The 72,089-nt window shown below is 38.5% G+C and overlaps 1 protein-coding gene across 1 annotated transcript; it reads right to left on the reverse strand.

The window, feature by feature from the left end:
- Positions 1-3,276: 3,276 nt before the first annotated feature.
- LOC128058038 (ankyrin repeat domain-containing protein 26-like) lies at positions 3,277-51,718 on the reverse strand. The gene is made up of 21 exons (XM_052650422.1): positions 51,492-51,718; positions 46,050-46,119; positions 41,411-41,540; positions 41,047-41,108; positions 39,786-39,879; positions 37,881-37,978; positions 37,110-37,139; positions 36,942-37,014; positions 27,766-27,869; positions 24,670-24,821; positions 23,054-23,224; positions 21,273-21,306; positions 20,854-20,989; positions 18,975-19,188; positions 18,075-18,258; positions 13,938-14,894; positions 12,197-12,349; positions 8,779-8,948; positions 7,312-7,540; positions 4,565-4,610; positions 3,277-3,410 (listed from the first exon to the last, which is right to left on the reverse strand). Exons 1-21 carry the CDS (start codon positions 51,716-51,718, stop codon positions 3,277-3,279), a joined length of 3,468 nt encoding a protein of 1,155 aa, XP_052506382.1.
- Positions 51,719-72,089: the final 20,371 nt, after the last annotated feature.

Below are 72,089 nucleotides of genomic sequence, written 5' to 3' on the forward strand. Positions count from 1 at the left end.
GATGTACTCTGTATATAAGTTAAATTTGCATGGTGACAATATACAGCCTTGACGGACTCTTTTCCCGATTTGGAAGCAGTCTGTTGTTCCACATCCAGTTCTAATTGTTGCTTCTTGACCTGCATACAGATTTTTAGGAGGTAGGTCAGGTGGACTGGTATTCCCATCTCTTTAGGAATTTTCCACAGTTTGTTGTGATTCCCACAGTCAAAAGCTTTGGTGTAGGCAATAAAGCAGAAGTAGATGTATTTCTGGAACTTGCTTGCTTTTTCGATAATCCAATGGATGTTGACAATTTGATCGCTGGTTCCTCTGCCGTTTCTAAATCCAGCTTGAATATCTGGAAGTTCATGGTTCAAGTACTGTTGAAGCCTGGCTTGGAGAATTTTGAGCATTACTTGCTAGCGTGTGAGATGAGTGCAATTGTGCATTAGTTTGAACATTTTTTGGCATTGCCTTTCACTGGGATTGGAATGAAAACTGACCTTTTCCAGTCCTATGGCCACTGCTGAGTTGTCCAAATTTGCTGGTGTATTGAGTGCAGCACTATCACAGAATCATGTTAGGATTTGAAATAGTTCAACTGCAATTCCATCACCTCCACTAGTTTTGTTCATATTGATGCTTCCTAAGGCACACTTGATTTCACATCCAGGATGTCTAGCTCTAGGTGAGTGATCACACTATCATGCTTATCTGGGTCATGACGATCTTTTTTGTATAGTTCTTCTGTGTGTTCTTGCCACCTCTTCTTAGTATCTTCTGCTTCTCTTTGGTCCATACCATTTCTGTCCTTTATTGTGCCCATCTTTGCATGAGATGTTCCTTTTATATCTTTAATTTTCTTGAGAGTTCTGTATTCTTTCCCATTCTATTGTTTTCTTCTATTTTTTTTGCATTGATCACTGAGGAAGTCTTTCTTATCTCTTCTTGCTATTCTTTGGAACTCTGCATTCAAATAGGTATATCTTTCCTTTTCTCCCTTGCATTTAGCTTCTTGTCTTTTCTCAGCTATTTGTAAGGCCTCCTCAGACAACCATTTTGCCTTTTTGCATTTCTTTTTCTTGGGGCTGTACGATGTCACAAACCTCCATTCATAATCTTCAGGCACTCTGTCTATCAGATCTAATCCTTTGCATCTATTTGACACTTCTACTGTATAATCATAAGGTATTTGATTTAGATCATACCTGAATGGCTGCAAAGAATGTAAACAGTCTGATTTCAGTAGTGACCATCTGGTGATGTCCATGTGTAGAGTCTTTTCTTGTGTTGTTGGAAGAGGGTGTTTGCTATGATCACTGCGTTCTCTTGGTTAAACTCTGTTAGACTTTGCCCTGCTTCATTTTGTACTCCAAGGCCAAATTTGCCTGTAACTCCATGCATTTCATGACTTTCTACTTTTGTATTCCAGTCCCCTATACTGAAAAGGACATCTTTTTTGGGTATTTGTATAAACACCCAAATTATCTAGAATTATCTAGAAGGTCTTATAGGTCTTCATAGAACTGTTCAACTTCAGCTTCTTCAGCATTACTGCAATTACTGGGAGTCGATATACTACTTAATAAATGACAGGGAGCAGGAGAAAAAGGCATCTTGTAAAAAACAGGTGATTTGGGTGAGGAGGGATACTTATGGGAGAACAAATAACATATAGGAAAGATAAATGGTACCTCAGGTGGATATATGGGAGATAAGGGAGTTCTGTGAAAATGTTTGTTTGTCTGATGCTTTTTCCAAAATGAAAAGTCTTTTTCCAAGACTTTTTCCAAAAAGCAAAGCAAAAATAGATAGCTAGATAGGTAGATAGGTAAAGAAAAGGCGAAATTCTTAAGCAAATCTTATTTATCCATGAGGAACTTTCTCTAATTTTAACAGTCTCCAAAAGTAAATCAAAAGTCAATTAAAACTGACTCAAATGCGTTCCTTTTTATAGCTGAATAATACACAGCTTCTTTATCCATTCATCTGTTAATGGTCATCTAGGTTACTTCCATTGGAGAAGGCAATGGTAACCCACTCCAGTACTCTTGCCTGGAAAATCCCATGGACAGAGAGCCTGGTAGGCTGCAGTCCATGCGGTCTCTTAGAGCCGGACACAACTGAGCGACTTCACTTTCACTTTTCACTTTCATGCATTGGAGAAGGACATGGCAACCCACTCCCGTATTCTTGCCTGCAGAATCCCAGGGACAGAGGAGCCTGGTGGGCTGCCGTCTATGGGGTTGCACAGAGTGGGACACGACAGAAGCGACTTAGCAGCAGCAACAGCAGCAGCAGGTTACTTCCATGTCCTAGCTATTGTAAATAGTGCTGCAATAAACACTGGGGCACATGTGTCTTTTTGGAATTTGCTGTATGATGCAGGGAACTCAAAGCTGGTGTTTTGTGACAACCTAGAGGGGTGGAAAGGGGAGGGAAGTGGGAGGGAGGTTCAAGAGGGAGGGGGCATGTGCATACCTATGGCCGATTCAAGTAAATGTATGGCGGAAAATCATCACAATATTGTAGAGTAATTATCCTCTAATTAAAACTAAAAAAATTTTTAAGTTCATTCATTTAAAAGGTGAAAACTCAGGCAAACATTATTTATCCATGAGGAAGGACCTATGAATCTGTGCTTAAAGTTACATATAGTAAGTTTTATGCCTCTATAAACAATTGTAATACATCAAAACATTGATGGTAGCCATAATATCAGTATCTAAATCTTTGGTTTATATATAGTGATAAAAAGTGGGACATACAAAAAAGCTGTCAATCAACATCACTAAAAATTAATGACAAGTCTGGCTCTTTGGGTGCTGTTTAAACAGCTGGTATTAGGGCTCAGTCTGAGTTTGTAAAGGGTATCCCTGGAGGCTCAAATGGTAAAGAATCCACCTGCAATGCACGTGACCCGAGTTTGATCCCAGGGTCTGGAAGATCTCCCTGGAGAGGGAATGGCTCCCTGCTCCAATATTCCTGCCTGGAGAGTTCTATGGACAGAGGAGCCTGGTGGGCTACAGTCCATGGGGTTGCAAACAGACAGATGTGATTGAATGACTACACTATTGCTTAGGATATGGAAGACTCAGCAGTGTTGGTTTTTAATCTGCTTAAAAGTAAGTTAGATGCAGAGAAACATCACTTAAAATGCTATATAAATTTTCATCATACAGAGGTAATACAAAAATACTTTCCTTTAATAAAGATTTTTCTCATCATCTTTAATGGGAAACAATGAAATGTCATGGAAACAGTCCAGTAGGGAAACTTTAACGATTTATCATTCTAAATCATAAATTTTTCCTTCAAAATCTGTGTATACTGTGCTTTTGTTTTCAAAATTTGGTCATCGTACACATTTGACCCATCTGCAGATACTTGAGACACTGTAAAGGCATCAGATGCAAATTCAGCATCAACTGGAAAGAAAAGGAAAGAATTATATTTTTTACCCAAAATACTTGAGTTAACTAAGTATTAGTAAAAACAAAACAAAACAAAACAAAACAACCGCCAAAAACCTGAGAACTTTCCTAGTGTTCTGGAAGATGAAATATATCTATAGATCGCATGACATAAAATACAAGATTCCAATTTTATAATCTGCTCATGGTCGCACATATGACTGAGTACCAGAGTTTCTAGGTTTCTCATCCTCCTTTCATTTACTCAGTAACTATGTGCAAAGGTGCGCATAGTGACAAGCACTGGAATTATAAGATGAAGGTGACCCAGTCCACCCTGAAAAATGAAATGCAAACTGGAAAAATAGACAAACAGGTAATCTCCATACGGAGTCATAAATACAAAGACAGATATAAAAGATGGCACAAAGAACACTCAGAAGGGACAGCCAGCTTTGTGTCAATACTGCCAGCTTTTTGGTGGAAGTGATACATATGTAGCTACCTGAAGGACAGGGAAACGTACAAGAGATAGAGGGGAGAAGCACATACAAGGACCAGAGATGAGGAAGCGCACCTGTGGGATCCTACACAATCTGGCTGGTTAGATGCAGAGCTGAGGGGCAGAGTAGGGTGGTAAAGAGATAAGGCCAGCTTCTTTGGCGGGACCCAAATTGATGTGGGTGTTTGGGGCTTTTCCTGAGAATAAAATATAAACTGGTGACAAAGTCAGTGACAGAAATTTTAAAGTCACCCACCCAGTGGCAGCTACACAAATGTGACTGCTTGAGTCTGGATTTCTTAGCCTTAACCACTACCAACACTTGAGAAATTGATGAACTCCACGTTTTCTGAGAATAGTGTCAGGTGTAGGCGGATAGTTTCACAGGGATGGAGGAAGTAGAAGAAGGATATAACCAGAAATAAAAAGAAATACATAGACCTTTAGAGATTGTTTTTCAAGCTATGGAACATGATGAATAAATGAGGAAGAAGGATATTTTTCACTATGACTGCTCATACTTTCACATTTTTCATTAGCTATGTATAAGAAAAAATACTTAATATGCCATCTGTTATCCAAACAGTGGACAGAGATCCCATTTACTGCTTACAGAGTATTTCAGAAATCAATGTCTAAATTTAATTCATATGTTTTGGCAACATACCTTTTCTTATTTCTCTAGTTATACTCCTGTCCAACTCCTGCTGCATCTGAAATAAGTCAAATATTATTTATGTTTAAGATAAATGAGATATTATCATAGGAATGACATAAAACTTACTAAATGCGACTTTTAAATAATACTTTTAGAGACTAGACCTAACTTCAAGATTACTTCAGTAGAAAAAAAAATCACATAAATAAAAGAAAATGAATTCCTACTTATTCTGCTTATAGATAAAAGAACCATATATATGGAATGCTATTTAGATTAATCTGATAAAAAGTGCAATAAATATCAGTCTATAGTACACATAATTTCAGAGAATTAGGGAATGACCCATAATCCTAGGAATGACCCACAGGATTACTATCTTCTCCCCCAACAGCTCCTGCCCTAAATATGTACTTCTGAGATCTTTGATTTTTGGTGAGGATCGTGTTCAAATGGAGGAAGTCTGAAGTCAAATGTTAATAAGGAGAACACATCTGTGATTTTCTTTACTCTTCTCCATTTAACAAAAAGACAGAAAGGTGAGAAAGTTACACACAAGAAACGATGTAGCAGCAAGTTTCAATTGTGAAGATGTTTAGCAAGAAGGATTCTCTCATAAGTGTTAGTTTCCGAACTATGTCTCACAGAAGGGGACAGTCCCACAGGGGTCACTGCAGGGTTGAGGACCAGAGAAGTCACAGCTGCAGTGTCTCGGCCACTCTTTAGCTAAAAGGCTCTGTACTCGGCTCTGTTTTATATAACACGGTTCCACGCAGGTTTTTTTTTTTTTTTTTTTGCAAAGAAAGGTTGTTTACTTTGGGGAAAAAAAAAAAAAACAACTTTTTTTAAGGTATGAGAGTCGTTGATTTAGTCAAAGTTCCTAATTCTACAAAAGAAGTAACAAAGGCAATGTCCTTCTTACTTACTGAGTCCAGAGTCCTATGCCAGCTACTTCCTCAGAGCAAGGAAAAAACACATAGATTTTAAACTATAACATAGATAAAATGAATATGTAAAACCATGCTATATAGTTCAATAATGCTTGTGGCATGACATGACTTTCTAAGTAAATGTGTTTTAAATGCATGAACAAGAATAAAATCAATATCAAATTCCTATTTGTAGCAATTGATATAGTTAATTTAGAAAGCATAAATATTTTTTAGACACAGGACAGGGAACTTGAAGGAATCTTTAGTTGATCAAGCAGGCCAAAACTGAAGAGATTCAACCTTAAAAGGATGTTTGTTCATTTTCTCTAGATAAAACCTGGCTTGCTAAAATGAGTCAAGAATGAATTATCCACATCTTGGGTTATTGAGGACAATATTTAAAACACACAACAGATCTCTGTTTACTGTTTAGCATACTTCTATCCAAGCTCTCATCATCAGTTGGTATATACAAAAATTATGCATGTAATCTCAATTATAATCTAAATCTGGTCAGAAATTGCAGTTGAACTTCATTTCCTCAGCCTGAAGTTTCAAGGGGAGGACTTATACTCCTACCCTCCTTATGAGAAGCAAGGAGATTTACCTAACAGGTGAGTTTGGGAGAAGGAACTACAAAGTGCTTGCTTGGTTCCGAATCTCTTTTTGAAAAGATGTATGTTTCCACAGCACCGTGAACTTGGGTCTACAGTAGGCAGCCTGCCCCTGGGACGGGGTCAAGCATTTGCTTCCTCCTCTTAGGCCTGCGTGGGGAAGTGTCTGACTTGGTATGAAGTGTTTGGAGGCCCGCTGTGACTGCACAGCTAAAGCACGTCCTTCAGGTTCAAGGCTCTCAAGTACTAAGACCCAACATAGCTGCAGTGCTTTCAAAGAAACCTTAGACTGCTCTTCTATGATGGCAAGAAGCCAAATGAGAAAACAAGTTGAGACTGCATTTAACAAAGGCTATTTTTCTCTGCATCATCAACATCATGAAAACACCATCAAAACCATAAAACCCGTGTGCACTGACTGAAATGGATATTTTAATCATAATGACTACACAATGAAAACTAGTTGCAATTTAAAGATTCCCCATCATTGCTATCTCAGTCATCATTCATTCAGGTGATGTCAAAACAGAGACAAAAGTGAGCTTCATTTACAATTTTTAAATATCTGATTTAACTACAAACTTAGAAACATTCTAAAACTGCTTAGCAAGATTTTTTTTAGAAATTTAAATCAAAGTTCTGTAAGTAAAATAGCAGTTAAAGATGTACTCTTGTATAAGAAAATACCAAAAAATGTTAACCTAAAACCAGAAATTAATCTTTGATTAAGTATTACAAGTTTGTTTAATTCACAAAAAAGGATTTATCTAGGATTCCTTCAAATAAAAAACATCTATATGTGGTTAGTGTTTAGATGCCAGTCATTCACTTATGCTTAGGGGTAGAAAAACTGTAGTGGGTGCAGCAGAGCCTGGAAATGATTATGAACCACTGCCGAAGTGAAATAATTTAGGAAGTAAATCAAACATCTGAACGTATACTTTTGGTTACTAGACAATAAGGTTTCATTTCTAAAGTTGAATTTAAATGCAGCTTTTCAAGAAATTTAGGAATTTAATAAGTATCTATTAAAAATGAGAGATCTAGGACAAAAAAATCATTAAATGTCTCCTTGATTATCACAGTTAAGTATGGTTTTACTTAGTGTGCATAAGTCAAAAAAAACAACGCAGAAGTTCACCAAATTTTAAACAAGGATCATTCATATCAGAAATCGGAAACCCAATGAAAAAAATAGAATAGAACTAACCTTGGTCAAGTAAGTCTCCATGCTGTCATTTGAAGGGCATGGGATTGAGGTAGAAAACCCTCTGTTTGCTCTTGAAATAACGTTTGTGTTGAACCCTGAAGCAGGATTGAAATTTCCAACAGAAGAGGACTCCAGGACTGGCCTTGTGCTAAGAGTGCTGTGTATAGATCTGTTCTGCTGCTTCTCCACCTCAAGTTCAGCCCTGGTCTCTATCAGCCTCTCATCAGTCCTGGGGAAGATGGAAAACACCAATTTCGTTCATGTTTCCCTAAGTGATTTGCATTTTTAAGGTTGCCATAGAGTAAACGGAATTCCCATTCAACTGTTTGAACACTGAAAGCACAGAGCAGACCTCCTGTAAACAATGACAGCTGTAACCTTGTTCTAAAAAAGTACACATGTGTCTGGGGCTCCTCCAGTAACAAGCCACAGCTGGGAGAGGAGAGAAAGGGCATCAGAGAGAAAGGGAGGTGGCCTCACAGTGACACCTGCTGCCGCTGGGACACACCTGCCTCCAGGAAACAGTTCAGGGACGAAGAAACACACCGTCCCACAAAGTTACTTTCAAGTGTTTCCTTTCACCACCCTTGTATATATGTTTCACTCATGACCTTGGAGAAATTAAGCATTTGGCTCTGGGATATCATCTAGAGCCACAATGTCAAGGGGAGGATGAGAAAGTCAGTGGGTGAGACTGAAAAGAGCTAAAACAGCCCCAGGAATAATTATAAGTATCCCCTGCTTTCCCAAAGTCCACTTTATGTTACTTCACTTCTACTATGGGCCTATGTCAGCACCTGTTTCTGATGGTCCAAAAAAAAATCTGAAGACAAATTTTGGTCTCATTTAAAAAGCCAAAACTCTAAACAGTAGTGTACGTTTTAGAGTGAGAGGCATCATGCTCCCCAAGCAGGGAAACTGGCCCCACCGTGCTCCTTCCCTGGGAGCCACACCCCACATCTCAGCATCAAGTTGCCACAGCCCTGAACCTTGTCTGAGATCACCTGTGCTTCACTTGGGCATATTCATTTTAGCATCGACTAGCAGGATGTGTCCTCGGGTACCTGCTTCTTTGCTTTATGCTGTTTTGGCTTATGAAAGGCGTCCTAGGAATGCTCTGCTTTCAGATAGTGGGGAAAGCTGGACTAGGCACTGCAGGTGGGATCTGCCCTTTCCATCTTCCACACACTCCCTGGGTAAGGTCACTATATTATTTCTAGCTACTTTGTGATTTATCCTGCCTTTCACCCCTGTGTTAATTTCCCCCCTTTTCACAAGCATGCCTCTACATAGTGTGGAAAAACTTGATACAGTAATAATAGTTTGTCTTAAAGCGCCCCCTTAGCAGTGACTATCCACTTAGCTTTCACTTCCTAGTAATCTCAGAAACCACACTCTATAAAAATAGGCTTTAGAGACAAATTAATGACCTAAATTTATTTTCTGTGATTCTGTGTTTTGACTTACTTGTCTAGTTTATCTTGCAATGACTTTCTAACTTCAAGTTCTACTAGGTAGAGATGCTTATATTTTTCCAACTCAGCTTTATTAGAATCTTCTTGCAAAGTTTTCATCTTAGACAGTTCAGATTCCAAGTCTTTAATTCTGAGTTCCATCTGTTGAGATCCTGCTTGTATCTAAGCAAGTTGAAATAGATAACATTTTTAAAATAATTATAACCTGGAAAATTATATTTGTTTCCTTTAGTTTTGAGTCAGTGATTCAGAGAGTGATTACAAAGGTGAAAACAAAAAGAGCAGAAGTTTAAAACAATTATCATCAATGTGAAGTGAATTAAATATGAATTATAAAATTAAAGTGAAATGACTGTTATAGTAGTATTTATATAATCTGATAATTCAAAGAATAGGAGGATCAACTTAAAATTTTAAAAATTGAATGAGGCAACTTTAGAATAATTCAAGAGGATGGTATCAGTTCTAAACCACAATATTTTCTTTTCTTCCTGATGATCTTATTTTATACTAACTGGTCTTATAAGTAAGACGATTCTCTAGTAAGAATCATTCTGATAGGACAATTCAGTGAAAACTGTGGGGGAAACTGAAATATTTAAAGGGAAAGCAAGTGCCCTCCCCTTCCAGAAACCTACAAAACATACTGCTCTAAGGGAGGCAGAGGAAACACACAAGTTGTATATGTCTGAAATGTAATATACAGTGAAAGTGACTTCAAGCACATGACAGAGCAACAAATTAACCTACAAAGATAGGTTGACTTCCTTTCATTTCTCTGCTTAAGATTATGTCTTACTCTTTCTTCAGTAGCCTGCTGATACTGCTCTACTTGACTGTGTCCTATCATATTCATGTTTATATGACTTTTGAGAGTCACTACATCTTGCTCCAACTTTTTTTTCTTCTCTCTAGTTTTTTCACATTTCTTTTGCATTCATCTCATAGAAAATTAACTTCTGTTAAAATCCTTGATTTTTCTGCATCCACGTGCAGACATTTTGAAGATGCAGTTTCCAACTCTGCTGGAAAATCATCACTCTTCAAGAAGAAAATGAGACTATTTGGTAATGAGGAATGTGGATTAAGCACAGCCTAATTCAAACCCAGGATCAAACTAAAAGGATGGTATGTGTATTGTAGAATGTAGGACCAGGGATTACTCGGAGAATCAAGAAAGATGTTCACACCACCAAGATTCACAAAATATATTCTTCACTGTCATCTTTGTCAAACAACATTTGCACTTGATTTTATACTCTTTTATTGTTCTACAATAATATTTTTCTATCTTTCCTCCATAAAATGACTACAAGGCCCCTCTTAGTAGAACGTCTCTTAATCCTTCCCCCATCTTAATGACCCAGGGTTTTAAAGTAGTTTAAGGGATACTATATTGAGTTATCTAGGGCTAAGTTAATAAATGCCTCCCAAAAGAAGTCTGTGAGAATAAGACTCTAATTAATAAATCTTATAAATACAGAGTCTAATCCCATAAGCCTTTTTCTGAACTACAAAGACTTTTTGCTAATTTGAATTGCAATCCAAAGAGAAATGATTTGCAAAGATAAAGATATCCCATCTCCTAATAGTTTACGGAGATGATCCATACATTTTTCTGAACAGCAACAACAAAAAATGCCTCATTCTTGTAATCCTTTGTTACTGTCCTTTTATGCAAGACAAGTGCGATGCGTATCTTAAAATATTCCCTATAACACCAATGTATACTTAGACAAGATTCCCCCTCATGGAAAAAAATGGCAACAGTGTAAAATTAGGGGTTAAACTCTTCCTCAGAGACTAGATAACAATGGCTGAAGTGAAAAGGCTCCATGAGAGGTGGACATTCAGGAAAGCTCCACGAAGGAGGAGAGACTGGGCACCAAGTCTCAAATAATGGAGGCCTAGTCAAGTGGAAACGGAGAAGGTGATGGCACCCCACTCCAGTACTCTTGCCTGGAAAATCCCATGGATGGAGGAGCCTGATAGGCTGCAGTCCATGGGGTTGCGAAGAGTCAGACACGACTGAGTGACTTCACTTTCACTTTTCACTTTCATGCATTGGAGAAGGAAATGGCAACCCACTCCAGTGTTCTTGCCTGGAGAATTCCAGGGACAGGGGAGCCTGGTGGGCTGCCATCTATGGGGTCACACAGAGCTGGACACGACTGAAGCGACTTAGCAGCAGCAGCAGCCACAGCAGCAGCAGCAGCACCAGTCAAGAGGAAAAGAAACTGTAAGGATAGCCTGAGCAAGGGCAGAGAAAGCTGAAATCAGCCAGTTACCTCTGAGGATAAAATTCAACCACAGGGAAATAAAAACATGTCCACACAAAAATGTGTAAATCAGTATTCACAGCAGCATTATTAATTGCCCCAAAGTGGAAACAACCCAAAGCTCCATCAACTGATGATGGACACATGGCTTAGTCACATACTATTGATTGATTGACAAACAACAAACAGAAGAACTGATACGTGCAATCACACAGGTGAACCTTGAAAACATGACGTCAGATGAGAAAAGCTAATCCCAAAGAAGCACATATTGTATGATTGCATTTATATAAAATACCCAGAACAGGCATGTCTACAGAGACAGATATTAGACTAGGGGTTGCCTGGGGCTGAGGGATGGAAGGCCATAGGTGGTGGCTAAGGGATACAGGGTTTCTTTTGTGGGGTGATGGAAAGGCTCTAAAATTGACTGTGGTCACAGGTGACACATCTCTAGACTAAGAGATATTGAACTACACATGTTGAGTGGGTGAATTCTATGATATATGAATTATTTCTCAATAGCTTAAAAAAATCCAATGGTAGGATCTAGATAATCTTCTTAATTCTCTAGTTTGGATGTACGTACTGTACATCATCTGAGAACCTCCATGCTTTTGCAATATACTTAAAATGAAAAGGAAACAAGGCAATGCCTATATTTCACCTGGTTTTTATAATACCCTTTCTGCACAAGTTATTCTGAAATCCATGAAATAAATAAATACAGAACTCTACAGCCAGTCATAAAAAGAAAGATGAGAAATGATAATTTTCTGGAACCTTCCATTAAACATTATCCTTTGATTTTATCTGGCTAGCCTCATTATGTAATACAGCTATCACTACAAAAAAAGAGTATTATTTCAAATAAAAAAATGTCTCTCAACTTGTGTGAACAGTGAGGCACAATTCTCAACTTTCCTAAGGGTAAATAATATAAGAAAAAATATGTATAATGCAAAGGGCAGAATGAAAGTCAGAGTTTAAGAAATGAGTGCATTATAAAGATAAGAAAATTGTAGTTAATTTCTTGTAACAAAAATACAAAAGAAAGCTGACCATGAAAATGAGGGTCCTAAAACACTTCATCCTACATATCAACTGTTGACACGTCAATTTCATACATACCTGACTTGTGGGTTGATGTAAGTTGTTCTTTAAATCCTGTGTCTCAGCCTCTAATTTAGCCCAATAACTTGACATGATTTCCAGTGAAGCCTCTGACATAGACTTCTTTTGCAGGGCATCAGCCACTTCTTGTTGAAGTTGTCTCACAACTGCCTAGTAAGACACTCTGTCACTGAGTTTATCAAATCACTTTACTATTCCATTACATTAAGAATAGATAACTCCAACATATGTACTTTGAAAACTATCACCACAGACAGCAACTCACCTTCTTTTCCCTCCTCACTGAATTTGGTTACAGACACGGAAGGGGCCACCTTCTGGCCTTTCTGATATTAAGTTATTCGGACAAAAGATGCAGACCTGCTGTCCACGCCCTGCTCCTCCCAATAGATCTGCAGAGCTTCATTACCTCACAACCAGAAAGAAATAGGTTTGAATGTGGGACAAGTGGTGGAAACTTCCACTCTATGGGACATTTTCCCTTTTTCTTTATTAGAGGCTTCTATTAACTTCAGAGATCTTCACATATTCCAACCAGTGCTCAGATCTTCCCAACAGATTCCTAGCTCAGCAGAAAACTGAGGCCATTCCCTTGTGGCTTAACTATTTTCTATCTAGTAGTATGTCTATGTTAATCCCTAACTCCTAATTTATCCCTCCTCCCCACCTTTGCCCTTGGCTAATCATAAGGACCTACTGTAGAGCACAGTGAACTCTACTCAATATTCTGTAGTCACCTATATGGGAAAAGGAACTGAAAAAGAATGGATATATGTGTAAGTATAGCTGAATCAATTTCCTGTACATCTGAAACTAACACAAAATTGTAAATCAACTACACTCCAATATAAAAGAGAAATAAAATTTTAAAAATGAGGTTGCTCCCATGGCCTTCAAGGAGCCTTGTTAAAGTGGCCTCTTCTTCCTGTCTCCAGACTGCAGGCCCTACAATCCTCTCCCTGACTCACTCCATTCCTGCTGATCATGAATCCTGACACCCTTCATTTTTAGTGGACAAGCTTGTATCTAAATGATATTAATTGATACTGAAAATGAGAATTATGAGCAAGTTGTTGTAAAAATATTCTAAGTAAATCATAAATAGCAGTGGGAAGATTAAATCAAGAAGAATTTTGCTAAAGCTCACCACTTGAGTCCCAAATTATGTTTTAATGATAAGCAGATGCATTTAAAGAGTTGAGAGGCTTTAAGAATAAATGATTCAAGGCTAAAATGTTTCCCATATTAACTCAAATTGACGTGAATAAACATAAAATTATACCAACAAATATGACACAAAGCTATGACAAGCTACCAAAGCCAAAGTACGATATAGCCTCTGGGAAACCTGGAATTGACTGTCAAGGTAATCCATGTAACTGAAGCTTAATTTTGAAATGTTAATTTTAGGTTTGAGCATTTCATTTATCTGCTTCATCACGATATTGACATGTGGTAACATAAAGATTAAAATGATTACCTTAATAATAAAAGAGTAAATTACTAATATCTGTCTGTATTAACAATTTAGAACTGAATCTCTTAATAGTTCATAAGACACGATGTCTCTACTCAAAGTAAAGCATTTCCTGGGTCTAATTTTTATTTGCTGGATACAAGTTGTGCTTTCAGGCTGGTTTAGAGACTATAGATTCATAACCTATGTATTTTTTTATATTCAACTAGATTCAACTTCTTTCAGGAAGTCTGAGAATTATTTCTCCTGCTGGATACTTACTTCTCTTTCTGTTTTTTCATTTTCGTACTGATACATTCTCTCTTTTAAATGATTACGTTCCTGGATTAACTCCTTGTTTCTTTCCTCCAGCATCAGACCTTGTTTCTCATTTTCAGCATGAAGTTTTCTCACGATCTGCTGAAACTGGTCTTGTATGCTAATGTCTGTCTTCTCCTTACTGTCGGCTTTGTTTTGTGTATCATCCAGTTGCTGTCGGAGCAACATGTTTTCACTCTGGAGTTGAGATAATGTTTCCTCTAAGGAGTCCTGCTTTCCAAGGTATTGATTCACTTTGCCTTGTTCATTCTGATACATGTGTTCAGTTTCCTGCTTTTGACACTCTGCTTGGTGAAGGTCTCTCTGGACACGTTCTAACATCAAAGTCTTTTCTCTAAGATTATCTCTTGCGTGCTGCAACTTGATTTTTACCTGATGGAATTTACTTTCCGCTGTAGAAAGTTGCTGGGAAAGTGCCTCATTCTTTTCTTTTAGGTTAGCCACATCAGACTTCATTTTGTCCTGCAAGCATAACCACTCATCTTTTGCTTTCTGGAAGGCAAGCTCCAGGTCTCTTTGTGATGTTTGATCTTGACCATGATCGTGAAAGGCAGCAGCCAGTCTAGAACGGTAGGATTCCACTTCTGTTTCCAGTCTTTGTTTGTTTTCTTTTTCGTTCTCCAGCTTAGACTTTAGCATTGTATTCTCAGCTGTCAGAACATTAAGCTGGCCTGTATACTGGGATATAGTTTTTGTTAACCTTTCCTCATTCAATTTTATTGCCTTTTGAGCATCATCATTCTTTGCTTTGACAATTTCAATGTCCTCAAAATAGTTCTTTTCCTTTTCCAAGTTCTGGTTTTTCACTGTGTCTATTTCCAGTTTTAGCATGGCAATTTCATCCTGCAGCATTTGGTTTTTGCACAACAGGTCTTTTGGTTCTTCAGGACCAGCAGAAGCCTAAGTGAAACACAGGAGATTTTTAGCTAGTACACAATAAAGTAACATTTCATGATTTCCTCTGAAATGAAAGAAGATCTTGTATGCTTATACAATGAAAGGCTGCACCAAGTGTGTCTCCAAACAGAAAAAATAAGGCTATATACAAACCTCAGACTTTATAAAAGCAGAAATTTTCAAATGTTCAAAAAGTTAATTGAAGACAATGAATCCATGAAAGTCAAAAAGAAATCCCAAGAGACTCTTCAAGAAGCTCAGACCTGGAGAGGCTTTTCTCTGAACTACAATAAACCCAAAATGCTTAAAATATAAGATTTACAGATCTGACTACACTTAAAAATGGCATGTGATGTGAATATTTATACAATGGAAAACTACTAAGTCATAAAAAAGAATGATATAATGCTATTTGCAGCAACAGGGATGGACCTAGACATTATCACCCTAAGTGAAGAAAGTCAGACAAAGACAAGTATTATATCATACTGCTTATATGTGAAATCCAAAATGAACTTATTCACAAAACAGAAAGATGCAGAAAAAAAACTTATGGTCATCATATGGGATAGGGGGTAGGGGAGGGGATAAATTAGGAGGTTGGGATTAACATATACACACTAGTAGATGTGAAATAACCAGCAAGGATCTACTGCGCAACATAAGGAGCTACACTTAATATTCTGTAAGAAGAATCTGAAAAGGAAAATGTGTGTATGTATGAGTGTGTGTGTGTGAGTGAGTGTGGATGTGTGTTAGTCACTCAGTCATGTTTGACTCTTTGCGACCCCATGGACTGTAGTCCACCAGGCTCCTCTGTCCATGGAATTTCCCAGGCAAGAATATGGAAGTGGGTAGCCATTTCCTTCTCCAGGGGATCTTCCAAACCCAGGGACTGAACCCAGGTCTCCTGCATTGCAGGCAGATTCTTTACAGTCTGAGCCAGCAGGGAAGCCTCATTTATACACACACATATACAAATACATCTGAATCACTGTGCTGTATACCTGAAACTAATGCAATATTGTAAATCAACTATAATTCAACAAACAACAGCACTTGCTGGCTTTATAAATACTGCATCTGATATCTCCTATACAGCCACTTCACAGTAAGAGTGATTACTGTGTATATATTTAAATTTATTTAAATATATCAAATATATTAAATTTAATAGACTTAAATAGGTTAAATTTCATACAAAGATTTTCCTTGAGAATATGCTACCTTCTAACATTTTCATAGGCAATTATAAGAATTATACCTATTGACAACTGTACTAAGTACTTCTACAAACATCAGTTAACTCATTAGCTATAATGATTCTGGACAGGGAGAAGTTAAAAATATAAGTAAGCTGCAGGCATTTCACCAGGTCTTTTGACTCTACTAGTCCTCTTACATCAAACTACAGTTACTTCTCTAGTACAAACATATAAATTCAAAATAAGCCTCCTATTTCATTCATGGCACATACACGAATGGTAAATAAGGTGAAATTTAGAGAGCTCTTCTTAGAAAACCATGAGATTATTTGCTGCTGCAACAAATTTCATTATCTTTCCATAATGTTTAACATAGTGAGATGGGGGAAATACAATGAAAAACACTTAATAGCTATCACTAAATATATATTATGGCATATCTATCACTGTTTTCAAAAGTTCCTTGTACTGAAATAAGACACTACACAGAGCAGAGTGTTCATTTCCTCACAAGTAGCAGAATGACTTCTAAAATATGATCTCTGAACTGCCTATAGTTTCCTCCTTACCATCAGTGGAAGTGATGAACTATCCTAATGATCCATCAAGGAAGTGAATTCACTACCAAAACCCGGAATATCTATTATTAGTAGCAAGTGTTTTTTCCCCCCTGCCCTTGGTGGGGGAGAGGCACTTTTATAAGTTTATTCTAAAGAAACAACTTTTTTAAGTGTTCAGAAGTGTTTTTACAATGGATGTCGCACTTTTTACAAATTGAAAAACAATAAATGATGTGAAAAGGTCATTGACAGGGTATTGGTTAAAGAAATGACAGTGGAGCCAAGAATGGACTCTGATTTAGACACTGATGGTGATGACGTGCTCTGAGTGACGCTCACCCCAAAGCAGAGGGACTTTGTCGGGTAGCTCAGTCAATGGGGGAGCACATGTGGTCTTCCTGGCTTAAACCACAATCAGGGTTCTGGGTCCTTGGAGACAGTTGCAAAAGATTTGAGATCAGTTCCTATGGAAAATATTAAAGGCCTCTCCTTGGACAAAGCCATTGTATGTCCCTACCTGACTGCTGTAGACAAATGGATTTGAATTACAAATAGTACTTTTCCTGAGCTCTCCCTGAGAGCTTTTCATTGTAGGAGATCTGCTAGGACCTTGGGGATGAGACCCAGTCTGTATTTGAGAGGGATATCAGGCAGGGGAGTGAATTCCTCTGCTCTGAGATGCCACTCGACAACTCTTCAGAATGAAAGACAATCAACTTCAGTAGTGACTGGTTTCTACCAACTGCTGGAAAAAAATTCCCCAGGGAGTATTCCTGCTCCTCTCGAGGATGCCAGTTAACACCTATCCTTGACTCTATTGTGAGGGAGAACTCAGCTGGGAAAGCTGGAGCCAGCTCTGAGCTGTTCACGGGTAGAGGGGGACTGGAGGGCTGGACAGCACAGAGGGAGGGGTGTGGTCCATGACCCTCAGCCATCGCCAGATTGAAGGCCAGAGGTAACTTGATGTAAAATTAGGTACCAACTTCCCTCCCAGTTCCCCTTCTCTTCTAGACCTATTCACTCATGAATTGTCCCTCAAGGCAGAAGGATCTGTTGCCTGAAGTGGGCAGAGAGCTTAACCTCTAGTTTCTACACCAATCTCAACCCTGTGATTTTTCAGTATCTATTGTGTGAGCTATTGACCATGACCTTTTCATCCCTCTGATCATAAAAGAGCACCCAGCATTTTAGGATTATAGAATTCTTATTTCCAGCCCTGTTACTTTGGGAATTTTTAATGTCTTTGCTTTGGTTTTTAAGATGAAGCCTAAAATTTCCTATAACACTAAATAAAATGACACTAAATAACAGGTACAACACAAAATAAAATGGTATTTTTTCAAAAAAGGGGGGATATCAGATATAATACTGATGAAATAGTGTTAGAAATTTGAAATTTTCACCACAGATAACCCTACCTGACTCTGATTATTTGTCACAGTCTTCAGTTCCATTTCTAGTGCTCGGAGACTGAGTTCAAGTTGCTGCTTCATTTCAACTTCTTTATTATATTTATCTTCATTTCTTCTTAACTGCTCCCTAATTTTTTCATACAACATATTGGTATTTCTTCTATTCTCTTCTTCTTGCTTTAAGGTGAATCTGCAAAATTTAGAGACCTCTTTTTAGAAAATTATGAGATTATTCACTGCTGCTGCAATAACTTTTGTTCCCTCTTCACAATGTTTAAAATAGTAAAAATGGGGGGAATACACTGAAAAACACTTAATAATGATCACTGTTTTCATACAGAGGGTTAAGAATAAAATTGCATAAAATTTTGTTTTTATTTTGTCTGGAGAAAAATGGCTACTTCATATATCTGGGGGTCAGAATGTAAAGCAATATAAGCTTTCCTAAGAATAGTTTAGAAATATAGGTCACAGATCTTTTTAAAACTTCTCATATTTTAACCAAATAACACAATATTATTAAAGAAAATGTATTCAAAATAATTAGAAAGGTAGAAATGAATTTATAGAAAAGATGTTCCTTGCAGTATTAAATAGAATACACAAAAGTGGAAAACAAGCGAAAGTCAATTTGGTAAATAATTAATGGGGTTTCCATTATGGTGGACTTCTGTATGGTCATCAAAATGATGTTTTGGAAAAAAATATACATTAAGTTATTAGAAGCATTCACTATTAAGAACCTGTTATAGTATTTCCAAGAATTTCACACTCCACAATACTAATGATGTTTTCTCCCCTGTAAAATCTGAGAAGGCAAGTTAGTCCTTATAATTCATCTACATCTCTGCAGTATTAAGGGAAACAACAGTTCAAATATTTCTTTAAAAGCGAGATGTACAGTACCTCAAGCTTCTGTGCTCTTGTTCCCATCCCACTTTCTGATGCTCTAACTGTGATTTCACTTTTTTGGTTTCTGATAGCTCTTTTTGTAGCTCACAAAACTTGCTTTTCATTCTGTGAATTTCTCCTCTAAGTAGTTCACAGTGTTTTCTTTGAAAATCTACTAATCTGTCATGTGAAAAAATTGCATCCTGAATTTTCAACAAGCTACCAGAGTCTGCATGATGAGAAAACAAAGCTAGAAACAAACAAAAAAAATTATGTGAGTAAGTTTTGAATATAAAGGACAGTGCCTTTCACGGTCACTCATTCACGCACTGAACAAATATTAAGTGTCTATAGTGCGGAAGACATTATTTTAAGCCCTGATGATAAAACAGACATCCCTGGCTCTTGTTTAGCTTGAAGTCTAGTACAAGAGAAAGAGAAATCAAATAATTATGATCTCAGATAGATACTATAAGAAAAGAGAGTTCTACAATAACAGAACTTAAAATAGACTGGGTCCAGGAAAAATTTCCCTGGGGAAGAGATGTCATGCTGAGAAATGGAGGATGAGCAGGAAGTAGTAAGCAGAGTAGGAAGAACAACCGTATGGACAGTCTCCAGCTGCCATCTAACCAAGACAGAGTGAACAGCTACCGATCTACCTTCCTTAGCGGAGCAAGCAAACACGACACGGACAAAATACATTAAACAATGATTTTCATGACAAGAACTTCAGGGAATGAAGGACAATGATCCTGGAAACACACAAGGTTATCCTAAGGACCCCAGCTCACTGCCTTGAGAGAATTTCTAAGCCCCGACATGGAGGGAAGGAACAGAAGCACAGTCCACTGGACTCCCCAAGTGGAGGTGATGAAGCTGAGAGTCTGGTGAAACCAACGTGGGCAGAGATCATAGGACAGAACCATGGAGAGGAAAGAGTGGAACAGAGAAAAAAGACCCAGGAGAACTGAGGAGGAGCCCCTTGGGTATTCAGCAGAGGAACAAACAGTGCACGTGAGAAACCACCTGAGAACAGGGAAAAACCACATGGAAAGAAAACCGTGCCTGGCGCTCACGAGGAATTCTATCTATTCTCCTGAGCCAGCCTGGAAAAACTCCTACTTATAGCAGAATGAACATGGTAGTCAGCAAGGTCTTGCCTCCAAGGCAGGAAATAATTGGCACTAGTCCCAGGGCCCCTTTGGATGCACCTAACAAATCATGAGAAGCAAGAGCACAGAAGGATCTCTGGAAAACTCTCAATATTTGGAAACTAAATCATATGGATCTAAATAACCCTTATCAAAGAGGTAACGAAAAGAGAAAGTACAAAGTATTTTGAACCGAAGGAAAATGAAAACGTTAAGACCAGCAGACATATTAGGACATTGACAAGCTGATTCTAAAATTCATGTAGAAAGAAGGATAAAAAGTAAAACCAAATGAAGCTAGACAGTTGTGACCTTTAAGCATGCAGCAAAAAGAATCAACAGTTGGGCTTTAAGCAAAGGGGTAACATGATGAGACCTGAATTTTTAAAAATAGGTAATAATTACAGTTGCTGTGAAGACCGAGGTTCCATGAGGTGGAGTGGCAGAGAAAGAAGTCTTGATTATTTCAGTTATTCTAGGAGGAAAATGATGCTGACCTGACCATGGGTGAAGGTACAGGAAAGAATAAAAGTCAACAGAAGGTACAGTGAGTGAGAGGATCATAGGCCTGTGGCTCAGAGTATACACTCACTTCCATGTTCCTTTAATGCAAAACATACTTCTGAGATGCACAGCACTGTAACACATCCCTGGCTCTAGAGCAGTACTGACAATGTGTGCATATATCACTACTCTATACACAGACAGGCTTTCTGTTAACATTTACACTGTAGTCCTACCTTCACACCCCAAGTCAAGAGGTTCTGCTTGCAACGTGGAATTTGTAGAGTAAAGAGCGTCGCCATCCTCAGAAACCATCTCAGATGACTGAGTTAAGTCATCCAGGTCGTTCACGTAATTCATTTGTTCTTTGACCTACACATAAATAATACTGTTTCACAATGTCCTTAAAATATGTATAAAATATACTAAGTGTACAGAGGTGGTAAATATCTCTTTATCAAAGCAAACACAGGCATTTCGTAAAAGAAGAGAGTTTTATCAAAAGGGTAAATTTACCAACAGTGTTTCTAAAAGATGTGTTCAAAATAAACTTCTCTACAACAAAGGAAAATTTTTTACTTTACCACTATTCCTTTTACAAAGTATTTTTGACAAGGATAATAATATTTTTGAAAGTTCATTTTTTTTACTATACCTTCTTCTTTTCATACGGTGTTTTCCTTGCAAGCCTAAAAGAACAAATGATTCTTGTCAGGCTAATAGTAAATATTCAAAAATACAAATAATACCTAAACTTTTATTTTTTTATATAAACTCTTTGCATTGGCAAGTAATTTTCTATAAAAAGATGCAACAATAAACAAGAGGAGCATTAAAGCACAAAGAAAATATGTCAGTAATATTAATGAAGTATTAAAGTTAGATCCAGGAAAAGGAAAAACATAATATTACTTGCATTATATGATAGGAAACAGTATACCAGTGTTTTTTGCACCTGTCCTTTTCAATAAGAACTAACTTTCATGGCAATAAAACCTATCTGGGAGGTATTCCTTCAGTCCTTCTAAGAAAGAAACTCATTTGAATAACCAAGATATTAGCTTTTTGAGGACTTCGTAGGCATCGGTTATGCATTATTAGAAACACTTGACATGTCTTAAAGGCATTTTAATCCTCACAGTCATTCTGGGAGATAGGTATAGGAAGAAATGGAGCACACAAAGGCTGAGGAACTTGCCCAAGCCCACTCAGCATGTCACCAACAGACCCAGAATTCAAGCCCAGGAAATCTGGTTTCAACACTGCTTTTCCAAAATATGCTGAGAAAGGAATATTGAAAAGTCTTTTTAAGTAAGAGCAAATGAATCTATAGTATTATTCCATGTCTAGCTATAGCTATAAATAATAATTTCTGAATCTTAAAACATATTTCTCAAAAATTATAAAGACTTCAGAGGTAGGCAAGACTGGAAACCTACTTTAATAAAATTTTGTTTTTTTGTAAAGAAATTCATCAATAAGCCTTCATTCAACCATTCTGCTGTTTCTTCATTCATCTGACATACACTTATTGAGCACACAATATGTGTTAATGACACTCTTAGTAGAGGAAGCACGGTTTTTGTCATTTAGATCTTTATCATCCAAAAGGAATAATTTGTGAAAGACTGTTAGTAATTTTTTTCTATTGAATATAAACAAAATCTTCCCCTTTTGCCTGGAATCTATAAACAACTATGAAGTTAATATGATGTGATGTTTCAGAGTATCTTACCAAATCAAAGCTATTCACGATGTTACTATCAACTGAATCATCAAGAATGATCAAATCCTATTCAGTATAGCCTAAATGTTTGTAAATTCACAATTATGTAATTTTTGAAAATCTTTCTATGATAGAACTAACTTAAGTAATCATCTGCATATTCTATTACATAGCGATCTTACTCTTCAGAACCAATGAACAAGCCCTTATCATAAAACTAATACATGAACAGAAGTTATTATGTACAATTAGTTTACTGTAATAGTTTAAAGATAATGTCATACAATCAATAAGCTTTCTGGTACTGGAAATGCAAACAACATGAAACTAAATAAACACATCCTCTGCTGGCTCATTTCCAATAACATACATACTCTAAAAGCTTCCTTCTTAACATAAAACAAGAAACACCTTTGAACTCCACATTCCTCTTCAGTTACCATCCAGTTCTTCATTGCCTGTCCCAATAATATTCCCCAGGGAATGTTTACATGTATTCACTACAGTCCAGCTTCCAAATGGACCATTTACTGAAATGACTTCTGGCCAAAGGCACTGGTCCTCACCTTAACCTTGCAGCAGTGTTCATCCACTATAGTTGAGGAATCTCTTGTCTTGGCCTGAGCACTGTATTATGCTGCTCTATTTCCAGAAGAAGTATTTAATGCTAATATTTCTTCCCCTACAAACAAAGAATCTGTAGAATGTACCTGTCATCATCCTGATCCACTTCCCTTAAAATGCTGTCATCATTCACGTGTAGCAGACCACCAGTCAGCGAATCGGTCTTCTCAAATACTGGTGCAGTCACACATTCTTCTAGTGTCCATTTGTCATTGTTCTTATTCTTTACTTCTTTCTTGTGCACACCAGGATTGCTACTTTAAAAAATCCACAAAAAAGCCAATGTTTTCTAATCATTTGACTGATAAAGAATAGAAAAAATTTTTTAATAAAATTCCAACTCTTACCCATCTAAAGTCATTGATTAATTCACAAAACAATTATGAAGTACCAACCATATGCAAGAAAACAAATTCTTCCTTCAAACACAGATATACAATTATGATACAATATGATATGTGAAAGTTGACATATGAAAGTGATACGTGAAATAAGGAAGAATTTGCAGAAGTGAAGACAGGAGGTCGTGAGAAACAGAAAAGGAAGAAAATCATTGTACTTGAAGATTCGAATATGAGTGCAAACATCAGGCACATGGCATCTAGGTTGTTTCCTAGGAACCTGGAAAGAAGAGTACAAAATACATGGAAGAAAGTAGAGAGATGGATCTGGAAAGACATTGAGAAGAACCTCAAGAGCTATACTGAAAACCTGGATGGAGCCCACTGGCTAAGCACCTTGACTCTTAGACATGGGAGTCATAATTAGATTTACACTATATTTGTTATTTTGCTTCTAAATATAACAATGGTGAATTTAGGGATGTCCTTGGTGGTCCAGTGCTTAGGAATCCACCTGCCAATACAGGGGGCATGGGTTCAATTCCTGGTCAGGGAAGATCCCATATGCCATGGTGCAACTAAACCCATGCTCTGCAACTACTGAAGTCAGCACCCTAGAGCCCATGCTCAGCATCAAGAGAAGCCACCACACTGAGGAGCCCAAGCACTATAGCAGCAAAGAACCAGCACAGCCAAAAATAAATTAAAAACGGATTCAAAGAAAAAAGTAACAATAATTTAGATGATATTTTAAATGACATGAGGCATATATACCATGAAAGAAGAAATCAAGGAAATATTTGGCCAGGGGAGGGGAGTTTACTTTTAAACATGATGGGGTGACATCAGCATCATGGCTGAAAGACAGGTGCCTCATCAGTTTTCTCGCCACCAACAACAATTTGGCCTCCATCCATGGACATACTCAAAGGAGGAAAAACGCTGCCAACCAAGGGTACTCTATCCAGAAAAGTCTTTCAGAAATGAAGAATCAATAAAAACTTTCCCAGACAAAGCAAACCTGATGGAGTTCATCACCACTAGTCTCGCCTCATAATAAATGCTGAAAGAAGTCCTCAAACTGAAATGAAAGGATGTTCATTAGTGACATAAAATAAATTTAAATATACAACACACTGGTTAAGGCAAATATGCAGTCAAATCCAGAATACTCTAATATGTAACATGGTGGTATGTTAACAAAGGAACTCTAGTATGAAGGCTAAAGAACAAGAGTATTAAAAATAACTCTATCTCTAGTAAAATAGAAAATCTGTAAATCACAAACATTAGCTCAAGTTAGAAATTATTTTATAGGAAAATAACAAGTGACTTGCTGTTAAATATTGATATAGGATTACCTATCAGAATCTTCATTCTCCATAGCAGGAAACTCCTGGTTGCTGTTTCCTCCACTCTTTCTCTGCTGAATCAATCCACTCTCATCAGCAGCATTGCATACATTGTCTGATACTTCCACTTCACTACTTTTGTGCTTCTTTTCTTCTTCAATCTTTAACGAAAGTTTGACACTAAGAATAATTGCTACTTCTTTATTACAAAGATCTTTGTTTTCAATTTTATTATTTGACTCAGTGTTTGCCCTGAATTTAACTGATAAAAATATTTTTCTGTTTATTTTATCACTTACAAGTCAGTGGAATTTTTGTAAAATCTGCTCCTTTCTGTTTGAGGAAAAGAAACAAAATTCTCAAAATTTCAAAAATGGCTTTCTTAATAAGATGCAATTATTCAAATTCAGTCTTCCCCATCTGACTGGCAGAGACAGAGAAATAAAAAGACAAAGATGCAAAATCTGTCCTCTTTGGTCTTTACCACCTGGATTCTCCATTAAACAGCCAGACGTAGAGAATGTGACACCATGGTGCCTCAGAAAGGAAACATTCTTTCTGCACTAAAGCTGTTCTTTCCCCACTGCCTTTTACAATTCTTTTTTCACTTGGATCTGGGAGATAGCAAAAAGGTGATGGTGTTCACTAAAATAAATGAACCAAAGTTTACGAAAACACAAGGAGCAGAAAGAAACTGAGAAGTTGTTAGTTAGTGTGGAATTCTGGAAAATAAGTAATGCTTCCCAATTCCACATTCAATAACCATCAAACCTTACAGCTAGAAGGTATAGAAATAATTGCCTATTATTGCCCCACTATTTAAAAAAAAACAGTAATAAAATAAAAAAATGTTCAAGGTTTTGTTCAAAGCCCCTAAAGCAGTACTCCCTAGCATTTTATGGCACCAAAAGAGATGATACAATTATGTGACATTGAATGTGATAAATTACCAAATGAATTCATCAGATTAATCAGATAAGTTAAAACCATGACTTTGGCACAGTAATTCAATGCCTTAGTTGGGGGTAGGGCTCATCTTTTTTTTTTTTTTTTTTTACAGGAGAATATAGTGTTTTCTTTTTTTTCCCATCTATTGTTCAAAGTCAGTCAAAGCACCTCTTACACAAAAGAGCAAACAAACAATTTTAAAAACCTATTACCGAGGAAAGAAAAATTTCACATTATCTCAAAACTCAGTTTTCTCCTTTGGAGATAAACACTTAAAATTTTTTAATTTTTCCTATTTTTCTCAGGGTTTATACTACCTTTTGGGTTTATACTACCTTTTGGGTTTCCCTGGTGGCTCAAATGTTAAAGAATCCACCTTCAATGTGGGAGACCTGAGTTTGAGCCCTGGGTTGGGAAGTTCCCCTGGAGATGGGAACGGCTATCCACTGTGATATCCTTTCTGGCCTGGAGAATTCTATGGACAGAGGAGCCTGGCAGGCTACAGTCCAAGGGTTCGCAAGGAGTTGGACATGAGTGAGCAACTTTTACACACACACACACACACACACAATCATACATGTCAAAACTTTCTGCATTTTAGTAAGCAACATAATGGAGTGGTCTGTCTCAAAAGAAACGTCTAAGAGTGGTGATTAAAGCATATGTGGGAGCACATGTATCTGTTATTAAAAAGATCCTAAAGCGGTCATGCTGGAAATCTAAGTGCCCAGGGACTGTGGAAAGCAGAGAAGATCACACATATTCAACCACAGCGAAGAGATTAGAGGGAACATGTGTTCATGTCCCTTCTCTCAGTCACTGCTTTCTTCCCATTCTATGGAAATACAACTGATATTTAACCCAACAGAGCTAAAGGAAAAAACCCCACAAAACCCTAGCTGATTATACTTCTTAAGCAATTTCCTTGGTGCTTATTCTGGCTCAGAAGATTACATGGCAGATAGTTAAATGAGTTTCCCAGTCCATAGGAAAGACTGATAGAGACAGAATTAGATATTAGATTGATTGAAGGACAAAAGTCGTGAAAATAGTTTCCTGAATTCCTATTATTGAGATAACAATTGATTTCTACACAATTACCTATTTAGATGACCCCACTTTATTCATAAGTGGAAAATCAAAATGGACCAGATCATCGAGAAAGAGAAGAACCAAAGCAAGAGTAAATGAACCTCTACCTCTTTTGGAAGTTGAATTTTCTCTTTTTCCAGAGCCAGCAACTCTACTTGTAACTTGTCTGTTTCATTCTTAAACCTCTGCATATCCTTCTCTAATTCTTCATTTACATACACTTCAGATGCTCTGTGACTATCAGGTGGAGAAGAATTCGCATTTTCTAATTTGGGTTCCACTCTTCTGTTGTCACTAGCGCTGCAATTATCTGCATGCAGTGGCTTCTGGAACCAGTCCTGTATTGCTTTATTTTTCAGATCAGTATTTTAACAACAGCAGGAGGACTGTGAATTTTTATTTGAACTATGTGTTTCATCTTACCAGAGCAGACAAGCTGCAGACTATTGACATGCCTGTCCCATGTCTAATTTCCGATTAGTGGGATCTTGCCTCATATTTTGTGACATTCGCATATCAAACTCTTGGTCTTCTTTCACTTCAAATGTAATTACTGGGTCCCCTACATTTTTATTTTCTGTATCATTATAAAAACTCTCCTCAATTTTGATAAACACATGTTCAATGTCTAGCTGATCATTTTCAAAGTCTACTTTATTTTCAGGGAAACAAAGTTTTGAAGATGACCGACAAGTCTATCCCAGGGACCCAGAATTTACAGATGATGGGAAAACATTTTTGAGACTGGGTTCTTTTTGTTCAGAAAATGCTTAGAATATTAGAGAGACAGATACTCCAAATGCATCTTTTTCCTCACAATCAGGTATATTATTTGTGAGATAAGGAGATATTTGCTTTTGGTTTGCTCCTTCTTTAGGGTTATCACATAGTAGATCTTCCTCAGGACAAACGATAATTTGATATTCCTCACAAATTTCACCGAACTTCTGCTTTAACTCACTTGTGATGGGTTTTAACTTATCTTTCCATTCTAATTTGCCTTGTTTGATACACATTTTCTCATACAGTATTAAACCAGAAATTGAAATTTACAGTTTTACATACCTGTGAATGGTTATTTTCATCTCCATCAAGTTTTTCTTGTTCTTCCTCTGATATCATTTCCAAGTCTAGTTTTGTTGACAATTGTGCATGTTTAGTTAAATTTACTTAGAATGTTTAGATAAAAGACATAATCTTCATTTAAAACATAGATCTACAACATTGTATCAAATGACAGATTAAGTCAATCTCAATCTTCAGCTGAATATTTACTTCTTTTTTTGGGTGCTCTTTATTTTTTATTTATTTATTTTTTTTACTTTACAATACTGTATTGGTTTTGCCATACATTGACATGAATCCGCCACGGGTGTACATGAGTTCCCAATCCCGAACCCCCCTCCCACCACCCTCCCCATATCATCTCTCTGAGTCATCCCAGTGCACCAGCCCCAAGCATCCTGTATCCTGTATCGAACCTAGACTGGCAATTCATTTCTTACATGATAGTATACATGTTTCAATGCCATTTTCCCCAATATTTACTTCTTTAAGAACTACTTCCAATGATCTAAAAACTTCAGCAAACCATTTGGGATATACCAGATGTCACCAGGTTACAGGCAAACAGCTCAAAGATTCATTCACAGATTCATCCAAATATCAAGTGAACAAAACGAAATGTCAAAATACAGGACAGACATATAAAGTCACCTTATATTCTCATCTCTATTTCATAACAGGACCTTTTTAACAATACACCAAGCTTCAACTGTAACATTATCCGTGGTTTATAAAATTCCTCTTACTTTTTATGCTTTTATCAGTTCTTTAATCTGAAATGCTTCCCTGTGCTCTTCCGACAAATTACTTTTCATCTTTTAAAGCTCAACCTGCTTTGTGAAGTTGTCTTTGATTACTGCTATCTTTCCCCTGATAAACCGGTATCTCTTTCCTTGTAGCTACCTTACTTTAAAGATTTTTCTAGTGTATCTTTCTAGATTTTCCTAGTGATAGATAAACATCTGAACTGTAAATTCTTTCTTCACACGTCTATCCCCTTGTCTCCTAGACTACACAGGAGAAGCTCTTAAAAATCATGTGGGTATAAATTGTCCTTTTTTCCCATTTGTTATTTTACTGAAGGATAATTGCATTACAGAATTTTGTTGTTTTCTGTCAAACCTCAACATGAATCAGCCATAGGTATACATGTATCCCCTTCCTTTTGAACCTCCTTCCCATCTCCCTCCCCATCCCACCCCTCTAGGTTGATACAGAGACCCTGTGTTTCTTATTCAATAATTATTTCTCAGGTTTCTGCTCAGTACTAGACCCTGGAATTTAAAGAAAAATGTAGATAAAAGGTGTCAGGGATGGCTTTTCTAGAGATAATGTCTGAGCGCAGACTTACACAGTTCAAGGGCACGGAGGGCAGGAGGGGGAGAGCACTTAAGGCTGGAGCAAGACGGGGAGAGAAGCACACTCACAACAGGGTAGATTCTTGTCCAAAGTAAAGGGACAGGGACTGATAGAGATCATAGCATCCGGTCCCATCACTTCGTGGCAAAGAGATGGGGAAACAATGGAAACAGGGACAGACTTTATTTTCCTGGGCTCCAAAATCAATGCCGATGATGACTGCAGTCATGAAATTAGAGGATTCCTGCTTCTTTGAAGAAAACATATGACAAACTTAGACAGCGTATTAAAAAACAGATATTACTTTGCTGACAAAGGTCTGTCTAGTTAAAGCTAAAGCTTTTCAGGTAGTCATGTATGGTTGTGAGAGTTGGACCAAAAAGAAGACTGAGCATGGAAGAACGGATGCTTTGCAACTGTGGTGTTGGAAAATGCTCTTGAGAGTCCAGGGGACTCTGCAAGGAGATCAAACCAGTCAATCCTAAACAAAATCAGTTCTGAATATTCACTGGAAGGACTGACGCTGATGCTGAAGCTCCAGTACTTTGGCCACCAGATTCGAAGAACTGACTCATTAGAAAAGACCCTGATGCTGGGAAAGATTGAAGTCGGGTGGAGAAGGGAATGACAGAGGATGAGATGGTTGCATGGCATCACTGACTCCATGAACGTGAGTGGAGCAAACTCCGGGAGATGGTGAAGGACACGGAAGCCTGGTGTGCTGTAGTCCACAGGGTTGCATAGAATCAGACACGACTGAGCAACTGACCAACAACAACAGTGAGAGGTAAGGAGGGCATCCACAGCAGTTGATGGGCATCAGTGGCACTTTAGGGGGTCTAGACATTAATATGATTTAGAGTGCTTCATGGTCACGTGTGCTTTTGAGATTGGTGACTCTAAATGCTATGGGAGGGATGAATTTGAAGGGCATACAAATAACTGGAGGAAGACAAATCTGAAGGCATTAATACTGGGGGAAAAAAGGTGATGCAGGCCTGAACTAAGGGAGTGTTTACAGAAATATTTTAGGATATAAAACTTTCAGGGTACAGTATAGATAAGTTTTTAAGAAACTAATAAATGTACAAATCCAGGGACTCTGAAAAAGTAGATTCTGCTTATTTTATAAAAGGTATCAAATGAGAAGGGAAATGATCAACATGAACTGACTGAATTTGCTTCTATTTATTTCGTAGTTTTCCTATTTCACATTGTCCAGTGTTGAAGGGACTCGTGTAGGTGTTTTATTTGAATTTGCTTTTTCTGGACCTACCAAGCTCAAGGAGAAACAGGAGCAAATGACTCAGTTGTATAGATTAAAAGAAGAAAAAGACAAACACTTTGAGTTTAGAGCTTGTAGTCACTGTTCTAGGAGATAATGAGAATCTTCTGTAAGTGCAAAGGTGAGGATAGAGAAGAGAAAAGCACAGGAGTGAAAAAAGAAACAGTGTATAATTTCTTACTATTAGTTCAGTTCAGTCGTTCAGTCATGTCCGACTATTTGCGACCCCATGAATCGCAACACGCCAGTTCTCCCTGTCCATCACCAACTCCTGGAGTTCACTCAGACTCACGTCCATCAAGTCAGTGATGCCATCCAGCCATCTCATCCTCGGTCGTCCCCTTCTCCTCCTGCCCTCAACCCCTCCCAGCATCAGAGTCTTTTCCAATGAGTCAACTCTTTGCATGAGGTGGCCAAAGTACTGGAGTTTCAGCCCTGACCATATGACTGTTTAAAGGTGCTAAATTAATTAGTATTTATGGACAACACATTATTAGATGTGGTTACTCAATAGATTCGGCATTCTAGTAGAGTCAGAATTGACTTTCTATATACTGCTTTTAAATAATACAGCTCTCCTTTATACCAACATCCCTTGTGAACTCTTAATTCATTACAAATAGTAAAACAAGTTGATATACTATGTGGACACAGCTGAGAACAAGGTACTATGTAGCAAATTTCCCATGACCCCCATTACCATTGGCAAAACCAATTCTAAAATATATGAAGTCAGAGAAAACACAAGAAATATTTTAGTATTTGGTATCACAGTTGCTTTTGCAGTTATACTGATATAATCATAACTAATACTTATGAATTGACAGCTATATAAAAATATTGCTAGGAAGTCACATTTTTAGAAGGCAATCTCTAGATGTCCATTTAGTTTCCCAACTAGTCCCAGAGTTCTAAACATAATCCTGCTACCCACTCTCAGGTGTATGCTAAATACTAGCCTAAATGAACTCACTTTTTCCTAACTCTGTTATTTATTGTATTACTATGGTCAGAAAAAGAATGCAAAACCCTTGCTAAGAGGTATTGATTTGCTATAGGTTGCATAAAAGCAGTCAGCACAAGGTAGATTTTGCCACAAAATATAATTTGGAACCATCAGAAGGATGGTAAGGCCATGCCCAGGTGGCCCACAGCTGACTGCTCTGGGCTTCTGCATTACCTTCTTTGCTTTCTCTGTTTTCTGGCACCTGCGACTTGCACAGCTGATGGAGTGTGTAATTCCCTACCATGAACACTGCTGCAGTCATCATCTTTACTTTATCTATTACTGTCTTCTGTCCAGATGCTGTGGATGCTGACTGATTTTTGGTCATTGATTGGGACACCAATGCAAACTGATCAACAACTTTCAAATGCCCGCCTCTTTGACAAGTCTCATTATTGAGGCTCAAAGCAGTAGAAGCCCAATCTGAAAAATGTGAAAACAAAGTCTCCATTTATTAGAACGTGAGTAAGAAGACAATTCTGACTAACTTGTACAAAGTTTTTCTTCAGAGAATCAGTTCCATGTCCTCCTCGCCCCTGAAACTCACTAGTCCTTCACAGCTTACTGTATCTTACACATCACTGTCATTCATGAAGAGATGTTAACTAGTATGTCTCATTTGTTCTACTTTTTAACTTTCTAGTATTACTGATTTTGATTCACTCGATTTCTATTACATATTCTGTATTCCAAAAGAATTTTACCAATAATTATTTTTCTCAACATACCAAAAATTATTAAGAAAATCTATGTCTCCCTTATTTTGCACTTAATTATGTCTAGAGATTATGCCTTAATTATGTTCTAGAGACCATGGTTTTAAAAACACTTTTAATGAATGCTACTACTTTAATTAATGTTACAAACCTAGACAACGTTAAAAAGCAAAGATATCACTTTGTTGACGAAGGTCCATGTAGCCAAAGCCATGGTTTTTTCAGTAGTGATATACAGGTGTGAGAGCTGGACCATAAAGAAGACTGAGCACTGAAGAACTGATGCTTTCAAAGAGAAGTACTAGAGAAGACATCTGAGAGTCCCTTGGACAGCAAAGACATCAAACTAGTCAATCCTAAGGGATATCAACCCTGAATGTTCACTAGAAGGACTGATGCTGAAACTAAAGCTCCAATACTGTGGCCATGTGATGTGAAGAGCTGACTCACTGGAGAAGACCCTGATGCTGGGAAAGATTGAGGATAGGAGGAGAAGGGGACAGCAGAGGATGAGATGGTTGGATAGCATTGCTGATTCAATGGATATGAACTCGGGCAAACTCCGGGAGATGGCGAGGCACAAGGAGGGCTAGAGTGCTGCGGTGCAATGGGTCACAAAGAGTTGGACCTGACTTAGTGACTGAACACCACCACCACCAACTTCTTTAATTACAATGAGACATCTTTCCTCAAATCATCAATATCTTTAGAACTGATGTTTTAAGCCTTAGATAGACATCATAAACTTGCATAAGAAATGAGTCTTGTGGGTGACTAATTATTTCCATGTGAAAATAGGATAAGTCTAGGACCACATTGGATCTAGAGAGCACAGAGTGCAATGAGGCAGGAATGAATACAACACAGAAATATTCGCTTTAGAAAAAAGGACTTGTCAGGTCTAAATTACTTAAGAGAAATCAAAGACACAAGCAAGAAATGTAAAAGTGAAACTTTAAACTCCATGTCAACACAAGGGCCCCTTTGTCATTTCACATCCAACCGGGTCAATGGTTTAAAATTGGTTCTGAAGTGTGACCTGAGAATCCCTGAAATCCAGAGATCCACTGGGCCAGGGGGTCCAAGAGGTCAAAACTATTTTCACAACTCTAAACATTACTTCCATCCTCATTCTTTCTGAGTGCACAGTGAAGTTCTTCAGAGACATTTTAGGACTCAGTGAACTAAAATGGACTGGTTTGTGGTTTAGTCCTAAGTTGGGTCCGACTTTCGTGACCCCATGGACTGTAGCTCGCCAGGCTCCTCTGGTGATAGGATTTTCCAAGCAAGAATGCTGGAATGGGTTACCATTTCCCTCCCCAGGGGATCTTCCTGACCCGGGCATCGAATCTGGATGTCCTGCACTACAGGCAGATTCTTTACTGACTGAGCTACCAGGGAAGCACCCAAATGGACTGGAGTGGGTGAATTTAACTCAGATGACCATTGTATCTAGTACCATGGGCAAGAGTCCATTAGAGGAAATGGTGTAGCCATCACAGTCAACAAGAGTCGAAAACAGTACTTGGATGCAATCTCAAAAATGACAGAATGATCTCTGTTCATTTCCACAGCAAACCATTCAATATCACGGTAATCCAAGTCTATGCCCCGACCAGTTATGTTGAAGAGGCTGAAGTTGAACGATTCTATGATGACCTACAAGACCTTCTAGAACTAACACCCAAAAAAGATGTTCTTTTCATTATAGGGGATTGGAATGCAAATGTAGGAAGTCACGAGATCCCTGAAATAACAGGCAAAATTGGCCTTGGAGTACAGAATGAAGCAGGGCAAAGGTGAACAGAGCTTTGCCAAGAGAACGTACTGGTCATAGCAAACACCCTCTTCCAACAACACAAGAGAAGACTCTACACATGGACATCACCAGATAGATGGTCAATGATAAAATCAGATTGATTATATTCTTTGCAGCCAAAGATGCAGAAGCTCTATACAGTCAGCAAAAACAAGACTGGGAGCTGACCGCGGCTCAGATCCTGAACTCCTTATTGCCAACTTCAGACTTAAACTGAAGAAAAGTAGGGAAAACCACTAGATCATTCAGGTATAACCTAAATCAAATCCCTTAGGATGATACAGTGGAACTGACAAATAGATTCAAGGGAGTAGATTTGATAGAGTGCCTGAAGAACTATGGACAGAGATTCGTGACATTGCAGAGGAGGCAGTGATCAAGAACATTTCCAAGAAAAAGAAATGCAAAAATGCAAAATGGTTGTCTGAGGAGGCCTTACAAATATCTGAGAAAAGAAGAGAAGCTAAAGGCAAAGGAGAAAAGGAAAGATATATCCATTTGAATGCAGAGTTCCAAAGAATAGCAAGGAGAGATAAGAAAGCCTTGCTCAGTGATCAATGCAAAGAAATAGAGGAAAACAATAGAATGAGAAAGAATAGAGATCTCCTCAAGAAAGTGAAATATACCAAGGGACCATTTCATGCAAAAATGGGCACAATAAAGGACAGAAATGGTATGGACCTAACAGATGCAGAAGATATTCAGAAGAGGTGGTAAGAACACACAAAAGAACTATACAGAAAAGATCTTCATGACCCAGATAAGCATGATGGTGTGATCCCTCACTTAGAACCAGACATCCTGGAATGTGAAGTCAAGTGGGCCTTAGGAAGCATCACTACGAACAAAGCTAGTAGAGGTGATGGAATTCCAGTTGAGCTATTTCAAATCCTAAACGATGATGCTATGAAAGTGCTGCACTCAATATGCAGGAAATCTGGAAAACTCAGTAGTGGCCACAGGACTGGAAATGGTCAGTTTTCATTTCAATCCCAATGAAAGGGAATGCCAAAAAATGTTCAAATTACCGCACAATTGCACTCGCTTTACATGTTAGCAAGGTCATACTCAAAATTCTCCAAAACCAGGCTTCAACAGTACATGAAACACGAACTTCCAGATATTCAAGCCAGATTTAGAAAAGGCAAAGGAACCAAGATCAAATTGCCAACATCCATTGTCATAAAAAAACAAGAAAGTTCTAGAAAAACATCTACTTCAGCTTTATTGATCATCCCAAAGCTTTTAACTGTGCAGATCACAACAAACTGGAAAATTCTTATAGTGATAGGAATACCAGACCACCTGACCGGTCTCCTGAGAAATCTGTATGCAGGTCAAGAAGCAACAGTTAGAACTGGACATGAAACAACAGACTGATTCCAAATAGGGAAAGGAGTATGTTGAGGCTGTATATTGTCACCCTGCTTATTTAGCTTATATGCAGAGTACATCATGTGAAATGCTGGGCTAGATGAAGCACAAGCTGAAATCAAGATAGCCAGGAGAAAAATCAATAACCACAAATATGCAGATGACACCACCCTTATGGTAGAAATCAAAGAACTTAAGAGCCTTTTGATGAAAGTGAAAGAGGAGAGTGACAAAGTTGGTTTAAAACTCAACATTCAGAAAACGAAGATCATGGCATCTGGTCCCATCTCTTCATGGGAAATAGATGGAGAAATAGTGGAAACAGTGACAGACTTTATTTTGGGGGGTACTCCAAAATCACTGCAGCAGGTGACTGCACCTATGAAATTAAAAGACGCTTGCTCCTTGGAAGAAAAGCTATGACCAACCTTGACAGCATATTAAAGAGCAGAGACATTACTTTGCCAATATTGGTCTGACTCATCAAAGCTATGGTTTTTCCAGTAGTCTTGTATGGATGTGAGAGTTGAACTGTATACAGAAACCTGCACACTGAGGAATGATGCTTTTGAACTGTGGTGTTGGAGAAGACTCTTGAGAGTCCCTTGGACTGCAAAGAGATCCAACCAGTCCATCCTAAGGGAAATCAGTCCTGAATATTCATTGAAAGGACTGATGCTGAAGCTGAAACTCCAATACTTTGGCCACCTGATGTGAAGAGCTGACTCACTGGAAAAGACCCTGATGCTGGGAAAAACTGAAGGCAGGAAGAGAAGGGGACAACAGAGGATGAGATTGTTGGATGGCATCACTAATTCGATGGACGTGAGTCTGAGTAAACTCCGGGAGTTGGTGATGGACAAGGAAGCCTGGTGTGCAGCCATCCATGGGGTCACAGAGTCAGACACGACTCAGCAACTAAACTGATCTGAACTCAATATAGTAAACACCAGCACACATAAACAAATGTTCCTTGGAATTCTCAATAATTTCTAGAAGTATAAAAGGATCCTAAAGCAAACAACTTTCAGAATCACGGTTTAAAAAGATTATATTTATTAAATATTTATTAAAGTATGATTACTTCCCCTACTTTTAATAATCAAAGACACCACAAACTCACACACACATACACAAACATAGACACATACAGTCTGCTAATCAAAATATCTGATTGGCCTACTTTCATCTGTGTAACAGCACTAGAATGAAATAATTATAAGCTGAAATATAACTGATATAGTAGCAAGTGAAGTTTTACTCTAGAGAAAGTTCAGGGTTCAAACAAACATTTTTGGACATTGGAAAAATCTTAAGAGTCTAACATTTAATCTCTGAGAATTCCTGAGAAGTATAGAGGTTCCAAACTGAGAACTTCAGCGTACTGAAACATATACAGAAACATCTTGAGTTCAAGCTTACATTTAAAAATTTTCTTTTTCTTATGCTTGTAAATATCTTTTGTTTCAAAGCACAGGTATCAACAATAACATTTGCCTTATTTATGTTAAATTCTTACATTAAATTTGCAAAAATAAGTTAGAACTTTGAAGACTGAGCATTTCAAATATTTCAGTGTCCTTCTTTCCAGAGTTAACTGTGTACTGAAAAATTTACCTGAACCGGATGTTCGTAAATCCTTCATTCTGACTGTTTTATTAGGAACATAATCTTTCATTCTGACTGCAGGCTGAATGGGGTTTGGAAACAAGTTGATTACTAAATAATGCATATATGATACAACCCACAGTTCATAATTCAAGATAAAATCATCAACATTTTTACCTTTATGTTAGGATATTTCTCAGGAGAATCTAAAAGGGAAAAGGGACATAGAGTTAATTACATGTAAATATGAAAGCCAGCTAAGGAAATGGCAACCCACTCTAGTGTTCTTGCCTGGAGAATCCCAGGGATGGGGGAGCCTGATGGGCTGCCGTCTATGGGGTCGCACAGAGTCGGACATGACTGAAGTGACTTAGCAGCAGCAGCAGCTGCATATTCATGCAGAGTTAGTAATGAGCAGAGTCCTTGTCTTTGCACTGAATACATTTCATTTTAGTGTCTTGTTTTTAGGGGGATCTTAGGACACTGGTAAGACAGACTTATGAATCCACTAAAGATAGTGAAGAAAAAATAGGAATACAGGTTTACCAAAACATGCAGTTAATACTTAAAAAGTAACATTACGTTTTCAATGGCTTTATAAAATACTAAAGTGCATATAGATCGATGTGAACATGTTGACTGATGAGGAGAAAATGGATCTTAATCAGAGGAGCAAATCATGAACCCAAGAAAATAAATGTGAAAGCTGACGGTAAAATGCAACAACATATCCTAAATGCAGCACAGCAGTTATCATTTGCACCATTATATTACAAGTATTTATCATGTTCTTCAATCTGTCCAGTCATTTAAGGATTGCACAGCTGGGGTGACAGTTCACTAAAATGTATAATTCATTTCTCATCAGAGACAGAGTAATGAACTGATTAGTCTGGATATATACTTGTAGAAAATGGCTCATAAAAATATTCATTTTTTTCCCATATCCATGTGGGCTACTGGTTTGCCCACATGTCTTGGCTCCTCTAGTTTAGCCATCTTAAAGTTTCTTGATCCACTCATACAAGAAGGTATATAAGACACATCTAGGAAATAATGTATAATAAATTCTCAATATTGAAATACAATTATCAAAAAGGAAATAATAAATTCAATTGCCAGAGAATTATTAGAAATTAAAAATTTGCATGTTTCAAAATCAGTGTAGTATTTATTAAAAGTACTTCTAGCATTTAGGGAATGAACCTGATTAATCTGTTTGGCTTCAAAACTTAGTTTGGTATGGTACATCATGCTAATGCTTCAAAGGATTTCTATGAAACAACTTTCAAAAAATCAGCTATGTTTTAAAAAAATGAATCCTTTTTCAAATTAATCTAATTTGAATAACAAATACTGGTACAACATATATCTTTGATGCCTGAGAGCCTGTAGTTTTAGCAATGGTATTTTACACCTATAATTGCTACTTCAACTCTTTGTTTCCCTCTGGTTATAAACATGCTCAGAAAGAAAAACAAAATAATGCTTTTCCTTGATCCTGTTATGTTCTCCACTATGCAAAGCTCTTCTTCCAGATTTCTCTAAATGCAAGGCTACACCCTTGCTACTCTGAGAGCTTGTTAGAAATGCAGATTCCCAGACCTCCTGCTCAGCATGTATACTTCACACTTGGTCCTCAAGCTACTAATTAAAATTTGAGAAACTCCAGTCTATAAGGAGTCTGCTTCTACATTCAGTTCAGTTCAGTTCAGTCGCTCAGTCGTGTCCGACTCTTTGCGACTCCATGAATTGCAGCACGCCAGGTCTCCCTATCCATCACCAACTCCCGGAGTGCTTCTACAGGCATGAAAGCAAGTCCACTGGAAAGTTTCCAACTTCTAATGCAGTTTCAGTTTGGGGGGAAGTGTTAGAGTGAGGAAACGGAGGCTAAGTTTTCAGGAGAGTGAATTAAGTTGAAGTAACACTGCATTAGATACTGAAACTGCATTAGAAGTTGGAAACTTTCCAGTGAACTCGCTTTCATGCTGTGTGCTCCTTGTCTCCCCATCACGCCCCCTGCTCTCTCCTTCTTTCCAGTTCTCTTGTTGTGGCCTATGTGACACCATCCTAGAAAGCAGCAACATTTCGTACGACATCAATCTGAAACATTTACAGCTGAGCACCTATGCCCGTGCTCCCCCACAGAGGATAAAGCACAGCTCTGCTGCCGAGACCTCAGTTCTCAATGTCTTCCTAATAACGAGTAAAACAGGAAGAGGGGGAGAATTTTGCTGTTCTTCTCTGACAAGTTTTGGTGCCGGAAGCTCACTTCAAATTCATCGTCCATGTCAAATACTCTCCGTTTATCTAAAGACCTTTATTACTTATTGCTACCTTCCCCCACAGACCCATGCTTCCCTTTCTTCTTTTCCTCCCTGTGCCCTCTGCCTCTCTCATTCTTCATTCCCTCTTGCTTCTTATTTCTTGACCTTCCTTAGGGTATAGAGTATCTTGAAACAGAACTTATATATATATATATGTATATATATATATATATATATATATATATATATATATTTTTTTTTTTTTTTGTCATGTGTCACGTGGAATCTTAGTTCCCTGACCAGGGATAGAACCTGCACCCCCTGCATTGGAGAGCCTTAACCAGACAAAGTCTTAAACATTGGACAGTGAAGTAAGCTTAATAACTAATAATTTAGCTTCTTAAACTGGATTCTCAGTGTAATCTGTCATTGGCACCTGATAAGATACACAAAATTGCCCTGGTTTTCTCTTTTTTTCTCACTACCTGTCCAACAGGTGATTTTCTTTGCCTATTAGAATATATCAGCATTCCCATTTTCAATCAAGGTTCTGTCAAATGACTTTTCTGTAAAATACAGTTCTTACCTTCTACTTGTCCATTTAATGTCTTTTTTCCCCTTTCACCAGCAGTTCCAGATAAATGATCCACATACTTCTGTGGAAGGCTCTCAGAGATACTCTGCTAGAATTAATGATAATAATGAGTTGCACAAAGAGTTCCTAATCCCTTTTGAAGAAAATACCATACTTTTAAAAACTGCCTACTTTTAACCCGGTTAAGACAGGTTTTGCCAATATCCCACAGCTGCTATGTGACAGAACCAGGGTGCTGAATTCAAACACGGTGCTGGATCACCAGGCAGTGGCTGCCTGCATCTAAGAGATCAGGCCCTTCTTATCTCCCTCCATAGCTCCCACCTTCAAACAGGACATTGTTACTTTATGTTACTTCAAGTACGGATGCCATAAATGTACTCTGCACGTGCTACTTAAGCAATCCAAAATGGTTTGCACTTACTAAAAAATCACTAAAGCTAACTGCTGTTATTACAACCCCACATATTTATTACTATTTCCCATGCTTTTGCTTCTCTTGAAATGTTACTTGCAAATCAACCTGACAATCCAAATGTAGTAATAGGTTCAAGTTTCACGCACTTACTTTTCAATGTCGGTGTCGCAAAAACCCACAATTCAACCTGTTTCTCTCTGACTCTAACAGTTTTACACATGCATATGTACCAAAGAAACATACATTTGGTTTGGAGATTGGGACTGACACATACACACTACTGTGTATAAAATAGATAAATAATAAGGACCTACGGTATAGCACCAGGAACTCTACTCAATATTCGGTAAAAGCGCATATGGGAAATGAATATAAAAAAGAGTTGATTTAAATATATATGTATATATATGTAACTGATTCACTTTGATGCACACAGGAAACTGACACAATACTGTATATCAACTGTACTTCAATAAAAATTGAAAGAAGAAAGGAAGGAACAGAGGAAGAAAGAAAGAAACATTTGATCATAGACTGACCTGGAGTAATGCTACAGTTTTTAGATAAATGTAACTTCAGAACCCCAATGGATTCCTTAGGACTTCTAAGCCTTGGTTTCTGTACAACACTGATTTCATTAGGTGAATCTTGCAAATGAACAAAAGTGTACTATTTGGTAGTATTTAGCACAGAATTATTTATTCAATACAGGTTTAAAGTAAGAACCAAGTTTTGATGGGGAAATGCAAAGGTGAGAAAGTCATAGCATCTCTCGCTTTTATGTTCTTACATCACTTGGTGCTTACATTTCAAAATAATAATAGAAGACAATACCTCAGAATCCCAAGGTGATTCTATATCTTCCTCTTCTCCCAATCCTAAGGCTGACAGCATATCTGGAAAACGGTGTCACAGATACATTAATGAGAACATTTACTAACTATGAATTTTAAAGACATATATAAGCCTATCTCTATCCATGAATATTTCAATAAAATAAAGTAGTGGAAAAGAATTTCAGAGAGTTGAAGCATTCTCAGAAAGAAAAGGTTGGTAGTAGGTGGGATAGTTCTGAAGAAAGAGAGCAAAAGAAATATACTTCAAAAGAAATGCATATCATATTTGGATGCATACTCTTTAGATGGTTTTATATGAGCTTTTAAGCATAGAAAAAATTCACAGATGTTCACTAACTTACCGCTTCTATTATTTTTGTGTGCTCCATCAACAGAAGTCGAATGGTCATGATTTGTTTGCTCTTGGGGAGCCCTGTCAATAATATCAGTATCACTTTTTTCTGCAACAAGTTCTGACTTTGTGGCTCCTTCCTATACAAACAAGACAAAATAAAACAAAAACCCAACTTCAGAAAACATATTCATTCATTTGGTCACTCACTCAATCAGTAAGATGACAAACATTCACTGTGTCTAGGAAATCATAGACACTGTCCTGGGAGAAGTTAGAAATGTAAAGAAAAGAGTGATTCTGTGTTGTGTTCTAGGCGAGGTAGAGACACATGAAAACAAACAAGAGCAGAAAAGTATCCTTGAACAGCTCTGTAACTGAAGCAGACGGAGCACAGGAAAGGCACAAAGGAGAAAGGAGGCAGGTGAACCTGCGAAGCTCAAGGAACGCTGAGACAAAGGGCTGTGTCTCAGAAGACAGAGAGTACAGAGCCAGGACATGAGGGGGGTTCTAGAAAGGGCGGCCCGAGCACATGGGTGAGATGTGAAACAATGTTCACCAGTCACGTAGAAAACTAGAGCAGAGTTACTGGGAACCATACAGAGAGACAAAACTGGAGGATCAGGTTCAAGTGGGAGAAAGCAAGTGTCATCATTTTCCTTCACGTGATGGGGATCTACTACACAAGTAAAGGTATTCAGTTCAGTTCAGTCACTCAGTCATGTCCGACTCTTTGTGACCCCATGAACCACAGCACATCAGGCCTTCCTGTCCATCACCAACTCCCAGAGTCCACCCAAACCCATGTCCATTGAGTTGGTTATGCCATCCAACCATCTCATCCTCTGTCGTCCCCTTCTCCTCCTGCCCTCAATCTTTCCCAGCATCAGGGTCTTTTCAAATGAGTCAGCTCTTCCCATCAGGTGGCCAAAGTATTGGAGTTTCAGCTTCAACATCAGTCCTTCCAATGAACACCCAAGACTTATCTCCTTTAGGATAGACTGGTTGGACCTCCTTGCAGTCCAAGGGACTCTCAAGAATCTTCTCCAACACCATAGTTCAAAAGCATCAATTCTTCTATGTTCAGCTTTCTTTATAGTCCAACTCTCACATCCATACATGACCACTGGAAAAACCATAGCCTTGACTAGATGGACCTTTGTTGACAAAGTAATGTCTCTGCTTTTAATATGCTGTCTAGGTTGGTCATAACTTTCCTTCCAAGGAGTAAGCATCTTTTAATTTCATGGCTGCAATCACAATCTACAGTGATTTTGGAGCCCAGAAAAATAAAGTCAGCCACTGTTTCCCCATCTATTTGCCATGAAGTGATGGGACTGGATGCCATGATCTTAGTTTTCTGAATGTTGAGCTTTAAGCCAACTTTTTCACTCTCCTCTTTCCCTTTCACCAAAAGGCTCTATAGTTCTTCTTCACTTTCTGCCATAAGGGTGGTATCATCTGCATATCTGTGGTTATTGATATTTCTCCCGGCAATCATGATTCCAGCTTGGGTTTCTTCCAGCCCAGTGTTTCTCATGATGTACTCTGCATATAAGTTAAATAAGCAAGGTGACAATATACAGCCTTGACCTACTCCTTTTCCCAGTCTGTTGTTCCATATCCAGTTCTAACTGTTGCTTCCTGACCTGCATACAGATTTCTCCAGAGGCAGGTTAGGTGGTCTGATATTCCCATCTGTTTCAGAATTTTCCACAGTTTATTGTGGTCCACACAGTCAAAGGCTTTGGCATAGTCAATAAAGCAGAAATAGATGTTTTTCTGGAACTCTTTTGCTTTTTCCATGATCCAGCAGATGTTAGCAATTTGATCTCTGGTTTCTCTGCCTTTTCTAGAACCAGCTTGAACATCTGAAAGTTCACAGTTCATGTATTGCTGAAGCCTGGCTTGGAGAATTTAAAGCATCACTTTACTAGCATGTGAGATGAGTAAAGGTGTTACATCATCACAGATATATTTTATTTTATTTGGTGCCATGCTTTTATTCAAATATATTCATATTTACACCAGGAAGTAGTAAATATGACAGGATTTTAAAGACAGCATCATGGAAAAAACAAAAACCGATAAGCATTACTCCACAGAGGACATTAAGCACACTACACACTGTACATGTATGTATGAAAGTGCAATTAAAAAGCAAATTTGGCTGTAAAAAACAGCCAAATAAAGATGGTAAGAGTCATTCTACAACCAACTGCAGAGTCAAGAGGAAAGAAAAGATTGGCAAGTATGTTTTAGAATAATTACTCTGGTAGCAACATAAAGATGAACATCAGGAGAGCAAAACTGGAAAAGAATATTTCAAGATCATAGGTGAAAAATGAATTAGGGTAATAAGATATGAAAAATGTTAAGCAGGCAGAAAATACTGAACTTGCTGAGTGACTGGATACAGTAATTTCAAGGAAGGTGGAGTCCAGAGCTTTTCCTCCTGTAGCATTTCAGTGATTCTGTCTACTAGGATGGGAGGACAGATGACAGGGTTGCTTATAAAGAGGCAGGAAGGAGGGACACGTCAAGGACAATGGCTTCAGTTGGGGTGTAATAAATGAATTTGAGGCATGCAAGGGACTTGAAAAGATTTGGATAAATACCGTTGGGTTAGAAATAGAGAAACTTTTTCAGGGAAAGCATATACACTTGGGATAATTATTTGTAAAATTTACTAAGCTGGTATAATTAGTATAAACATAGGCAGAATTCTGAACTTTTGAAAATAAAACAATACCAGGGGAAGAAAACTATGAGATTAAAGTTGTCAATTATATATTTCAGCATCTGTTTCAAAGATATAAAGCTGTATAAATATATGAAATATTCACTTGTGGGATATTACAATAATAAGCATTTTTAAGTTTAGTGAAAAAATTTAATTGTAAAACACCAATTCAAGATGTGATAAGAAGACTTCTTTTTAAAATTGATCTTAAACGACAAGTTTGAAATTGTAGAAGAGAAATGCTTATGTGAGGATGTAATTATGAATCATTTTAAAGTACTATTATGCTATAAGAAAGAAATAGAAAATCCTATTTGAAAAGAACTCATACAAAATTGATAGAGAAATCAAAAGCTTTACAGACAAGCAGAAGTTAAGAGAATTTAGCACCACCAAACCAGCCTTACAACAAATACTCAAGGGACTTACATAGCCAGTAAACACAAGAGAAAGGAAAGACCTACAAAAACAAACCCAAAACAATTAAGAAAATGCCTATAGGAACATACATATCAATAATTACTATAAATGTAAATGGATCGAATGCACCAACCAAAAGATACAGCGTAACTGAATAGATAACGATAACAAGAGCCATTTATATGTTGCCTACAAGAGACCCACTTCAGACCTAGAGACACATACACACTGAAAGTAAGGGTGGAAAAAGATATTCCATTCGAATGGAAACCAAAAGATGTGTACTCCTTTCCTGATTTGGAGCCAGTGTGATGTTCCATATCCAGTTCTAACTGTTGCTTCTTGTCCTATATACAGATTTCTCAAGAGGCAGGTCAGGTGGTCTGGTATTCCCATCTCTTTTAAGAATTTTCTACACTTTATTGTGATCCACAGAGTCAAATGGTTTGGCACAGTCTATAAAGCAGAAGTAGATGCTTTTCTGGAAATCTGTTGCTTTTTTTATGATCCAGAGGATGTTGGCAGTTTGATCTCTGGTTCCTCTGCCTTTTCTAAATCCAGTTTGAGCATCTGGAAGTTCATGGTTCACGTACTACTGAAGCCTGGCTTGAAGAATTTTGAGCATCACTTTGCTAGCATGTGAGATTAATGCAATTATGCAGTAGTTTTAACATTCTTTGGCATTGTTTTTCTTTGGGATTGGAATGAAAACTGACTTTTCTTGTCCTGTGGCCACTGCTCAGTTTTCCAGATTTTCTGGCATATTGAGTGCAGCACTTACACAGCATCATCTTTTAGGATTTGACATAGCTAAACTGCAATTCCATCACCTCCACCTGCTTTGTTCCTAGTGATGCTTCCTAAGGCCCACTTGACTTCGCATTCCAGGATGTTTGGCTCTAGGTGAGTGATCACACCATCCTGGTTATCTGGGTCATGAAGATCTTTTTTGTATAGTTCTGTGTATTCTTGCCACCTCATCTTAATATATTCTGCTTCTGTTAGGTCCATACCATTTCTGTCCTTTATTGTGCCCATCTTTGCATGAAATGTTCCCATGGTATCTCTGATTTTCTTGAAGAGATCTCTAGTCTTTCCCATTCTGTTGTTTTCCTCTATTTCTTTGCACTGATTGCTGAGAAAGGCTTTCTTATCTCTCCTTGCTATTCTTTGGAACTCTGCATTCAAATGGGTATATCTTTCCTTTTCTCCTTTGCCTTTTGTTTCTCTTCTTTTCTCAGCTATTTGTAAAGCCTCCTCAGACAACCATTTTGCCTTTTTGCATTTCTTTTTCTTGGGGATGGTCTTGATCACTGCCTCCTGTACAATGTCACGAATATCCATCCATAGCTCATCAGGCACTCTGTTAATCAGATCTAATCCCTTGAATCTATTTTTCTCTCTTTCATTGTTTAATCACAAGAGTAAATACTATATGAAACTAAATTCAGAACAGGAAAACTAATTTCACAATGGAACACTTTACCTTGGTTTTAAAATCTAAGACTTCATCGTCTGATGTAGGCCCTAAGTCAACACCAGGTTTATTGGGAAACCTTTAAAGCAAAAACATACAATAAAAATGAGTGAGTTCATTTCTTTGAATAACAACAACAACAACAAAACAAGTGAAAGTTTTTATATATTAAATGAACTTTCTTGACATGACTAAAATTTGGCCTGTTTTAAAACAGCTTTTTTTTTTTTTTTTTTTTTTTTAAGATTTTTTGATGTGGACCAGTTTTAAAGTCTTTATTGAATTTGTTCCAATGGTGCTTCTATGTTATGTTTTGGCTGTCTGACCCTGAAACATGTGAGATCTTAGCTTCCCTGACTGAATATCAAACCCACACTGCCTATACTGGAAGAAGTCTTATTAACCATCTTAACCACTGCAACCCCAGGCAAGTCTCCAAAAAAGTTTTTAGTTACCTAATTCTGCTTCCATCTCTCCCAACCTATGAAATATCCAGTTAACACTCATTTTTACTTTCCATACAGAGAGTGACAGCCAATATATCGGCAGAGCCTAAAAATAATCTGTTTTCACCAAAAGTTCTAATAGCTGAACAGAAAATCCAATTGATGGATTGAAATAATTTTTGTTTGCCCAAACTGGAATAAACCTGATAACTTAAAACAAAGTGGAAGAATAAGCTTTTCCTTCTCCATTGTCTGTTCCTGGTTCAGAGACTAATCTGAGTCCATTCAAAAGGGGAGTCTATGTCCGTCAGCAGGGAAACCACTTATTGAGAAGGCCTCAGTTCTCTCCTTTACTCTAAAAGGGAGTACAGGGAGTTTCCCCACAATGTCAAAACTTAAAATGTAGACAAGTCAAAGAACTAATTTATATCTATCTTTAACTTATATGCTATATGGGTACTTCTCGGTCTCTGCTGAGGGAGTGGACGTGGGAGCCAGGAAGGCCAACTGTCAAATCACAGGTCAACTCATTTTAACCACGGAATCACGGGTCAATTCATTAACCTCCTGAAACCAGAGTTGCCTAATTAAGTAAAAGTAGGACACATCTACTTTACAAAGCTGCTGTGATGACTCTATGAGGTCACAAATGTTAAGTACGTAATGCAGTGTCTAACCCAGAGTAGAACGCTCAACAAACATTAGTTTCTCTTCTCCATGTTCCCTTAGTTAAACATATAATTTAAAACGTCCTGAAAATCCTACCTGCTTAAAAAGTCTTCTTCAGAACTCTCATCCAATATTAAAGAAAAAATCAAGACACATTTTAAATCAACAAAAGAAAAATACAGAATGTTAAAACTTCAAGACTGATGCTTTGTTTAAAAGTATTCCTTTCAAACCACATCTGGGGACCACACTAGAGGGAACAGTGATTGTACTATACTCGTAGGCCACTAATGCCTAAGAACCATTCCTCCCCTTTATAGTCATCAAATGCAAAACAAAAAAACAAAGAACTTCTGTTTACAATGACCGTAATTCTAACCAAACTCCAGGAGACTGACAGAAAATGATATATCATTAATAGAATCAGTACCATAAATTGACAATAGCACACTTAAACAGCTCAGTGTTTCTGGACTTCCATTGCCTGGAGCAGCGAACAGAGACTATAGGTGTCTTGCAGGGACATAACTTCTCTGACTCTTCAGTTCACAATGAAAATGCCCTATCACAGGGAAGCTAGGTCTACAGGCACTGAACTTCACAGTGTGGTAAAAAATAGGAAGCAAAGTCTTTTCTTCCTGGCCCGCTTTCCAAAGGCAAGAGAAGTATGAAAGATGTAGTGATTCCAGATTTAGAAAGGATTATCTCTTGAAAGGGAGGTGGGGGAGGGCAAACGGGTAAAGGGGGTCAACTCGGTTGTGAGAATGGGGACTGGAACTGTAGTGGTGAGCATGCAGTAGGGTACACAGAAGCTGAACTTTTAAAAAATGTCTAAATACTTACACATATATATATACACACACACTAATATGTTTAAAAAGAATCTCTTGATATTGTCTCCTTCCATTGCTCAAGAGTATCTGGACCACATAGAGCAGGATGGTTCAAAGAGTGCTGTGTACTAATGAGGGATATCATTATATCAATCCTTCCCATTATATGGTAAATATTTATAGAAACCATGCTTTTTCAGCTTGGAAGTCATACATCATCACATCCTAAGCTGATGAACAAGGGGAAGGAGGGAAGGATGGAGGGAGCCATGGACTCTGGTGCCTTTGGACAACATTTCCCAGGGGTCGTCATGATCTGATGCTAGATGGATGACTCACATGCAGTGACTCCATGGGGAGAGGAGCCTGCAAGCTTGAGCCTGAAGAGCAGGGGCAGTGATTTTTAAATTTTTGCACCCTGTGACATCAGAACAATGTACATAAAAGACTCTTGAAAGTTATCTGTTTAGTGAACAAATGAACAACTAAATAAGCATGTTTTCTTTGCAAATTTTGTTTGGAAAAATACAGAAATTAACCACAGACAACTCTTTTCTATTATGAATATATTGAAGACTAAGACTCTGTCATCTCTGTATCTCCTCTGACTAATGTATTAAACTAATCTACAGTTCTTTGATAGATGTTTTTGTTGTTCAGTTACCAAGTCGTGTCTGACTCTTGCAACCCCATGGACTGCAGCTCACCAGGCTCTTCTGTCCATGGGATTTCCCAGGCAAAAGTAGTGGAGTGGATTGCCATTTCCTTCTCCAGGGGATCTTACCGACACAGGGATCAAACCGTATCTCTTGCATTGGCAGGTGGATTCTTTACTAGTGAGCCACCTGGGAAGCCCCCTTTGATTAGATAGAGGTCTACTCAGTTAAAGGTATCCTCAGACACCCTGTGCAATGCGCCACATCAAGCAGGCCTAATGCTATTTTTGTTAATCCGAAGTATTTTTTGTGCTTTTGGTAGAACCTTCAGAGTCCCAAGTTGAATATTTGAATATTGATTATGATAATCTTTTAACTGATGGCAAGAGAACATCTTGTTCTTAAAAAACTATACTGTCATGACAATTATCTAACACACAGAAGAAAACATCTGGCCCTAATGAAGTCAACCTACCTCACTCTCTTTGGATCTGTAAGGAATGAAGTTGGTAATAGAGACCTGCTTGGTACAACAATAGGCGAAATAACTGGATCTCAACCAGGCATTGCTTTTCCGCCTTCTGTACTGTATCTTTCAGAAATAATCTCTCACTATTATGCCGCACACGGGCTCTGCTTTGCAGTTCTTATTGTTTATCATTTCTTATCCTACCAGGAAGGGATTATTCAGGTTCTCAGGTAACTATTTTAGTGAGACTAATCACTACACAGTAACTACTAACTATTCATTCACTAAGTGCAAACTATTTCTAAAAATGAATGCTCAGTCTCATAAGAAGTTCAATTTGATATAATACGACTATAGAAATATACGTCATACTAAGTTAAATTTTTTTTTCTTATTTACACAAAGATCTAATATAGGACTTTAGGGGCCATATTAAATACATGGATTTCTTTTCAGACAATACTGTCTTTGATGTTAAATCACCTACAATTAACCTCTGAAAGAATTATGAATACTAGAGTATTAAAAAATTAATTTAGAAAATAAAACACACATGCAATTTACACCAATTTTTTCATAGTTCTTTCATTACTGAAACTTCCTCACTCCTACTTTATCTATGGTAGAATCACCAAGAGTAATTCGGTATCAGATGATGTACCTGAGTTGCTATTTTCAGGAGAAGTTTCAGGTCTCTTTTCTTTATATTCAGAAATCAGTTGGTGAGTGCTATGTATTAAAAATGTGATAAATAATATTTTAACACTAATGTTAAAAACAACTACCAAATTTTTAGACCATTTCAGATAAAGTTGTCAGAAGATATTAATCCTCAAAAAAAATTCTAAAAAAATTTGAAAGCACCAAATTATTTTTATCTGTACTACATTCCTATTAGTGCCCAAAAGACCAACCCTGTCTGCTAATCCGACTTGCCTATAGACAGCTTGATTGACACAGAGTTTTACATTTTTTTTGAGTTGTTAAAATGTTAATTCAACCTCCAGATTTCTTTTCACTTTTTTGTGTGTGCCCAAATCCAGGAAACTCAAGAATTCTTGCTTTTGAAATAATTCTTAGTGAGGCCTTTAGGGTAGGAAGGAGGCTCATGAGGAAGGGGATATATGTATACTTAGAACTGATCTATGATGTTATACAGCAGAAAACAACACAAAATTGTAAAGCAATTATTCTCCAATTTAAAAAATTAAGGTTAAGAAACAATAGAAATGGAAAAAAAAGAAGGTCACTGTCAGCAAGAAAAACAATGTATAAATAAGAATTTGAGTTTTCTTCTGGTACTTTTCTCTCTGTGCATATTTAAAATGTTCGATCCACACTCCATCTGAAACTTTTTGGTGAGATAAAAATTTAATCACTTTTCTCTTTTATCAGGTTATTTCTCCACCATCTACACACAATTTATCTTTCCTAACAGAAAATGCCATCAGCATCAAGTTCTAAAGTTTTACCTACATTTTGGTGTTTGGGCGTTTTCTATTCTGTTCCATTCATTTATCTATCCCCTTTACAGTTGTTAGGGAATGAATATTTTGTGGGCATTTATGGCACATTTTTATATCAAGAAGGGCAAGTCTTAGTCTACTATGTACAATTTTAATTTCATCACAATAATTAAAGACAGCATACATAACCCAAAATGTTTAAAATCATGATATATTGATTTGGTTTAAGTATAGAAAAATCATACATCCTAAGAAAATGTCTTCCTATTCAGGATACAGCAAGCTGTCTTCTAATGTCCTTCAGCAAAGAACATATACACCTAAGTATACACTGATATAAAACAGATATTGAATTGTATCTGAGGAATTTTTAATCCAGAAGTTGACCTCTCATGGGAATTATTTTGCTCACTATGCAGTTTTCTGTAATATATACCTATGGTATAAAAATATGTAAATTAAAAATAAGATGCTGACACAACACCATCAGAAATCTGTCCAGTGCCATGATCCATGGATTGGCGATCTATGAAGAAGTGTTTTCATAAATCACATGAGAAAAAATGTGAGAGCCAGGAAGTTCCAGAAGATTTCTTGAAGGCTATAGAACTTGAGAGCTCTTACTCATGAGTACATCATGCTAACCTATGCAAATAAAAAGTAGGAGGAAGACAGAAAAAACAGATGTTATTCATGTTTCATTTCGTTTCTGTGATTACTGACATTCAGTTAAATGACTTCAAAACCATCAGCAAAGTGCCCTATAAGGGGAATTACAAGTGGGTCTGAAACCAGCTAAGGCTTTCTGCTGACTATAAAGTCTGTGGGGTTCTGGATCTCAGGAAGGTGTCCAAGAGCCTTGGAGGGGAAACTCACAGGAGGGACCCCTGCCAGGCCTTTCACCTCACTTACCTGTTCATCTTCTCCCTGTCATTCAGGCCATTCCTCCTGGGCAACAGAACCTGCTGCACTTTGGCTACGTTGCTGACACTGGCAGCTTTGTGGATCTTTCCGAGGTCCTTGTCTTGGATGCAAGGACCTCGGAAGTTGATTCTATGACCGCTGTCTCTCACTGGGTTGACGGAGGAGCCAAAGGGCGAGATGCCCTTCTTCCTTCTGAAGCCAAAACTCTTCTTCATCGCAGAGCCTACAAGCTCCAACACACCTCACCTTCCCCTCAGCTCTTCAGAGTCCCCTAAACCCAACACAAACACTACAGGTAAGCCAGAGCAGCCCTGCCACAATGTCCCAACTGGGAAGCTCAACAGTTTAGAATCTTTCATCCCAGAATGATCATTGCTAAGCAACACCTCGAAACACATTGCCCATGCGCACAGAGGCTTGGCGTGCCAGACTGACAAGTGTGCATGTGCAAGAACTATAAGCTCATTTTCTGAAAGGAACAATATCCATAATCCCTTACCTAAACTAAGAGGGAAAGATAGGAAACTGAAATAAACAGAAATCAAAGCGACATTAAAACTGTATAACTGCTAAAATAACTATACTACCCAAAACAATCTACAGATTCAGTGCAATTTCTATCAAATTACCAATGGAATTTTCCACAGAACCAGAACAAAAAAATTTTACCATGTATATGGAAACAGAAGGCCCCAAATATTCAAAGCAATCTTGAGAAAGAAAAGCAAGAGCTGACAGAATCAGGTACCCTGACTTCAGCCTACTCTGCAAGCTTCAGTAATCAAAACACTGGTCCTAGCACAAAAACAGAAATATACTGAATGATCAATGAAACAAGACAGAAACTCCAGGGAGAAACCTATGCCCAATGGTCAATTAATCTATGATAAAGGAGGCAAGACTATACAAAGGCACAAAGACAGCCTCTTCAACAAGTGGTGATAAGAAAACTCAACAGCTACAGGTATAAGAAGGAAATTAGAACACTCCCTAACATCATACAAAGAAACAAACTCAAAATGGACTAAAGACTAAATATAAAGACAGGCCCTATAAAACTCTTAGAGGAAAATATAGGCGCAACACTCTCTGACCTAAATTAAAGCAGTATCATTTTTCAGCCACCTCTTAGAATAATGAAAATAAAAACAGAAATAAGCAAATGGGATTTAATTAAACTTAAAAGCTTTGGCACAGTGCAGGAAATCATAAACAGGACAGACCACAACCCACATGATGGGCAACAATATTTGTAAATGATGCAACTAACAAAAGATTAATCTCCAACATTTTCAAACAGCTCAAAGAGCTCAATATCAAAAAACAAACAACCCGATCACAAAATAAGTGTAGGATCTAAACATACATTTCTGTAAGGAACGGCTACAGATGACCAAAAAGCACATGAAAGGATGTTCAGAAAGGATGCTCCGCATCACTAATTATTAGAGAAATGCAGAAATACTACAATAAGGTATCATTTCACACCAATCAGAATAGCCACCATCAAAAAAATCTATGAACAATAAATGCTCCTACACTGTTTATGGAATGTAAGTAGGTACACCCACTGTGGAGAACTCTATGAGGTTTCTTTAAAAACTAAGTATAAAATTGCCATATGATTCAGCAATCCCAGTCCTTGGCATATATCTGGAGAAAAGTGGAAAAAGTGAAAGTGAAGTCGCTCAGTCATGTCCGACTCTTTGCAACCCAGTGGACTGTAGCCCACCATGCTCCTCTGTCCATGGGATTTTCCAGGCAAGAATACTGGAGTAGGTTGCCATTTCCTTCTCCAGAGGATCTTCCCAACCCTGGGATCGAATCCAGGTCTCCCGCATTGTAAGCAAGATGCTTAACCATCTGAGCCACCAGGGAAGTCCTGGAGAAAACTATAATTCAAATAGGTACATGCACCCCAATGTTCACTGCAGAACTATTGACAATAGCCAAGACACGGAAGCAACCTAAGTGTCCACCAACAGAAGAATGGGTAAAGAAGATGCAGTGTACACACAGACACACACAAAAAATGGAATATAACTCGGCTATAAAAAGAATGAAATAATGCCATTTGCAGCAACACAGAAGGGTCTCAAAATTACAATACTAAGTGAAGTAACTCAGAGAAAAACAAATATCACATCACTTACATGTGGAATCTAATCAAAATAAGCTATTTACAAAACAGAAACCAACTCACAGATCTCAAAATCAAATTATGTTTATGAAAGGGGAACACGAAGGGAGGGATAAATTAGGAGATTGGGTTTAAAACATAGATACTATTTTTCAGTAGTGATGTATGGATATATGAGAGTTGGATCATAAAGAAGGCTGAGTGCTGAAGGATTGATGCTTTTAAACTGTGGTGTTGGAGTAGACTCGTGAGAGTCCTTGGACTGCAAAGAGACTAAACCAGTCAATCCTAAAGGAAATCAAGTTTGAATATTCATCAGAAGGCCTGATGCTGAGGCTGAAGCTCCAATACTTCAGCCACCTGATGTGAAGAGCTCACTCATCAGAGAAGACCCTGATGCTGGGGAAGATTGAAGGCAGGAGGAGAAAGGGGACAACAGAGGACGAGAAGGTTGGAGAGCATCACTGACTCAATAGACATGAATTTGAGCTAACTCCACAAGATAGTGGAGGACAGAGGAGCCTGGCAGCCTGCAGTCCATTGGTCACAGACAGACATGACTGAGTGACTAACACTTTGAATTTGAAATTGGAAAACTTAACAGTGCTGGGTTTTAAATATGCCTAAAGGTAAGGTTCGTGACACTGTACAGGAGACAGGGATCAAGAACATCCCCATGGAAAAGAAATGCAAAAAAGCAAAACAGCTGTCTGAGGAGGCCTTACAAAGAGCTGTGAAAGAAGAAAAGCAAAAAGCAAAGGAGAAAAGGAAAGAAATAAGCATCTGAATGCAGAGTTCCAAAGAATAGCAAGGAGAGATAAGAAAGCCTTTCTCAGCAATCAGTGCAAAGAAATAGAGGAAAACAACAGAATGGGAAAGACTAGAGATCTCTTCAAGAAAATCAGAGATACCAAGGAAACATTTCATGCAAAGATGGGCTCGATAAAGGACAGAAATGGTATGGACCTAACAGAAGCAGAAGATATTAAGAAGAGGTGGCAAGAATACACAGAAGAACTGTACAAAAAAGATCTTCACAACCAAGATAATCACGATGGGATGATCACTCACCTAGAGCCAGACATCCTGGATTGTGAAGTCAAGTGGGCCTTAGAAAGCATCACTACAAACAAAGCTAGTGGAGGTGATGGAATTCCAGTTGAGCTATTTCAAATCCTGAAAAGTGATACTGTGAAAGTGCCGCACTCAATGTGCCAGCAAACTTGGAAAACTCAGCAGTGGCCACAGGACTGGAAAAGGTGTTTTCATTCCAATTCCAAAGAAAGGCAATGTCAAAGAATGCTCAAACTACCACACAATTGCATTCATCTCACACACTAGTAAAGTAATGCTCAAAATTCTCCAAGCCAGGCTTCAGCAATATGTGAACCGTGAACTTCCAGATGTTCAAGCTGGCCTTAGGAAAGGCAGAGGAACCAGAGATCAAATTGCCAACATCCGCTGGATCATTGAAAAAGGAAGAGAGTTCCAGAAAAACATCTATTTCTGCTTTATTGACTATGCCAAAGCCTTTGACTGTGTGGATCACAATCAACTGTGGAAAATTCTTCAAGAGATGGGAATACCAGACCACCTGACCTGCCTCTTGAGAAATCTGTATGCAGGTCAGGAAGCAACAGTTAGAACTGGACATGGAACAACAGACTGGTTCCAAATAGGAAAAGGAGTATGTCAAGGCTGTATATTCCGACCTTGCTTATTTAACTTACATGTAGAGTACATCATGAGAAACGCTGGGCTGGAAGAAGCACAAGCTGGAATCAAGATTGCCGGGAGAAATATCAATAATCTCAGATATGCAGATGACACCACCCTTATGGCAGAAAGTGAAGAGGAACTAAAAAGCCTGTTGGTGAAAGTGAAAGAGGAGAGTGAAAAAGTTGGCTTAAAGCTCAACATTCAGAAAATGAAGATCATGGCATCCAGTCCAATCACTTCATGGGAAATAGATGGGGAAACAGTGGAAACAATGGCTAACTTTGTTTTTGGGGGCTCCAAAATCACTGCAGATGGTGACTGCAGCCATGAAATTAAGAGACACTTACTCCTTGGAAGAAAAATTATGACCAACCTAGATAGCATATTAAAAAGCAAAGATTACTTTGCCAACAAAGGTCCATCTAGTCAAGGCTATGGTTTTTCCAGTGATCATGTATGGATGTGAGAGTTGGACTGTGAAGAAGGCTGAGCACTGAAGAATTGATGCTTTTGAACTGTGGTGTTGGAGAAGACTCTTGAGAGTCCCTTGGACTGCAAGGAGATCCAACCAGTCCATTCTGAAGGAGATCAGTCCTGGATGTTCATTGGAAGGACTGATGCTAAAGCTGAAACTCCAGTACTTTGGCCACCTCATGCGAAGAGTTGTCTCATTGGAAAAGACCCTGATGCTGGAAGGGATTGGGGGCAGGAGGAGAAGGGGATGACAGAGGATGAGATGGCTGGATGGCATCACCGACTTGATGGACATGAGTTTGAGTGAACTCCGGGAGTTGATGATGGACCGGGAGGCCTGGCGTACTGTGATTCATGGAGTCTCAAAGAGTTGGACACGACTGAGTAGCTATACTGAAAGGTAAGTTAGGTGCAGAGAAAATATTTAGTATAAAAAGTACTCAGATACTATTGCTTAAAAATAGTATAAATACTACTTAAAATTAGTATTTTTAAAATACTATATAAAGTTTCATCATACAACAAAAATATTTCCCTTTAATAAAGACTTTCTCATCATGTTTAATGGGAAACAACTAAAATGTCATGAAAATAGTCCAGAAGGGAAATTTTTACTATTTATCTTTCAGATCATATATTTTTTCTTCAAAACTTGTACATATTCTTGTGATGTTTTCAAAAGTAGATCCTGATACAGATTTGACCCATCTGTAGATCCTAGAGGAGACACTCCACAAGACTCAGATTCAAATTCAACAACAGCTGGAAAGAAAAAGGATTACATTCTTTATCTAAAATGCTTGAATTACCTAAGTATTAGTTAAAAACAAACAAAAAAAACCCCAGATATTTCTAAGTGTTCCAAAAAATGAAACATATCTATAGATGATGGGAAACAATATACAAGATTACAATTACATAATCTGTCCTTGATTCCACATGTGGCTGAGTATCAGAGCTTCTGTTTTTCTCACTCTTCATTCATTTACTCAATAACTATGTGCAAAGCTGCTGTGACAAACACTGGAATTACAAGATGAAGGTGACCCAGTCCACCCTGAAAAGTGATATCTCATAAACTGGAAAAATAGACAAACAGGCAATTTCCATACAGAGTCATAAGTACTAAGATATAAAAGACGGCACAAGGAACACTCACAAGGGACAGCCAGCTTTGTGTCAATACCGTCAGCTTTTTGGTGGAGGTGCTGTGGAAGTAGATACATGAAGGACAGGAAAAAAGTACAGGAGATAGAGGGGAGAAGCACGTACAAAGACCGGAGGTGAGGAGGCACACCTGTGGGATCCTACAGTCTGTCTGGTTAGATTAGATGCAGAGATGAACAGCAGAGGAGGGAGGTAAAGAGATAAGGCCAAATACTTTGGTAGGATCCATATTGATGTGGGTGATTGGAATTCTTCCTGAGGGCAAAATGTAAACTAGTGACAAAAATCAATGACTGGGAAATTTTAAGGTCACCCACCAAGTGACAGCAATAAAGACATGATTGCTTGAGTCTGGGTTTCCTAGCCTTAACGTCTACCAGAAACTTGACAAGTTGATGAAATCCATGTTTTCTGAGAATAGTGTCAGGGTGCAGGCAGATAGTTCTACAGAGATGGCAGAGGTAGAGGCAAGATATATCCAGGAACAAAAAGAAATATATACTGTCATGATGACTGTAACTCTGTAGTATAGTCAGGTTGATTTCTCCAGTTCCATTCTTCTTTCTCAAGATTGCTTGGCTATTCAAGTTTTTTTGGGTTTCCATACAAATTATGAAATTATTTGTTCTAGGTCTGTGACAAATACCATTGACAGCTTAATAGGGATTGCATTGAATCTATGGATTGCTTTGGGTAGTATATTCATTTTCACTATATTGATTCTTCCAATCCATGAACATCATATATTTCTCCATCTATATGTGTCATCTTTGATTTCTTTCATCAGTGTTTTATAGTTTTATATAAGTCTTTTGTTGCTTTAGTTAAATTTATTTCTAAGTATTTCATTTTTGCTGCAATGGTGAATGGGACAGTTTCCTTCATTTCTGTTTTCTCATTGTTAGTGTATAGGAATGCAAGGGATCTCTGTGTGTTAATTTTACATCTTGCAACTTTATTATATTCATTGATTCGCTCTAATAATTTTCTGGTGGTGTCTTTAGGGTTTTCTATGTAGAGAACCATGTCATCTGCAAACAGCGAGAATTTTACTTTTTCTTTTCCAATATGGATTCTTTTTATCACTCTTTCTTCTCTGAATGCTGTGGCTAGAACTGCCAAAACTATGTTGAATAGTAGTGGTGAGAATGGGCACACTTATCTTGTTCCTGATTTTAGAGGAAATGCTTTCAATTTTTCACCATTAAGAATAATGTTTGCTGTGGGATGAGAAGCGAGATTTACTTAACGCTTAAGTTCGGGACAAGGAACTTCTCCCAGAGTGCTTGCTTGGTTCCGAATCTCTTCTTTGAAAAGATATATGTGCCCACAGCACCATGAACTTGGGTCTGCAGTAGGCAGCCCACCTCTGGGACAGGGGTTAAACATTCGCTTCCTCCTCTTAGGCCTGCATGGACAAGTTTCTGACTTGGGATTAAGTGTTCAGAGAGGCCTGCTGTGATTGCACAGCTAAAGTACATCCTCCAGGTTCATGGCTCTCAAGTACTAAGACCCAACATAGCCACAGTGCTGTTGAAGAAACCTTAGATTGCTCTTCTGTGATGGCAAGAAGCCAAATGAGAAAACAGGTTGAGGCCGTATTTAACAAGGGCTATTTTTATCTGTACCACGAACATCATGAAAATACCATCAAAACCATAAACCTGAGTGCATTGAGTGAAATGGATATTTTAATCGCAATGACTACACAATGATAACTAGTTGCAATTTAAAGACTCCCCATAGTTGCTATATAAGTCATCATTCATCCAGGTGATGTCAAGACAGAGATGAAAGTGAGCTTCAGTTACAAGTTTTAAATATTTGATTTAATTATAAATTTAGAAACTTTCTACAACTACTCAGCAAGATATTTTTTAGAAATTTAATTAAAAGGCTATCAGTAAAATAGTAATTAAAGATGTACTCTTGTATAAGAAAATAACAAAAAATTGTAACCTAGAACCAGAAATTAATCTTGTGACTTAGTATCACAAGTTTGTCTAATTCATGAAAAGGATTTCTCTTATGATTCCTTCAAATGAAAAAAAAATCCATATGTGGTTATTGTTTAGATGCCAGTCATTCACTTATGCTTAGGGGTAGAAAAACTGGGGTGGGTACAGTAGAGCTTAGAAATGATTAAGAAGCACAGCCAAAGTGAAATCAATTAGAGTAAGTCAAACATCTGAATGTGTATTTTCAGTTACTAGGCAATAAGATTCCATTTCTAAATTAGAATTTAAATGCAGCTTTTCAAGAAATTTAAGAATTTAATAAGTATCTTTAAAAAAATGAGAAATCTAGGACCAAAAAAATCACAAAATTTCTGTGTCCTTGATTACCACAGTTACTTATGGCTTTTACTTAGTGTGCATAAGTCAAATAAACAGCTCAGAAGTTCACCACATTAAAAACAAGAATCACTTAACAGAAATCTGAAACTCAAGGCAAAAAGATAATAGAACTACCCTTAGTCAAGTAACTTTCAAAGCTGTTATGTAAAGGGCATGGAATTGAGGTAGAAACCACTACATTTGCTCTTGGAGTAAGATCTCAGTTGAGCACTAACATATTATAGAAATTTCTAACACAAGGGGGCTCTGGGACTGGCCTCATGGTGAGAGTGCTGAATAAAGATCTATTCTGTTGTTTCTCCACCTCAAGTTGGATGCTGATCTCTGCCAGCCTCTTATTAGTCCTGGGGAAGATGGAAAACACCAATTTCATTCATGTTTCCCTAAGTGATTTGCATTTTTAAAGTTGCCGTAGAGTAAACAGAATTCCCATTAAACTGTTTGAACACTGAAAACACAGAGCAGACCTACTATAATCAATGAGAGCTGTAACCTTGCTCTAAAGAAGTACACATGTGTCTAGGGCTCCTCAAGTAACAAGCCACAGTTGGGAGAGGAGAGAAAGGGCATCAGAGAGAAAGGGAGGTGGCCTCACAGTGACACCTGCTGCCGCTGGGACACACCTTCCTCTAGGAAACAGTTCAGGGTTGAAGAAAGCCACCATCTCACAAAGCCACGTTCTAGTGTTTCCTTTTACCACCCTTGTATATATGTTTCACTCATGACCTCGGAGAAATTAAGCATTTGGCTCTAAGGAATCACCTAGAGCCCCCATCTTGAGTACAAGAAAGTCAATGGGTTTGTCTGAAGAGAGCTAAAACAGCCCCAGGAACAATTACAAGTATTCCCTGCTTTTCCAAAGTTCACTTTATGTTACTTCACTTCCAGGAGGGGCCTATGTCAGCAACTGCTTTTGATTGAAAAAAAAAAAAAAGCTGAAAAGAATTTTTGGTTTAATTTCAAAAGGCAAAAAGTCAAAACTTTTTATAGTGAGAGGCATCGTGCTCCCCAAGTAGGGAAAGTGACTCCACTGTACTCCTTCCCTGGAAGCCACACCCCACATCTCAGCATCAAGTTGTCACAGCCCTGAATCCTCTCTGTGAACATCTGTGTCTCTCTTGTGTATACTTATTTTATGCACCAACTAGCAGAATGTGTCCTCTGTTAACTGCTTCTTTGCTTTATGCTGTTTTGACTTATGAAAGGCTTCCTAGGAATGTTCTACTTTCAGACTGTGGGGAAACCTGACTAGGCACTGCAGGTGGGATCTGCCCTTTCCATTCTCCACACACCTGCTCAGTCAGGTCACCATGTTAGTTTCAGCCACTTTGTGAATTACCCTCCTTTCAACCCTGTGTTAATTTCCCTCTATTTCACAAGCATGCTTTTAAGTAGTGTAGAAAAACTTGATATAGTATTTACATAGATTGTCTTAGAGTGCCCTCTAGGAGGGACTATTTAGTTAGCTTTCACTTCCTACTAAGCTCATGCACCTGGCTGTATAAAAATTGGCTCTCCAGACAAAGTAATGAACTAAATTTATTTTCTGTGATTCTGTGTCTTTGCTTACTTGTTTACTTTATTTTCCAATGACTTTCTGTCTCCTAGTTCTTCTAGGTAGAGTTGCTTATATTTTTCCCACTCTGCTTTATTATAATCTTCTGGCAAAATTTTCGTTTTGAAGAGTTCAGACTCCAAGCCTTCACTTCTGTGTTCCATCTGACTTCTTATGGAAACATTATTCTTCTCTCGTAACTACTCTAAGTTCTCTTGAGATGCTGCTTGTACCTAAGGCAAATGTAAAAAGATAACATTTTAAAAATGATTATAACTTGGATAATTATACTTGTTCCTTTAAATTTTGAGTCAGTGGTTCAGAGAGTAATTTTAAATGTTAAAAATAAGAGTGGAAGTTTAAAAAAATTATCGTCAATGTGAAGTGGGAATCAGTGTTATAGGGGTACTTAAATAATTTGATAATTCAAAGACTGTGAAGATCAACTTAAAATTTTAAACACTGAACAAGACAAGAATAAGTCAAGAGGATGGTACTGGTTCTAAACCACAGTATTGTCTTTTCCTCCTAATAGTCTTGCTGTATGCCAGCTGGTCTTAAAAGTAAAAGGATTCTCTAGTGAGAATCATTCTGAAAGGTCAGTTTACTGGTAACTGTGATGGAAACAGAAATATTTCAAAGGAGAAACAAGTGCTTCCTTCCTTCCAGAAATCTACAAAACAAACTGCTCTAAGGGAAGTAAAGGGAACACATAAGCTGTATACCTCCGAAATGTAATGTACAGTGAGGTGAATTCAAGCACATGACAGATCAACCAATTAACGTGTAAAATAGGTTGACTTCTTTTAATTTCTCTATGAGACCCTGTCTCACTCTTTCTTCACTCTCCAGTATACACTGCTCTACTTGACTGTGTACTGTCATATTCACTTCTTTGTGACTTTTGAGGTTCACTACTTCTTGCTCCAACTTCTTTTTCTTTAGTTTTTCACATTTCTTTCGCATTCCTTTCATAGATAATAACTCCTCTCAAAGAACTTGATTTTTCTGCATCCATGTGCAGACATTTTGAAGATGCAGTTCCCAGCTCTTCAAGGAGAAAACATTACCATTTGCTAATGAGGCAAGTGGACTGAGCACAGCCTAACTCAAACCGAGGATCAAATAAGTATGATGGTGTCTGTATTGTAGAATGTAGGACCTGGTATCACTCAGAGAATCAAGGAAGAAATTCAAACCACTGAGAATCAGAAAATATACTCTTCACTGTCATCATCTTTGTCACACAACATTGGCATTTGATTTTATACTATTTATTGCTCTACAATAAATATTTTTCTACCTTTCCTCCATAAAATGACTGCGAGTTCCCTCTTAGTAGAACATCTCTTAGTCCTCCTCACCCCCTGCCACCCCCCTTCCCCCGCCATCTTAATGCCACATGGTTTTCAAGGAAGTGCGAGGTATACTGTATTGGGTTATCTAGACTGAGTCAATAAATCCCTCCCAAAGGAAGACTGTGACAACAAAACTCTAATTACCAAAACTGTAAATATGGATGTTAACCCCATATGCCTTTTCCTGAACTACAAAGACATTTTGCTCATTTGAACTACATTCCAAAGCAGTTAAAGAAATTCCATTTCCCAATAGTTTACTGAGATGATCTATACATTTTTCTGAAAAGAAAAATGCCACATTCTTGTAATCCTTTTTCACTTTCCATTTATGCAAGACAAGTGCTGTGCGTATCAATGAATATTCTCTGTTAGACCAGTGTGTACTTAAACAAGATTCTCCCTCGTGGAAAAAATGATGACAGTGTAAAATTAAGGGCTAAACTGCTCTTCACAGACTAGATGACAAGGGCTGAAGAGAAAAGGTTCCATGAAAGCTGAACAGTCAGAAAAGATCCATGAAGGAGGAGAGACTGGGCACCAGGTCTGAATAAATGGAGGACTACCCAAGAGGAAAAGAAACTGTAAAGACAGGATAGTCTGAGCAAAGGCCAAGAACTCTGAGGATAAAATCCCACCACAGGGAAATAAAAACATGACTACACAGAAACATATAAATCAATGTTCACAGCAACATTATTAATAGCCCCAATGTGGAACTAACACAAAGCTCCATCAACTGATGATAGATACATGGCTTAGTCACATACTGTTTATTGTTTGACAATCAACAGAAACAGAAGAACTGATACGCACTATCACATGGATGAACCTCGAAAACATGACATCAAATGGGAAAAGCTAATCCCAAAGGATCACATACTGTACGATGCTTTTGAACTGTGGTGTTGGAGAAGACTCTTGAAAGTCCCTTGGACTGCAAGGAGATCCAACCAGTCCATACTAAAGGAAATCAGTTCTGAATATATATTGGAAGGACTGATGCTGAAGCTGAAACTCTAATACTTTGGCCACCTGTTGCAAAGAACTGATTGATTTGAAAAGATCTTGATGCTGGGAAAGATTGAAGGCAGGAGGAGGAGATGACAGGGGATAAGATGATTGCATGGCATCACTGACTCAATGAACATGAGTCTGAGTAAACTCCAAGAGTTGGTGATGGACAGGGAGGCCTAGAGTGCTGCAGTCCATGGGGTTGCGAACAGTCAGACACAACTGAGTGACTGAGATGAACTGAACTGATCTGATTGAACTGAAAATGAGAATTATGAGCAAATTGTTTCCAAAAATGTTCTAAGTAAATCATAAAGAGCAGACAGAAGAGTAAATTAATAAGAGTTTGGGTAAAGCTCACCACTTGAGTCCCAAATTATGATTTAATGACAGGTAGATGCCTTTAAATAGTTGAGAAGCCATAAGGATAAATGATTCAAGGCTGAAATGTTTGAAAATTAATTTAAATTGGCATGAAGAAAAAGAAAATTATCCCAACAAATATGACAAATACCTCCAATAAACACCACCCCTTGCTAGTTAAAAAAAAAAAAAAAAATCTGATAACTAAGCTATACAGCTACCCCAAAGTAAGAGCCTTAGCTCTGTACATATTTAAACAGATTAAAGTTTGTAAAAAAAATTTTCTGGAGAATATGCTACAGCTCTAACACTGTAATAGTCAATTACAAGAATTAACCTATTGATAACTGCACTAAGCACTTCTACAAATATCAACTAACTCATTAGCTATAATGATTCTAGAAAGGAAGAAGCTAGAAATATAAGTAAGTTTCAGGTTTTTCACCAGGTCTTCTGACTCTACTAGTCCTCTTACATCAAACCTCAGTTACTTCTCTAGTACAAACATATAAATACAAAAAAAACCTCTTATTTCACTCATGGTACATACACTAATGGTAAATAAGGTAAAATTTAGAGAATTCTTCTCAGAAAGTCATGAGATTATTTGCTGCTTCCATAACTTTCAATACCTTTTGTAATGTTTAAAATAGTGATAATAGGGCAAAAGACAATGAAAAACACTTATTATCACTAAATATATATTATGCCATATATATAAAGCATGACTATGAGCAAAGTTAGTGGAGGTGATTAAATTCCAGTTGAGCTATTTCAAATTCTAAAAGATGATGCTGTGAAAGTGCTGCACTCAATATGCCAGCAAACTTGGAAAACTCAGCAGTGGCCACAGGACTGGAAAAGGTGTTTTCATTCCAATCCCAAAGAAAGGCAATGCCAAAGAATGCTCAAACTACCGCACAATTGTGCTCATCTCAGACGCTAGTAAAGTAATGCTCAAAATTGTCCAAGCCAGGCTTCAGCAATATGTGAACTGTGAACTTCCAGATGTTCAAGCTGGTTTTAGAAAAGGCAGAAGAACCAGAGATCAAATCGCCAACCTCCACTGGATCATGGAAAAAGCAAGGGAATTCCAGAAAAACATCTATTTCTGCTTTATTGACTATGCCGAAGACTTTGACTGTGTGGATCACAATAAACTGTGGAAAATTCTGAAAAAGATGGGAATACCAGACCACCTGACCTGCCTCTTGAGAAACCTATATGCAAGTCAGAACGCAACAGTTAGAACTGGACATGGAACAACAGACTGGTTCCAAATAGGAAAAAGAGTACATCAAGGCTGTATATTGTCACCCTGCTTATTTAACTTATATGCAGAGAACATCATGAGAAATACTGGGCTGGAAGAAACACAAGCTAGAATCAAGATTGCCGGGAGAAATATCAATAACCTCAGATGTGAAGATGACACCAGTTTTACGGCAGAAAGTGAAGGAGAACTAAAGAGCCTCTTGATGAAAGTGAAAGAGAAGAGTGAAAAAGTTAGCTTAAATCTCAACATTCAGAAAACTAAGATCATGGCGTCCGGTCCCATCACTTCATGGCAAATGATGGGGAAACAGTGGAAACAGTAGCTGACTTCATTTTTCTGGGCTCCAAAAACACTGTGGACAGTGATTGCATCCATGAAATTAAAAGATGCTTACTCCTTGAAAGGAAAGTTATGACCAACCTAGACAGCATATTAAAAAGCAGAGACATTACTTTGTCAACAAAGGTTCATCTAATCAAGGATATGGTTTTTCCAGTGGTCATGTATGGATGTGAGAGTTGGACTATAAAGAAAGCTGAGTGCCAGAGAATTGATGCTTTTGAACTGTGGTGTTGGAGAAGACTCTTGAGAGTCCCTTGGACTGCAAGGAGATCCAACCCGTCCATCCTAGAGGAGATGAGTCCTGGGTGTTCATTGGAAGGACTGATGTTGAAGCTGAAACTCCAATACTTTGGCCACCTGATGGGAAGAGCTGACTCATTTGAAAAGACTCTGATGCTGGGAAAGATTGAGGACAGAAGGAGAAGGGGATGACAAAGGATGAGATGGTTGGATGGCATAACTGACTCAATGGACATGGGTTTGGGTGGACTCTGGGAGTTGGTGATGGACAGGGAGGCCTGGCATACTGCAGTACATGGGGTGGCAAAGAGTCAGACACGACGAAGCGACTGAACTGAACTGAACCCAAAATGTGGATAATTCATTTGTGGACTCATTTTAATAAACCAGGTTTTATCTGGGGGAAGAAACATACTTTTAAGGACGAATCTCTTCAGTTTTGGCCTGCTTGATTCAGATAAGATTTTCTCCTTCAAGTTCCCTGTCTTGTGTTTAAAAAAAAAGTTTGCCTTATAAATTGAATATATTTACTTCTCCAAATAGGAGTTTGATAATAATTTTTTCTTGTTCGTGCCTTTAAAGCATATAATTTTGTTAGAATGCTACTATGTCATGTCATGCCACAGCATTATTAAACTATAAACAAGGTTTTACCTATTCGTTTTTTCTGTTATAGTTAAAAATCTATGTGTTTTTTCGTAATCTGAGGAAGTAGCTGGCATAGGGCTCTGGAGTCAGTAAGAAGGCCATTGGCTTTGTTATTTCTTTTGTAGAATTAGGAAATTTGAGTAAATCAATGCCTCTCGTACCTTAATGAAAACAACCAGAGGCAGTCCTAAGATGATAGAGGAATAGGACGGGGAGACCACTTTCTCCCTCACAAATTCATCAAAAGAACATTTGAACACTGAGTAAATTCCACAAAACAACTTCTGAATGCCAGCAGAGGACATCAGGTACCCAGAAAAGCAGCTCATTGTCTTCGAAAGGAGGTAGGAAAAAATAAAAACATAAAAAGAGAGACAAAAGAGGTAGGGATGGAGATCCGTCCTGGGAAGGGAGTCTTAAAAAAAAGAGAAGTTTCCAGACACCAGGAAACACTCTCACTGGTGAGTCTGTGGTAAGCCTTGGAACCTCAGAGGGCAACATAACCGGGAGGAAAAATAAATAAATAATTAAAACCCACAGAATACGTGCCCAACAGTAACTCCCAGCAGAGAAGCAGCTCAGATGCCTGCATCAGCCACTAGCAAGTGGGGGCTGGGCAGGGAGGCACGGGGTGCATTGCCTGGAGTAAGGACCGGGCCTGAATGCCCCAAGGGCAATCTGAGGGAACTATCTTGAGATAGCAAACCAGACTGTGGGACAGCTACCCTGTGAAAAGCCCTAACCTAAGACACTGCATGGCAACTCACTCCAGTATTCTTGCCTGGAAAGCCCCCTGGGTGGAGAATCCTGCCAGGCTGCAGTCCATGGGGTCGCAAAGAGTTGGACATGACTGAACAACTTCACAAAACACTGCCAGGCCTGCTCACAGAAAAAAGGCCCATCCCGCACTGGAGACAGGCAGGCAAGGGCAGCCAGAGCCGGAAGGGGCCAATTGCGGCCCCAGAGAGGCATCATCTACCAAACTGCAAGCAGGCTTTGTTGCTAACCAAGACTTACTGGGATTCTGGACGGTCGACATCTGCCTGAGTAAGTGTACCAGTTGTACACCCAGAAAACTTAGCGGCAGGGACGGGTGAGGTGATAAGTCGCAGAGACCGGGCTCGCCAAACACCTGGTCACCTGAGCTGCTCGGAACTGGGAAGGGCACAAAACGCAGGCCCAACAAAGTCTGCGCCTTTGTGGAGTACCTGAGTACCTGAACCTGAGCGGCTTAGACCTGGGAAGTGCATACAACCCAGGGCCAGCCTCAGACAGTTCCTGGCAGAGGAATCTAGAGCTTAGGCAGTGTAGACAGTTTGCACACCATGAGTGGGGGCAAAACCAGTGTGGCTGAGACACTGTGAGCAAACACCAGTTACTTGTTTGCAGTGTTCCTCCCTCCCCACAGCACTACTGAACAAGAGAGCCTATAAAAGTGTCCACCACCGCCCCCTTGTGTCAGGGTGGAAATTAGACACCGAAGAGACCGCAAACAGAAGAAGCTAAAACAGAGGGAACTGCCTTGGAAGGGACAGATGGAGAAGTCTTGAGGCTACTGTAAGAATAAGACTGAAATCCAGAGGCAGGAGGCTTAAGTCCAAATCCTGAGAACACCACAGAACTCCTGACTCCAGGGAACATTAATTGATAGGAACTCATCAAACGCCTCCATACCTACACTGAAACCAAGCACCACCCAAGGGCCAACAAGTTCCAGAGCAAGACATACCACACAAATTCTCCAGAAACACAGGAACAGCCCTGAGCTTCAATATACAGGCTGCCCAAAGTCACTCCAAACCCACTGACATCTCATAACTCATTACTGGACACTTCATTGCACTCCAGAGAGAAGAAATCCAGCTCCGCTCACCAGAACACCGACACGAGCTTCCCTAACCAGGAAACCTTGACAAGCCACCCATCCAACCCCACCCACAGTGAGGAAACTTCACAATAAAGAGAACACAAACGGCCGGAATACGGAAAGGCCACCCCAAACACAGTAATATAAACAAGATGAAGAGGCAGAGAAATACGCAGCAGGTAATACGTGAACCGTGAACTTCCCGATGTTCAAGCTGGTTTTAGAAAAGGCAGAGGAACCAGAGATCAAATTGCCAACATCCGCTGGATCATGGAAAAAGCAAGAGAGTTCCAGAAAAACATCTATTTCTGCTTTATTGACTATGCCAAAGCCTTTGACTGTGTGGATCACAATCAACTGTGGAAAATTCTGAAAGAGAAGGGAATACCAGACCACCTAACCTGCCTCTTGAGAAATCTGTATGCAGGTCAGGAAGCAACAGTTGGAACTGGACATGGAACAACAGACTGGTTCCAAATAGGAAAAGGAGTACGTCAGGGCTGTATATTGTCACCCTGCTTATTTAACTTCTATGCAGAGTACATCATGAGAAATGCTGGACTGGAAGAAACACAAGCTGGAATCAAGATTGCCGGGAGAAATATCAATAACCTCAGATATGCAGATGACACCACCCTTATGGCAGAAAGTGAAGAGGAACAAAAGAGCCTCTTGATGAAAGTGAAAGAGGAGAGTGAAAAAGTTGGCTTAAAGCTCAACATTCAGAAAACTAAGATCATGGCATCTGGTCCCATCACTCCATGGGAAATAGATGGAGAAACAGTGGAAATAGTGTCAGACTTTATTTTTTTGGGCTCCAAAATCACTGCAGATGGTGACTGCAGCCATGAAATTAAAAGACGCCTACTCCTTGGAAGAAACGTTATGACCAACCTCGATAGCATATTCAAAAGCAGAGACATTACTTTGCCGACTAAGGTCTGTCTAGGCAAGGCTATGGTTTTTCCAGTAGTCATGTATGGATGTGAGAGTTGGACTGTGAAGAAGGCTGAGCACTGAAGAATTGATGCTTTTGAACTGTGGTGTTGGAGAAGACTCTTGAGGGTCCCTTGGACTTCAAGGAGATCCAACCAGTCCATTCTGAAGGAGATCAACCCTGGGATTTCTTTGGAAAGAATGATGCTAAAGCTGAAACTCCAGTACTTTGGCCACTTCATGCGAAGAGTTGACTCATTGGAAAAGACTTTGATGCTGGGAGGGATTGGGGGCAGGAGAAGAAGGGGAAAACCGAGGATGAGATGGCTGGATGGCATCACGGACTCGATGGACGTGAGTCTGAGTGAACTCTGGGAGTTGGTGATGGACAGACAGGGAGGCCTGGCGTGCTGTGATTCATGGGGTCGCAAAGAGTCAGACACGACTGAGCGACTAAACTGAACTGAAAGGAACAGGATAAATGCCCACCAAACCAAACAAAAGAGGAAGAGATAAGGAATCTACCTGATAAAGAATTCCAAATAATAATAGTGAAAATGATCCAAAATCTTGAAAACAAAATGGAGTTACAGATAAATAGCCTGGAGACAAGGATTGAGAAGATGCAAGAAAGGTTTAACAAGGACCTAGAAGAAATAAAAAAGAGTCAATATATAATGAATAATGCAATAAATGAGATCAAAAACACTCTGGAGGGAACCAACAGTAGAATAATGGAGGCAGAAGAAAGGATAAGTGAGGTAGAAAATAGAATGGTAGAAATAAATGCAACAGAGTTGAAAAAAGAAAAATGAATTAAAAGAATTGAGGACAATCTCAGAGGCCTCTGAGACAATGTTAAATGCCGCAATATTCGGATCATAGGAGTCCCAGAAGAAGAAGACAAAAAGAAAGACCATGAGAAAATACTTGAGGAGATAATAGTTGAAAACTTCCATAAAGTGGGGAAGGAAATAATCACCCAAGTCCAAGAAACCCAGAGAGTCCCAAACAGGATAAACCCAAGGCGAAACACCCCAAGACACATATTAATAGTCATGTGAGTGTATGTTCCTTGGTTCTTTGTCTCATCACAACAAAGATTTGGAGTGACGGACGTTAAAGCCCTCGACATGTCACAGCTCTTGGGTTTGGACAAACTGTTACAGCTCTTAGGTAAATCAGTGTTGCAGCTCTATTTTATTTAGAAGATAGCAGGACAATCCATCCTTGAAGTGTGAGGGCATGCCAACCCAAAGACTTGAAGAGAAGAGAGTGGAGGAGCGCCTGGTGCAGGGTGGGTGGGTGGGGTAGGGAGAGAGAGAGGGAGGAGGGAGAGAGAGATGGAGAGAGGGAGAGAGCGAGCGCATGCACGTGGGAGAGAAAGAGAGCGCTTTGGCTCCTCCTTTTATATGTTTTTGCCTCCACCTGGGCCTGCCCTATGCAAATTGGGCTTAGCCAGGAGTGCTGTTTGTTCTACCTGAAGTCCTCACTCTGGTCCTCGGACCTTCCTTTGACCTTCCTTGCTTTTTTTAGCCACTGCCATTTTGGACTCCTTTTCCCTGTTCTACCTACCTAACATTTCCCCCTGAAGAGATGGGACGCCCAATTCTTAGGGAATAGGGCTGTCGAGGTCTTTCTGGCTACTTCCTGCTGAACTGGGGCAGCTAGGGGTATTGGGCCTCCCCTTCTTGCTAGTCTCAAGCCTCAGAATCCTTATAGCGGTGTCCATCTAAGGGTGTGATATTTTTCATGGTCGGCTGTAGTTTTATATCTTTGTTGAACTGGCACTGCATGTTGTAGCTTGTTGACCTGGGCAGAGACAAAACGGGTTAGACAATTGACAGTTCATGGAATAATCATAAGCATCATCAATATAGCATAACAAGGATTAGTAGGGGCATTAGTCAATTTTAAATTCACATCGCCAGGATGGCTCAAGTCCCTCCTTGTTCAGGGATCAGAAGATCTATCTCTTGTCTGTTTTGGAATACAATCTCTGTCAAGCTGGGTTGATTCTTTAGAGCTATCCTGAGAAATTTTATCCCCAGAAACCAGATTTTGGGGGTGTTCATTAGAATGGCACTCATTGATAGTCCTGAATAGGTATCAGAGATCTCCCAGGGCCTCACAGGTGTATTGAGTGTCCTCTTCTGTTTTCTTCCATGGCTTGACTCATGAATAGTGAATCCAGGAGTCATGTCCTGGTACCTTGACTGCTGTGGGGGTAGAAAGTATTACAGGGTAGGGGCCCTTCCATGTGGGCTGGAGTTGAGCTTTTGGGGACCCATCTTTCCAGACTTTAATTAGGACTTGAGTCCCTGGAGTATATAGTGGTGGCTCCTTAGAATCTTTTGGGTCCTGGTTCATACCCCACAAGTGTATATCCTGTTGGAATTGCCCAATGGCCATGGTATAAGACTGGAGGGTCTGAACCTCTGGATCTAAGAAGAGGTCATTGACATAAACAAAAGGTCTCCCATATAGCATCTCATAAGAACTAAGATCAAGCTGTTCCTTAGGGGCAATGCGGGTGCAGAGGAGAGCTATTGGTAAAGCCTCCTTCCATCCCAGGGAGGTCTCCTGGGTTATCTTTTTTATAGCTGATTTTAAGAATTGATTGGCTCTTTCTGCTTTTCCTGAAGATTGAGGCCTTCAGGCACAATGGAGATAATAAGTAATGCCCAATGTTTTTGAGACCCCGTGGGTGACCTTGGAAGTAAATAATGTCCCATTGTCACTTTGTAATGACCTGGGCAGAGCAAATCTTGGAATGATTTCATGAAGCAGTTTTTTTACCACCTCCTCAGCCTTCTCAGTCCGAGTGGGAAACCCTTCAATCCATCCTGTGAATGTATCTATCATAATTAATAGGTATTTATACCCTTGAGAAACTGGCATCTGGGTGAAATCCATCTGCCAGTCCTCTCCTGGGTAGGCTCCACGTCGTTGGATGGGCTGGGCCAGCTGGGGTCTTCAAGCTCCTTGGGGATTGTTTAATTGGCAAGTGGGACAAGAGGAGACCACCTGTCTTATAGTTGTTTGGAAGCCTGTTCCCCTGAAGGACCTTTCCAGTAATCTTTGGAGGGCCTTTTCTCCTAAATGAGTAGTGGCATGTAAGGAGTTAGCC

Source organism: Budorcas taxicolor, chromosome 13 (genome assembly GCF_023091745.1).
Source record: "Budorcas taxicolor isolate Tak-1 chromosome 13, Takin1.1, whole genome shotgun sequence".
NCBI lineage: Eukaryota > Metazoa > Chordata > Mammalia > Artiodactyla > Bovidae > Budorcas > Budorcas taxicolor.

Bases quoted from the DNA above. Each gene is read 5' to 3' on its own strand.
- LOC128058038 (XM_052650422.1), bottom strand. From the start codon at position 51,718: ATGAAGAAGAGTTTTGGCTTCAGAAGGAAGAAGGGCATCTCGCCCTTT. The intron at 46,120-51,491 runs GTAAGTGAGGTG...TTTGCTTTAAAG, and splicing joins GACAGGGAGAAGATGAACAG to GTTTCCCAATAAACCTGGTG. The intron at 24,822-27,765 runs GTATGTAAAACT...CTTTCGTTAAAG, and splicing joins ATGAAAATAACCATTCACAG to ATTGAAGAAGAAAAGAAGCA.